The following is a 72,089-nucleotide window of genomic DNA, read 5'->3' as shown; positions in this document are numbered from 1 at the left end:
CGAAAAAAAGAGAGAAACACAAGAAAGAAGAGATTCTCTAGAAAAACTATCAGAAAAATATAGAGTAAAGAGAAAATACTAAGGGAAAAACAAACATTACTTCCCGGTATCCTGTAAAAGCCACTATTGCACATACTCGGATTCAACGAGAATCAAACTTTGCAAGTTTTGAAGGCTGAAATAGCCATTCAAGACTGCAATCTTTGAGCTTGATTGAACCTTGTTTCACGTCCTAGTGAGCTTTCTGTAATCAAACAGATAATGTATTAATGAAACATTGCTTCATATTTCCCGGGATCCCCTCAGCGTTAATTTTTTATCGTCTTGCTAATCCTGTTTCTTTCCTTCTGAATTTACCTTGTTAATTTTTGGCACTCTTCGATATCCTTGCTTATCATTTTTTTTTTTATATTGTCAGGAGCATCCTCTGTATACTACTTGATTCTTAAACAGCTCGTTAGCTGCGGTGAGTCAAGGCCTGGTTCACCAAACCCCTTTTTCATTTAGGCCCGGGATCCATGGGCCTGAGTGTCACGAAAAAGGCACTCTCACATTTTGGCGACTCCACTGGGGACTGGGCAAAGAAGAAGGAAGAAGCAATCCCTTCACAGAGTATGCCTCCAAGACAAAGAAACAGTAAAGGAACTAATGTGCCACCTACGGCCTCTGAGCCCGTAGGAGAAAACGAGGTAGCTTCCAGGCAAGGAGGCGGGATACCCCTGGTAGAACAGGAGGTTGTGTCAGAACAAAGACACGCAAGGCAGGAACCAGACCTCATGGCCAGGATGACAGCAATGTTGAAGGATCTGGAGCAAGAAGTTCGTCTTCTCAAAGAGGCAGGACACAGGAAATCAAAGACAATGTTCCTCCTACTGGTCACCAAGATGGGACGCAGCCAGAAGGAGGGTCAGCAGTGGGAGGAAGAACCAACCCTCAATACTTAACACTGGCAGATGTCAATGCCCTCCTGGAGCAAGAAAGGGAAAAACTCTCAGGGATCCCCAAGCAATTCTCTCGGAATCCCCTGTTCCCTCCAGAACTTCTTGGCAAACCATACCCTAAGGGGTACGAACCCCCAAAGTTTCATCCTTTCGATGGAAGAAATGGAAGTGCCGTGGAACATGTGAGTAGGTTTGTCCACACTATGGACCCCTATGCAGGAGACAGAGAATTATGTCTAAGGGAGTTCGCCAAGTCCTTAGTGGATAGGGCATACACTTGCTACACCACTCTGAGACCCGGGTCCATCAAAACCTAGGATGAGATGATGGAAAAATTCTGCGCCAAATATTACCCTGGTGAAGACAAGATCACTTTCCAGAATTTGCAAATGGTGAGGCAGAGACCTGGAGAGGATCCCGTCCAATTCATTAAAAGATTTGAAGATGTGTCCCTATGGGGACCATGAAGAAAAGGAGCTCGTGGAAACCTGTGTAGCCAACATGCTTTTTGACTACAAGCTCAACCTTGAAAATCTATGTATCATACAGTTTGCTGACCTGCTACAGAGAACCAGAAGGACGGCGCAAACCATGAGGACAAAAAGGTTGTCCGCGTCCCAAGCTATGACAGCATCAGTAGGAGAGAAAAGGAAGAGACCAGATGGGAAGGTGTTCGAGGAACCACCAGTGATCCCATGTACAGCCGAGGAGTTAAGCCATGTCCTAGACAAATGGATCGGAGATGGGTTTGTTAGGCCATTCACTGTGTCCAGGCCACCAACTGAAGAAGAAAGGAAGAATCCTTTATTTTGCAGAATCCATAATTATGTCAAGCACTCCACCAAGGATTGCTGGACCCTTCGCAGACTCTTCCACAAAAAGTTGAGAGAAGGAACCCTGGAACTCACTCAGAAGGAGCCAGAAGTGTAGAGGAACCCCTTGCCTAATCACAAAGGAAAAGGAGTGGTAGTAGTAGTAATACATGGGAACCCGGTAGAAGCAGGAGAATCTGAAGGATCCTTCCACCCGAGCACAGTCAGGACCTTCCAGAAGAATCCTAAGTTTAGGTCACTATTCAATCAATTAGGATTTGGACCAGAAGGAAGAAGAGTGGCCATAGAGTCTCTCATGAGCATAGCAGCAGATTCAGGGATGGAATGCTTTATAGCAGAGTCACATGCTAGTCGAGCTTTCCTGGAGACAACCAATGCAATAACCTTCACTGATGAAGACATGGAGGTTAAGCACCCAGACCACCGTAGACCCCTTTGTCTAATGGCCACCATAAACGGCATTCAAGTCAGAAGAGCACTGGTGGACACGGGGGTATCACTCAATCTCATAGCCTTGAGTACCCTGGAAGCTGTAGGCTTAGTTGACAGAAGGATCCTGGGGGCTCCCATGGAAATAACAGGATTTAGAGGATCGGTGGAATCAACAGAAGGATACGTGCAGCTAGCCTTAAGGGTAGGGCCAATAGTAGTCCTGACAAGGTTTCATGTGATTAATGCAGAAGTTTCTTATCATGTGTTGCTGGGACGCCCGTGGCTTCATAAACATCGTCTTATTCCATCCACGTTCCATCAATGCATTAAAGGGAGACTGAATGGGAGGCCCATAAGGATCCATGCCAACCATAATCCTTTCAGCCAGGGAGAAGTGAAATTTGCAGAAATGATGTTTTATGATGAATTGGAGCCAGATGTTGAGAATCCTGCCCCGGGGACCCCAGGGACACCTATCCTAGAAGAAAAAGAAGGAGGGAGGGGCACCCGTGACCTGAGGAACCTTCTGGAAAGAAAAAGACAAAAAAGGGAGTCCAGCTCTTCAGGATTCCGAGAATGTGTGGTGGTGCGGGAACTTGGGGGAAGGCTAATCTATCGTTTGTGAAGGTGCGCGGGACCCAAATGTATTGTGCAGGAAGGTCCCGGACCACCAAGCTGCATGATGGCCCAAGAATAAATTCCAGAAGAACCAGTTAAGGAGGCCCAGATTCAGCCTGAGGAAGAATTAAAGGAAATAGATTTGGGGACAGAACCGAGATCCCGAAAGCCTGTCTTCATTAGCAGTCAATTGGTGGCGCAAGAAAGAGAACAACTGGTAACCTTGCTTCAAAAATACAGAGATGTGTTTCCATGGACCTATGATGAGATGCCTGGTCTAGACCCAGGGTTGGTAGTCCATTCTCTTAATGTGGACCCAGGGATGAGGCCAGTAGTCCAACCGGCTAGGGTCTTCCACACTGAGGTAGAAACTCAAATAGTTCAAGAGGTCAAAAAATTGCTAACAGCTGGTTTTATCAAACCCATCCAACACCCAAAATGGCTTTCCAACATTGTACCTGTGAAGAAGAAAAACGGTCAGATCCGTTGCTGTGTAGACTTTCGCAACTTGAACAAGGCATGTCCTAAAGATGAATTCCCCTTGCCCAATATCGACCTCCTTGTAGACTCAGCTGCAAGAAGCTCAATGTTCTCATTTATGGATGGGTATAGTGGGTACAACCAAATCCGCATGGCAGCCAAAGATGCAGAGAAGACGGCATTCAAAACTCCGATTGGGAACTTTTACTACACTGTATGCCCTTTGGCCTCAAAAATGCGGGGGCTACGTATCAGCGAACCATGACAGCCATTTTCCATGACATGATGCATGAGGAGATGGAAGATTATGTAAATGACATTGTGGTCAAGTCAAAAACCAGAACAGGGCATTTCCAAGTACTTGAGCAAGTCTTTGAAAGATGCAGGAAGTACAAGTTACGTATGAACCCCATGAAGAGCGCCTTTGGAGTGTCTGTAGAAAGTTCCTTGGGTTCCTGGTACATCACAAAGGCATAAGTGTGGATCCAGCCAAGGCCACAGCTATCGCCACAATGAGAAGACCAACTACAGTTAGGGAACTCAAAAGCTTCTTGGGAAGAGTCTCCTATATTAGGAGATTTATGCCTGGTTTAGCCTCAGCTACAGCAGGCCTATCCAAACTGTTGAAAAAGGGGAATGAATTTACCTAGGGGACAGAGCAGCAAAAAGCTTTTCAAAGAATTCAAGGCATCATGAATCATCTGCCCACCCTCTAGGCACCAGTACGTGGGCGACCTCTGTTGCTATATTTAGCATCAAACTCCCAGGCAATAGGAGCTTTGCTGGCACAAAAAGATGACCAAGGAAATGAGCAGCCTGTATATTATGTAAGCAGAACACTCAAGGATACCGAGACCAGGTACCCCATAATAGAGAAAGCCTGCCTAGTGATCATTTATGCATCCCAAAGGCTGAAGAGGTACTTCTCAGCTCACCAAATCCTCTTGGTAACCAAGTTCCACCCCATAAAAGCACTCCTGCACCAGCCCCTTCTTACGGGAAGGGTAGCACAATGGCTAGTGTTGCTCTCTCAATATGATATAGGCATAAGAACTCCCAAGGCTGTCAAGAGCCAGGCCATAGCAGATTTGCTAGCTTAATTCCCAGGGAAGGAGGAAAGTCTGCTAAGCGAAGAAATCCCTGGTGAGGTAGCAGTGATGGAGATCCCAAGGAAGAAATGGACCATGAGGTTTGACGAGTCGGCTACAGCAACTTCAAATGGGGTAGGAATTGTACTAAGCTGTGAAAATGGGGATATCATGCCCTTGTCTTTCAAGCTTGGTTTCTCATGCTCTAATAATGCAGCTGAATATGAGGCATACTTAACTGGGTTGACTATAGCATTCAGCATAGGAGTGAAACATATGAGAGTGTTGGGAGATTCCAATCTTGTAGTCTCCCAAGTGAAAGGTGATTTCGCATTACGGGAACAAAGCTTAGCAGCCTACAGGACTTGGGCACAAAGGCTGGAGATGAAATTTCAGACCTTCAGCGTAGAGTACACTCAAAGAAGTGAAAACAGGTTTGCTGATGCACTCGCCACCCTGGGATCCCAAATACCATTTAATGGGAGAGATACGCTGATAAAAATAGGAAGGCAGGAACATTCTATTGTAAGGATCCTCCAAGGGATGTACCCCGGAGAGTCCAAACAGTGGGACTGGAGGGACGAAGTCAAAGAAAAGATGAAGGAGGCAGGGCCTAGAGGGAACATCAAAGAGCTAATGGATTACACTCAGATAGAAGGAGAATTGTATAGAAGGCTGCCAGGAGGAATATTGTCCAGATGTATCGCCAAGAAGGAAGGAAAGTCGAAACTAGAAGAATTACACGCCCAAGCATGTGGAGTTGCAGAAAAGGTCAGCCTATATAGAAGGATGCAACGCATGGGGTATTACTGGCCAGATATGGACAAGGAAGCAGCAATTATACAGAAGAAATGCCAGGAGTGTCGTTTGGCAATTGATAAAGAAGAAAGCTACGCGGTGTTTGTTGCAGAAGATTGGTGGGTTCCTTTCATAGGATACCTGGCTCAGGGGATCCTGCCAACCAACAGGAAACTGGCCCACAAACTCAAAAAGCTAGCAGGCAGGTATTTCCTGCAGAACGACATCTTATTCAAAAAGGGATACCATGGGGATCCCCTCAGGTGCCTGGGACCAATGGAAGCTAGAGAAGTAATCAGAGAAGTACATTCTGGAGATTGTGGAAGTCACCCGGGGAAGAGAAGGCTGTACAAGCAGTTACTGTTGTTGGGATATTACTGGCCAACGATGAAAAGAGACTCTGAGGAGCTGGTCAAAACATGTCATGCTTGCCAAGTCCTGGGAGATGCAATTCACACTCACCCAAATGTCCTACAGGATATGACAACGCCATGGCCTTTTCATACTTGGGGGCTTGATCTCATAGGGCCTATAAACCCTCCATCCAACGGTTATATATGGATCCTGGCAGCCACAGAGTACTTTACAAAATGGGTAGAGGTCATCCCTTTGAAAAAAGCTACTGGAGCAGCTGTAGCAAATTTCATTCGAAACCACATCATTACAAGGTTCGGGATCCCCAGAAGATTGATCAGTGACAACGGAACCCCATTCATAAACAAAGATATGAAGGGGTTAACTGAAGCATACCACATCAAGCATGGAAGATCTACCCCATACTACCCACAAGGAAACGACCAAGCTGAAGCTACTAATAGGGTAATGTTGAAGATCCTTAAGAAAATGAAGCATGAGTATGGAGGGAAATGGAGTGACCATCTGGCAGATGTGCTTTGGGCATGTAGAAGCTCTGTAAAGACAGCCACAGGATTCTGCCCATTCTCCCTGGTCTATGGAACAGAAGCCATCAGCCTCGTGGAGTTAGTCATTCCTACACCAAGGGTAGTTCTGGAGGAAAATCAAGGAGAAAGTGAGGACACAAACAATTAAAGGAGGCTAGCAGATCTGGAAGGGGTAGAAAAAGAAAGAGAGCTGGCCAAGAAAAGGAGCCAGAGGTACCAGCAAAGAATGACCAGAGCATATGCACAAGCAGTACGCCCAAGAGTATTCACTGAAGGACAATTAGTACTAAGGATGGCGGAGCACGTGAGGAGGAACCTGCCAGGGCCTTCCAAGTTCACCCCAAAATGGGAAGGACCCTACATCATTAATGCAGCTCATGAGAGTGGGTATTATTACCTTACCAAAGAAGATGGGACAGTCCTGACAGAGCCCATAAACGGGAAATGGCTGAAGCAATACTGTGCATAAGGATGAGGGGATCCCGGTACCTCAGGGTCCTTTTACCAGCTTCACTATCTGCAAAGTTTTTTTTTTTTTTTTTTATCTTTTTTATTTCAGCCTTTATCATGAATTCTGGTATAAAATGATTTTGTTCAGAAACATATGATAGATTGACACTTTGTGGTCAATACTACACTAAATGATTTTTTCTTTGTTCCTTAAAAATGACCATGTTTTAATAAAGTTCTTGTTTCTTCAACATTTAAGTCTTTCTTTAAATATCCAGCATTTTTCTCAAAAAAAAAAAAAGTCTTTCTTTGAATACTGCAAAGACCAAGTTTGGATAGATTTAAGGAAGGATACCTGAGTAAAAAAAAAAAAGGTATGTAATACCCTTTTACATATGGCCCAGGATCCACCTCACAGATAATTTCAAATATCCCACAGACAGTTCCAAGTGCATAGGTCTAGGATCACAGATAAAAGAAAAGTATCCAAGATACTTGGCCTAGCACTTGGCAAAAAGGGGGAACCTGTCAAAGTCCATGAACTGGGACCGTATCTCAAAAAAAAAAAAATATATATATATATATATATATATATATATATAGGAAAGGATACCAGTGTACCCAGTTCAGTACTTGCATAATAGACTACCGGGTACCTGGACCAGAACTTACAGTGAAGCCTGTGGAAACCATGGTCCAGGACTCAGGAAAGAAAAGAAAAAAGTCATAGGAAAGAAAAGGCAATATATCAAAGAGAAAGGCAGATTCACATACTAAGAAATGAGAAGCAGTTTTGAAACATAAAAAAAAAAAAAGAAACAAAGAGTAGAGCAATGTTCAAAAAAAAAAAAAAAACTTATACAACCCCAAATTGTTTATGTAAATCTAAAATAAGCTAAGGAATGAGGCCGGCCAATAGGGAGGCATCTGGAGAAATAACAGGCACAGTCAAAGTAGAAAGGATCCTCTGCCGCTTGACCTTCAAGTCTTGTAAAACCTTGTGAGCATGAGCCAAAACTTCCTCAACAGCAGCTATCTCGGTGTCTATACTCTTGAATGATTGCCTCTGAAACAGCATATGAGCCAACAGACACAAGTGATCCAATAGAAAAGACAAATTGAACTTGGCCTCCAGAAGGTCTTGGATCACCCCTCTCCACTCCAGAAGCTTTTCTTCAGACAAAGAATCTACAGAAGAATTCCTCAGGGAAACCAGCACAGCACATAGAAACTCCATCAAAATATTGCCCAGAAAAACGCCTCCCCTGAAGCCACTGGTGAAATCCCCGTGACTCTTTAGCAGACTCTCTAACAGCAGCAGGCCTTCAACAGGAACAGAGAAGCGCAGGAAGCTGCCATAAGAAGACCCAAAAACATGGAAATGGCTGGCAGGAAGACTGTTAAATTCCAAGAGATCAAAGCGGGCCAGGAAGGAGGAAAGCCTTGAATCAAGATCTGAGGCAGCCACTCTCGAGGTGTCCCCCATCGCTGTGTCACCACTTACAGAGACTGGAGGACTTGCAGCCTTTCGCTCTGGATGAAGGTCAGCAATTTGAACGGGTCTCACAATTCCTTCAGGGATAACAGGCTCAGAATCTGCAAAGCCTGTATCGATATTCAAAAAAAGAAAAGAAAAAGGAAGAACAGATTTATTCTTAAAAAGAAAAGGGGAAAAAGAAGGACAAACCAGTACCGGCTTCTTGGGGCAGAGCCTCTTCTTCCTGATCCCCTGACTTCCCCGAGGATTCTGGGAAATAACATAAGGCAAGTTGAAGAAAGGGTGAAGAACCAATGGCAAAGTGGCTAAAGGAAGGAATAGATGCAGGGGGCTTCGCCATAAAAAAAAAAAAAGAGAAGGGCGAAGGGAAGGAAAGAAAAGAAAAGGAAACACAATGGGAGCAGCTTGCACTCACCTTCTGAGCTTTCTGATTCTAAAGAAGAAGCAACACTGGGAGCGGATTTCTCATTGGTTTGACCTAAAAGGAGAAAGAAAATGAGGAACTAAAAAAAAAAAAACTAGAAAAGGAAATAGAGATATAACGCTATTTCAAGGAAACAAGGCTCACCTGTTTGTTTGGATAAAGGAGTGTCTCCCAAAGCGCCTTTATCTGACAAGGTTTGAGGAAACACAGTCCTGATGGGACTAGGAGTGCGCTCAAGATGGGGACTTTGGGATGAAGGGATCCTAGAGGCTTTGGGATCCTGAGAATCCTGGGAACCTTGCATCGGTTGCCCGGTTTCCTCAGCTGGACCACCAGTAGGGGGCTCCTCCCCACAGTAGGAAAAGCAATAGAAAGAGCTGTGACGGTTTCCTCTCCCAGAGCTTTGCCGGTCATAGGAGGAGATACCTCCACCTAAAGGAAGAAGAAGAGGAAAAAGCAGTGCCAAGTAAAAAACAGTGGGGTAATGCTAACAACACAATGTCAGAACAAAAGGGAGAGAAAGAGAAATAAAGGGGGCACACATACCACATCGTCACCAGAAGATTGGCTTTTGCCCTTCTTGTAATCAGACTTGCGTTTGGACTGCAAAGGAAATCACCACTCGTCAGCAAAATAGAAATAAGTGCAACAAGGTGAACAAATGAAAAAGAGAGAAGAAGGAAAGAGGTCTTGCCCTTTTCTCTCTCTCTACAGATTCTCTGGAAGTCTTTTGCTTACTACGAGTATGCCCAGAGGGTCCTAAAGGAGGCTGGGATACAAAACCAGAGGATCCTAAAGAACCATAGACTGAAGCAGTCACAGGAACCTGGGAAAAAAAAGACTCTACCTTGGTCTTCTTCCAGGTCCTTGAAGCCAAAGGTTCCCTGACATCCTTGCCTTCCTGAGATGCCAAGTGTGTTTGAGATTTCCCAGTTTTTCTTCTTTTTGTCTCAGAACCTATCTCCACACCCCCTGTACTTTCATCAACATCAACAGCTTTCATTTTCTTCGGCCTGACATCCTTACCTTTACACGGAGCAGTGGCAGCACTTATTGTCTCCACTGCACCTTTCTTAATGGGCACTCCAGAGGAAGTGTCAATGATGAGACTATAACCCAGTCAAGTCTCAGGAAAATCCTGTCCATAAGTCACCCAACCTCCCCTGGAGACATGCCACTCTGCAAACCCAGTTTTGCTGCTTGCAGCAACAGAAACAATCCCAGCAGTAGGAAGGGATAAACGCCTATTGGATGTTGGAGCAGAAACAATGCTAAGATTCGGGGTTTCCCGAACTGTACTGGAGCCAACATAGTCAACAAAAGACTTCTGAACTCTTCTCCAATAACTGGTATAGCCACTAGAAGCAAAGACTCCTCTCTGGGAGCTAGGCACTGCAAATTGGGGGCTCCTCCGTGACCAGTAAGAAAAGGCTTGCAGCCTCAGGAAAGGATCCAAAGAAGGAAGGGACGGCACCACGTCCTTAAAAACTGGAGGAATGTCCTGATCAAAACCAAACTGTCGGAGCACCCGGTGTGCTGAATAATGAGTATTTTTTGGGCCATTTGAAGAAGGCACAGGAAGCCAGGAGGGGCTAATGCAGGCAAGATAAGCCAGACTGCCCTCATCACCACGGCGCAAGTCAAAGGTATTACCTGTAGAAGATAAAAAAGAAGACAATACAGAATCACACGCAAAGCTAGGGCCAAACTCACGAGGGGATCTCCAATGTAAGTTCCCTACTTGATCAAATAATTCCACAAGATTGAGGCCACCACCTTTCAAGCTAATCCAATGAAAGATAATGGGAAAGGCATCAGTAGAATTGCCACAAAGACCCTTCACTATGTCGGGGGATCCTTGGAATTTGTCCATCACAAATTTCAAATTCCTGCACTTGGCCAAAGTAGCCGCAGAACGGTCCCACATGAAAATCTAAAGGACAGCACAGTGAAGAGATGAAGTAATCACATAACAAGAATCACCCTCAGTCTCATCTCCATGAAGCTGGTCCAATTGAGAGTAAACATGACCCAAAAACAGAGGGGCCAAAGGATATTGGGTACCTCGAGCCAACTTGATTGCCAACGGAAAAAAGGAAGACTTAACTCCGTACCCAGGAAATTCACTAAACAAGAATTTGCTAAGCCAAAAAGCTAGAAAACCGGCCCACCTCACTTCCTTATCTTTCTCACGAGAGAGGGTCATCACCCATCTCCCCATCCTAGCCGGCTTACCACCAGAAGAGGCAGCGCGACCACCAAAATGACCAAACAATTTATCTTCTACCACGAGATCCTCACCAGAAAGGTTAATATCAAAAGGGCTCTCGTCACCAAATACCGGGAGGAGGAAGTTATTAACCACATCTTCCAAGGTAATCATCAATTCACCAACAGAAAAGGAAAAAGTATGAAGGGAAGGGCACCAACGACATACCAGATGCCTGAGCCCTTTGGCGTCTCTGAAGCCCTCAAGGTTTCTGGAAATAGCCACTGCCTTTAGGATACCAGCACGCTCCAAGCGACCCACAAACTCAGCATCAGACAGTTCCTTGTCTACCCATATAGGCCAGCCCTGAATCTTTCCCGGGACAAAATCAAAGAAGATAGGAACCGTCTCTCGAATTCCTTGTCTAATCTGAAGATCAAAAATCCCTCTAGGGTCAGGAACCTGGGCGGAACCAGCGAAACCCGCTTGGCCAGAAAACATCCAAGCATGAGGGGATGGAGGAGCCTCACCATGAGATACATGAGGGAAAAATGAACTGAGAGAATACCAAGGATCCCGTAAAGGGAAGGCCGGACGTTCGGTAACCTCGCAAGAATCGCTCGGAGCAGAACCAGAAGAACCTTCACCCTCAGAAGGACTGGGGGTACGCTCTCTCCTCTTTCGGGAAGAAGAAGAAGCCATTGGAACAACACGTACAATAAGAAGAAATGAGATTGAAAGTGTGAAAAGGGGGAAGACCGGAGTAACAGAGAAGAAGAGAAAAAGAAAAAGAAACTCAAAGAATGAAAGACTCAGAGAAGCAAAGTGATAAGATGAAACGGCTACAATAAAGGCGCAAATAGCAGTTGGGGAAGACAATTTATGGAAAGACGCGCCAGTTGCCAAAAAATTTAATTTGAAGAAGGGATTAATCAACGGTTATTAATGAGAAGTAATAGGAAACGAGAAAAGTGGGTAGAGGAGTTTTACCTCAAATACTCAACTGCCACGTCCCGTGCAAAGAGGAAGCTGCGAAAAGTAATAATTATAAGAGAACACAACACGCAAAAAGGAGGTGACCAAAAGCAGCAGAAAAGGGCCGGGATCCCAAGTAAAAAAGGAAGGGAACCCAGTAGAAGTTGAGAAAAAGGGGATCCCACGAAAAACTTAGGAAACCTAAATCACTCACGCGTGGGCTTCAGGCAACCCACGAGCTCGGGGGGCTAAATGTTGAGGTCTGAAAAGGATCATAGTGAAATAAGCCCAAAAAGAATAAGCCAAGCCCAAAAGAAAAATTCAAGCTAAGCCCAAAGTAGTAGATACAGGAGACCCATGAGGGAATAAAAGAAAGGCCCAGAGGATCCTGAAGCCCAAACAAAGAAGTATCCAAAAAAAAAAAAAAAAAACCACAGCAAGGGATAAGAAGCAAGGATCCTCAGGAACCATCAAGAGGCGCAGATCCCTTCAGGCACAAAGACAAAGGAAGACTAGGACAACTCGATAGAAAAAGACAGAAGAAGAAAACAAGAAACAAAAGCAAGAAGAACGCGAGCGACCTCTCATGGCACAGACAGAAAAAAGCCTCGGGGAACTAGAACAAGGAAGAAGAATGATAACAAACGACTTTCAAAAATGGCAGAACAGGATTCCGCCTAGAAGGGAAAGAAAAGGGAAAAGTGGGAGACGCCAGAAATGGGGATGCCGAAAAGGGCATACCTCAGCACATCCCAAAGAAGATGGCCAACCAGGAACTTTCAAAAGAATCAAAGCTGAAAGAAGGAAAGAATGAGGAAAAACGGAAACGGGACTTACCGAGATGATGGGAACAGGACGTGCTCTGTTTGCAAAAGGGCAAAACAGGGGAACCAATGGTTCCCCGGGAAGACCAAAAACTCCATTATAAAAGGAGGGGATGGGTTGTGAAGAAAAGCAGCGAAAAAAAGAGAGAAACACAAGAAAGAAGAGATTCTCTAGAAAAACTATCAGAAAAATCTAGAGTAAAGAGAAAATACTAAGGGAAAAACAAACATTGCTTCCCGGTATCCTGTAAAAGCCACTATTGCACATACTCAGATTCAACGAGAATCAAACTTTGCAAGTTTTGAAGGCTGAAATAGCCATTCAAGACTGCAATCTTTGAGCTTGATTGAACCTTGTATCATGTCCTAGTGAGCTTTTTGTAATCAAACAGATAATGTATTAATGAAACATTGCTTCATATTTCCCGGGATCCCCTCAGCGTTAATTTTTTATCGTATTGCTAATCCTGTTTCTTTCCTTCTGAATTTACCTTGTTAATTTTTGGCACTCTTCGATATCCTTGCTTGTCATTTTTTTTTTTATATTGTCAGGAGCATCCTCTGTATAATACTTGATTCTTAAACAGCTCGTTAGCTGCAGTGAGTCAAGGCCCGGTTCACCAAACCCCTTTTTCATTTAGGCCCAGGATCCTTGGGCCTGAGTGTCACGAAAAAGGCACTCTCACAGAAGGCTAAGGTTTGCTTTGCTAGAGATATGAGTTTGGGGTTTGGTTGAGATATGGGTTTGGGGTTTGGTCCTTTGCTAGAGATTGATTAGGAGAAGAACACGAAGAACAACTTTAGTTCTTATGAAAAAATAATGAAAGCAAAAAATAAAAATAAAAAATAAAAAATTGTTTTTTAATTTATTTTCTTTTTTGGTTTAAATTGTCTGACATGGCTTTTTATAAAAAATTAAAATGCTGACATGACATATAAAAATGCCAAATAATATTTTTTGAATAATATTTTAATCACTACGTCAGTTAATAGGGTGTTCTGTTTGCCATCTCAACTTTTCCAATTAGTTAGCCGACGGTAAGGACTTAAATGTCGCGCATTAATTGGTTTAGGGACTAAAAGTGGTAAAAATAAAATATAGGAACCAAAATGGAAAAAAGTATAAAATGTAGGGACTAAAAGTGCATTTACGCCTAGTTTTTATATAATAGAAAAAATTAATTAATTATTTAATATATTTTCTTATCTTCATTTATCTTTATCTTTACCTTGTCTTGCTATTTTTCTTTTGTTTTTTATAGAACGTTATCCGCACAAACCTCTAACCAATTTCTAAAAGAAAATTGTGCCCTTGTTCTTCATCAAAACCATTCAGAGACATTCTCAATTCACTGTAACCAAAACCATATCAAAATAGAATTTTTCAATTTATTTTGTAAATACTGAAAAACATAACCATGCATTAACATGATGGACAAAGTTTAGTTACAAAAATTGGAGGTGAAGTTTGACAAATACACCGTTAGATTACATTTTTTTTCTTAATATCCTCCGTGCTTGCAAATTTTCTAAAAAATTAAAGATCAATAGCTATGTCATCAATAAATTGTTTAAATTGCATGTTTTTGTAGTTTAAAATTATGCATAAAATATAAGCTTATAAATCATATGGTAAATAATATCCAATTGACACAAAATTTGACATGTGTATTAAGATTGTAAAAAACGTGCAATCTAACAGTTAGATTTTCAAAATAATTTTTTTAAAAGAAGTTATAGCCTTAGGCTACAACCAATTTTATAGTTAAACTTTGTCCTAACAAGATAATCAACAAATTAGATGGTGAGGTTTCAAATTCTTAGAAAGAGACTTACAATGAATTGAGAGTGATCCTAAATAGTTTTAAAGAACAACTAGAGCACAACTTTCTTTTAAAAATTGACTAGAGACTCATATTGATAATGTTTATAAAATTTAAGAAAATAGTAAGACAAGGTATATATACATATGATGATGAGAAAATATATTAGTTTCTTTTTTATGTGATCATCCACACCTTACTATCAACTCTTGAATACGTGTATTTTCATACGTAATTAGATGATGTATTTATAGGAGTAACAAGCCGAATGGATTGAGAAAATCCTTCAGAAGGCAACTCCAAGCATTTAAGATGGCAATTCCATCCATTACGAATGTAACTTTAGGAAACTCCTATCAATTTATGAATGCGTTTACAACTACATAAGAAGAAGGTGTTACAATCACAAATGTTTGGAGTTATATTCTTTAATGCTTGACTATGCATTTTCTAGAAAACTATCCCATTACATATTCTCGCAGACGGGAAAAAATCAATTACCAACTCAAAATAGATGGAGAGTTAATGTGTGACTGCCCAGTACAACTAATTTGTAGAGAACGGATTTCCGAGGTCAACCTTTGGATGCCTTTATCTATTCATTTTAAGTTAATGGAAAAATAGCAAATTATCTGTAAGAAATAAGAAGATTTCAATATTAATTCTTTCTTGGGTTAGTCCAAGGATCTCTCATTCATACAATATTCAAGTCTCGGTTACAAAGCATATAAATGCACAAGGTATATTTTTCTTCAATTCCCCGTCCCTCCTTCTGAAGGAGTTCCCTTTCCTTATATAGCTATTTGAAATGCATCCCAACCCTCCACTTGTATAGTCACTGGTCTTCATTTGGATACTTGTCCTATCAGGGTTTTGTTGGAAGTGGTAAAATGTGCTGCAAGCTGTGAGGTTACTGTTCAGGGGTCATTCTGCCATTAATGTGGTTAGCTGAGTTGGTGCAGTGCATTGAATACAGAGGTGATAGGTACTTTACCTAGATATTTCCCTTCTTCTTTACTTGTACATCTCTATCTCCTTCCTTGGTATTTTGTCTTTTGGTCCAAGTGGCTTGCTTAAAAGCCTTCCGAGAAATGTTCGTTCTTCAGGCTCCTTGGAAGGTCGGTGTAGGAGGCAAAATTTTAAGCCAATTATAAAATGGCACATCAAAATTTAGTGACAAATTCTAGATTAATATGTCATTAAATTAATTAAATCAAATGATGACATGTGTCATCCAAATTGATATTACACTGGCATATCGAAATTTGCCACATGTCATTTGGCCCACAAGATAAAGATAAATTCCCTATTCAAAATTTATGGATAATTATCTTTATTAAAATAAAGATAAATTTTCTATTCAAAATTTATGGATAATTATCTTTATTCAAATATGAAAGTTCAATAAGTGTATAAAACACCTTGAACGTTTAAACCCCCAATTTAAAAATTACCAATTCAAGCTTAATATCAAACAATTAATTTGCAGAATATGAACATAAGCTTAATATAGAATTGATAAACAATCTAAACCAAATAAAATCACATCCACAGCAGAAATTAAATGGAAAAGATTAAGGGAAGAGAGATGCAAACATAAGGACAACACTCGATGTGTTATCGAAGAGGAAACCGAAGCCCTTGGCATAAAACCTCTCCGCTGCCCTCCAAGCGGTAAACAATCCACTAAAGAATGTAGTTGGGATACATGAACAGCAGAAAACCCTCCAAGCCTAATCTACCTAATGTACCTAAATCCTCCAAGCTCCTACTCCAACGAGGTTACGCCGAACCTATTTCTTCTTTAACTTACCGGATTCCGCTACTTGACCATAGCATCAACCAATATGAAATTGGTCCCTTCTTAACTGCTTCCCAAACACCAAATGACCTTTTCACAGATATGGGTATGGTGAGAAAAAGTTTTGGTAATGTACCTCTCAAGGATTTAACAATGGAGAGGAAGAGAGTAGAGGAATTTGAAGAGTTTCTATGTGAAGATTGTGGATGAATCAATCTTGTTTTTTTCTAAGGTTTCTCTCTCAAAATTACTTCTAGAAGCTCTCTGAATATTGTGGGTATAAGGGTATATATATAATAGGGTGAGAAGGAATGTAAAAAGTCAGTTTTTCCCAAACAGGGTGGTCTGGCGACTTGACCTCGGGACTGGGCTGAGTCACGAGTTCAAGCCGCGACCTAACGGCCTGGCCAGCCTGGGACTTTTTTCCTATAGTGCAACAGCTGGCATTACTCTTCAGCTCCCCTGCATGCTCCACACGTGTGCCAACTTTGGCTGCTTGCCAGTCGCGAGTCACCTAGGAGTATAGCCACGAGTCTCTGCATCCTTGCACAATCTTGAGCATTTCTTCACACTCTCTCACTCACTACCCTTACATGATTCCCACCTAAATACAAGGTTACTAATTGTTAAAATACAAGCAAATATGGTACGGAATAAAGCTAACAAGATGGTTGATAAAATTCAACCTTACAAAATAAATAAATAAAATAGCGATAATTATTTATCTTTATTGATTATTATCTTTATCAAAATATGATCTTTATCAAAATAGATAAATAGAGACAATTATCTCTAAAACAAATTTGGGCTAATCAAGAATCTACTACATATCTTCAAGCATATCAATTCAAAGTGGAGTTTATCCTTTGAAACCACTATAAATAGAGGACATCCCCTCTCATTTTCACCACGAAGTTTTCAAGAAGCCCAAGCTCTAAAGAAATTCTTTCTCAAGAATCTTTGAAGAACTTGAAAAATCTTTGAAGAACTTGAAGAACATTCGAAGGGCTTGAAGAACTTGAAGCACAAAAAATCTCTAATAAGCTCAAAGCCATAGATTCGTTGTGAAGACCATTCAATCCATCTTCCAATCAAATTGAAGAAAACTTCACGTTCGAGTCAAGACCACAATGAAGATAAAATTAGAGGAGAACTTTTTGTAAGAGCATCCACATTGGTGGAGCCATAATTTTAGTTATTTGGCTCCACCAAAAACTACTTTATCTATTATACCATCTCACTTTACAAAATACCCAGCATCAGTAGTTTTATTTTAGCTTTCAACACAATAAAATAATATATCTATTACAATAAACAACATCCCTCACAATCGTACCCACACATAACAATCACAACCATAGCCATGGAAACCACCGCATAGCCACCACCACCATCGCTGGAGCTTAATCAATTTGAGAAAAAGGAAAAAAAAAATTGATCTCAAAAACTCAAACCACTGATTGGACTATTCAACACCACCTCCATTCTCATCGCACAACCTTGTCGTCGGTGAGGAACCCCACAATAGAGATTTTTTGAGGTTTTCGTTTGGTGGGTGACTGAAGGTCGGCCAAAGAAAAAAAAAAAAAGAGAGAGAGAGAGAGAGAAAGTTGCTGTTGAGAGAAGGCAAAGGAAATCAGAATCAAAATAAAAGAAAGAGACAAAAGCTTAAAGAGAAGGGTCAAAAAAAAAAAAAAAAGGACAAAAGGAACGGAAATTATTATTTAATTAGAGGAGTAAATAAAATATTAATATTTTAGTTTACCTTTGAGCTACAGTGCACAGCCAAAGATGGCTGTGAACTGTAGCTAAGAAGCCAAATTTTATGGCTTTGGCTCCACTAATACAGCCCCCATTTTGTAGTTGGTGGAGCTAAAAATAGCAGTATGGCTTTTAAGCATCATCAATACTAATGGTCTAAATGAGTAAAAAAAAAACAAAGATTGTACTCACTACTTGATTAATACAAAATTATATTTGTGGAACACTTTTCAATTGTTTGTTTTTCTACAATTAAGAAATTTTGTGTTCACAAATTTCTGGCACGCCTGGTGGGACAATCTCTACCTCTCATCTCTTCTTCATCAATTTGTCATATCTTTTGAAGTCTGAAAGCTCGAAATGTGTGAAAACACAAGAGCTTGTTTAGACCCCTAATTCAAATTACGGCTTGGTTGATTTTACACTAACTTAATACTAAGTGCGGAATAGTGTAAAAGCAAGCATACAAGCAAGAGAGCTACTCTACTTCATAATTAAAGCAACACAGCAGTAAAATGAAATAAACAAGAGTAGGGAAGAGAGATGCAAACACATATAATACTGAGACGTGTTATCAAAGAGGAAACTGAAGAACTCGGTGAAAAACCTCTCCGCCGCCCTCCAAGCGGAAATCGATCCACTAGACAATCAGTTGGGATACATGGGTAAGCAAGAGACCCTCCAAGCCTAACCTACCCTTTATACCTAAGCCCTCCAAGCTCCTACTCCAACAAGGCTTCTCAGAACCGTGTCTTGTCTAGCTCTTCGGATCCCACAACAAGCTCCATGTTGCATCTGCCATCCTTGGTTTCTTCCAATGTTTCCCAGTAGCACCAAAACCTCACTGGACACTCTCAAAAGGTGTGGTAAATGTTTGGGCTATTGACCTCTCAATGGTATGGAAATGGAGAGGTAGGAGATGAGGAAATCCCACAAACAAAGGTGTAGAGAATTGTTGGTATAACAATTTCTAACTCTCAAGTGTTTTAGCTAGGGTTTTTCTCTCAGAAGCTCTCCTTCACATTTGTGGGTAATATGGGTATATATAATGAAGGTACAGAAAATGTGTATCAGACAGTATAGACTGGCAAAACAGAATGTCTCGAGGGAAGGCCTTACCCGCGAGATACTCGCGAGACACAACTGTCTCCATTAGTACAGACTCTTCGTATTCCAGTTATGTGCAAGGCACATGCTTCACTTCGCGGGAAGCTTAGTCGCGAGATACCTGCGAGAAGTCTTCTGTCTTCACTTGCTTGAGTCTTCACACTTTCTCTCTCTCTAGCACACAACCCTTACAATCAATTCCCACAATAAATACAGGGTACACAAGATTGAAAATAATTACAATCAAATTTGGCACGGAATAAAAGCCAACAAAATACAAATTTGTAAATCACAACTTTACAAAGTCCTATGACTTCAAAGAAGATTCAAATCAACAACCCCCTTTTTGGAACAAGTGAAGTTGATCCTACAATGGATTTAAACTCTTCATCAAGTTTTGACACTTCCCATGCTGGACCCATGACAAGGGGAAGAACAGAAGCTCTTGCAGAGGTCTATGCTCAAACAACATCGATACCCCAGTCCTTACCTATTTTCAACACTTCTAAATCTCAAAAGTCACAAACAGCTTCATCTACGCAGGGGGCAAGTAAAGACGTAGCTGGTCTTGTCAAAGAAATGTTGTCCCAACCAGCTTTGTCTCAAACTTCGGAACCAATCCAAGAAGTTCCAATTGCTGAAGAAGAAAACAAGTCACCTGATGGCTCTAAGTCCTCTTTTTCAAAAAATATTCCTACTTCCAAGCTTAGGGACTCTCCTCACTCTGTTAGTTCATTTGCCATGCCAATTATGATGACTAACACAACATCTCTAGAGGAACAAGACTCGACTATAGCTCAGACTTTAGAAGAATTAATGAAGTCTATGAAAGAAAGGGAAGCATTAAGAGACACATAAATAAATCTCTTAATGGATAAGATGGGGAACACATCTAGACTAAATTGTGAAGATGAAAGCTTTAAGCCAAAGCAAGCCCATAATGAAAAATGTGAGAGTTCAACAAAGGATCTCAAACTCTCTGCAGATGGGTCTAACTCTTCTGACCAGCTCAAGGAGTTAATCAATGAAACTATCAAAGACCAAGTTGGGGATGGAAGTCAATCATCTACTACCTATGCCAAGCCATACACTCAAAGGATAGATCTCATGAGAATGCCTCAAAACAATCAGCCACCGAAGTTCCAACAATTTGAGGGTAAAGGCAATCCAAGGCAACATGTTACTCATTTTATGGAAACTTGTAACAATGCTGGTACTTATTGGGATCTCATGGTCAACCAATTTGTTCGCTCTTTGAAGGGAAATGTGTTTGATTGGTATACCAATCTAGCGCTAGCTCCATTAATAGTTGGAATCAAATGGAGAGAAAATTCCTAAACCATTTCTATAGTACTTGACGTATTGTTAGCATGATAGAGCTCACTAATTCAAAGCATTGGAAAGAAGAGTCTGTCATTGATTACATTCAACGGTGGAGAAATCTTAGTCTTAATTGCAAGGATGTGTATTCAAGGAATGAATTGAGATGTGAAGCATTTGCAATTGAGATGTGTATTCAAGGAATGAATTGGGCTATAAGCTATATTCTTCAAGGAATAAAGCCTAAAACATTTGAAGAATTAGCAACACACACTCATGACATGGAGTTTAGTATTGCTTCCAATGGCCCGCCTGTTCAAGAACCCTACAAGGGGAGAGAAAGGCAAGATACTTGCAAAGGAGGCAAATTCCCGCCTGAATCGAAAAACAAGTAGTCTTTGATTGTAACTATTGCTCCTCTCAAAGTTTCAATTAAGCCTAAGATGAAAGAAAAAACGCCTGCTCTCACTCAAGATAAAGGAAGAAGAAGACTGACATTACAAGAGATGCAATATCCATTCCCTGATTCTGATATCTCCAAGATGTTGGATCATTTACTTGAGTTGAAGTTGATTGAGCTACTAGAGATGAAACGTCCTGAAGAGGCTAACCAAACAAATGATCCTAAGTATTACAAGTATCATCATCTCATAGGCCACCCTATGGAGCAATGCTTTGTGTTGAAAGATAAAACTATGGAGCTAGCCCATCAAGGAAAGATCACATTTGATGATGATGTTATGACTTCCAATCTTGTGGTAGCCTCAACAACCATATAATAGTTAATTTACTTAAGGCAGGTGACCCAAGGAGTCAAACTTGGCGAAGTCTCTGTTTAACCCTTAACCATTTTTTGATTCATAAGAGTTAATTTACCCAAGGCAGGTGATCCAAGGAGTCAAACCTGGACGAGGTTCTGTTTAATCCTTAGCTTAGACAAGATGAATAACATAGAGATGCTAGTAAGAGTAAAGACCTTTAAGAATAAAGACACGATATGAATAACATCAGTGTTTCTCATTAATAGTAATATCTTCATAGGTTATTCACATTCCACGGTCATGGGACAGGGATTTCATTTAGGTCTTCTAAATGACAAGCCCCTATTCCCGCCACTGATGTGATATGATAGGGTCTCTCCCATTTAGGTCCGAGTTTTCCCCATGTCGGATTCCTAGTGTTCCCTATGACCTTTCTTATACCAGGTCCCCTAGCATAAATGCCCTTGTCTTGATGCCTTTATCGTACCCTTGTCTGAGCTTTTTTTTGGTAATGGGCCAACTTAATGGTAGCAATCTCCCTTCTTTCTTCAACCAAGTATAGGCTAGTAGAGAGGAGTTGTTTGTTTTTGTTGTTATCGAACTGGTCAGTTCTTATCATTGGAAACCCTATCTCTAAAGGGATGGTTGCCTTAGAGCCATTGGTCATTAAAAAGGGTGTTTCTCCGATTGATCTCCTCGGCGTAGTGCGGTATGCCCACAGGACATAGGGTAACTCATCTACCCATCTTCCCTTTGCCTTGTCCAATCTCTTCTTCATCCCATCCACTATAACTTTATTGGTGGCCTCAACTTGTCCGTTGCTTTGAAGGTAGGCTAGAGTAGAATACTTAGTCTTTATGCCTAGCTCACAATAGTATCTTCGAAAAGTCTTGCTATCAAACTAAAGACCGTTGTCTAATATAAGAGTATGTGGGACTCCAAATCTTGTGACAATATTTCGCTAGACAAATTTTTTCACATCTTGATCTCGGATATTAGAAAGGGGTTTTTCTTGAAGCCACTTGGTGAAGTAATCAGTCCCAATGAGGACCCATCTTCGGTTTCTAGTTGTCTTTGGGAATGATCTAACTATATCCAAGATCTATTGTGCAAAAGGCCATGGACTGGAAAGAGAATTTAGGATCCCCCCCCGGTTGATGAATATTCGGGGCATACCTTTGGCACTGATTGCATTTTCTAACGTATTATTGAGCAAACTTCTACATGCTAGGCCATCAATATCCCTGAGTAAGAGCCTTATGCGATAAAGACCTTCCCCTGATATGACTGCCACAAAGTCCTTCATGGAGTTCTTCCAACAACGCCTCCATTGTCTCGGGATGAACATACAGCAAATACGGCCCCGAGTACGATCGTTTGTACAACTTCTACTCTTTTGAGAGCTAGTACCGTGGTGCCTTTCTTCAAACCTTTTTAGCCTCGGTCCTGTCTTTGAGCAGTGTTCCATCCTTTAGGAATGACACCACTAGGTCCATCTAGCTCGGGCCAACATGTACTACATTTACTCTGACAAGGACCTGGCTATCCCAACTGGATGCCACTAGGTCTTCTACCATAATAATTCTCGGTAGGCCTTCTCCTAACAAGGTGGCTAGGGTCGCTAATGAGTTAGCATGGAAATTTCTGCTCCTGGGAATTTGCTCTATAGAAAATGCCTCAAAGTTAGATTGCAATTGTTTCACTTGGCTTAGATACCATTGCATCCTTTGATCCTTGGCCTCGAATTCTCCTCTCACTAGCCCCATGATGAGCCTCGAATCACAAAATACCTCCACGGCCTTGCCTCCAAGTTTCTTTACAGCATTTAAGCCTGCCCAAAGAGCTTCATATTATGCTTCATTATTCATGGCTGGAAAGCTTAACTTCAAGGATTTCTCGATAGTTATGCATTCAGGAGATACTAGAACAATTCCGATCGCTAAACCCTTCTGGTTAGCGGCCTTATCCACGTATAATTCCCAAAGTAGCAAGTGTGACGTTGTAATCACCAAAATCTCTTTGTCAGGCATACCTCCCTCCTCGGTGCCACCCTTTTCCATTCCCTTAGTAAACTTAGCTACCAGGTTAGCCAAAACATGCCCACTTACAACTGTACAAGGTAAGTACCTAATGTCATGCTCCCAACATGGTTCCCCACTTTGCTACTCTTCTTGTATAATCCAATTTTCGGAGCAATGCCTGTAAAGGAAGTTGGGTGAGGACAACGATCATATGTGCTTGGAAGTAATAGGGAAGCTTCTTTGTGGTGTGTATGATGTCCAAGATGGCCTTCTCTTAGGGTAGGTATCAGGTCTCTACCTCTTGGAGGGACTTACTCACGTAATAAACAAGTTTTTATACCCCTGTTTCCGTTCAAACTAGAACTAAACTCACTGCATGGTCTGTGATTTCTATATAGGCATACAAGACTTCTTCCTTCATGGGTCTGGACAGAATTGGTGGATGGGCCAAGTACTTCTTAAACTCCTCAAAGGCCCTGTCACATTCCTTGGACCAAGCAAAATCTTTCCACATATGAAGCAAATAAAAAAATGCTTTACAACGGTCAGTCAGCCGAAAAATGAATCTGTTTAAGGCCGCTGTCATTCCGGTCAAGCACTACACTTCCTTCGGATTCCGAGATGGGTGTAGATCATGGATGGCTCTGATTTGATCAAGGTTAACCTCTATTCCTCAGTGAGTTATTATGTACCCCAAGAATTTCCCTAATCCCACATCGAAGGAGCATTTAGAAGCATTTAGACACAACTCATGCTTCCTCAGGATTGAAAAGATTTCATCCAAATCCCCAAAATGCTCGAACTTCTCTTTGCTCTTCACCACCATGCCATCTTTATAAGCCTCCACATTCTTGCCTAAATGAGCTTCAAACATTCTTGTCACCATTCTTTGATAGGTGGAGCCAGCGTTCTTCAGGCCAAAGGGCATCATTCGATAATGGTAGTTCCCGGTAGGGGTCAAGAATGGAATCTTTTCTTGATTTGGCAACGCTAGTGGAATTTAATGGTAGTCTTGGAAGGCATCAAGAAAACTCATCCGAGGATGGCCAAATGTTACATCGAACAATTGATCAATTTTGGAAACCGGAAAGGGGTCTTTAGGGCAGGCCTTATTCAAATCGGTGAAATTAACACAAACCTTCCATTTACCTGACTTCCTCTTGACTACCACGGTGTTAGCCAACCACTTTGGATAAAAAAACCTCCTTGATGGCCCCAGCCTTTTTGAGCTTGTTGAATTCCTCTTTTACTACTTCAGCATGTTCCTTAGAAGATCGTCGAGGCTGCTGCCTCCTCAGTGTTATGGCTAGGTTCACATTGAGGTGATGGCATATGAACTCCAAATCTACCCTCAAAGCCTCGTATGTGCTTCGAGCAAAAACATCTAAGTTATTTCTCAGAAAGACTAAGAACTCTTCCTTCTCAGCTAGAGGTAGTTGTGTTCCAATCTGGAAATATTTATCATTTTCCGAACCAAGGACAATCTTCTCCAATTCTTCACATTGTACACTAATCTTTGTCATTCTATCCGAGACCTCTGACACTCCAACTATTGATTGCTACAAGACAAGGCTCAAATAAGGGAGATTCACTTGCAACGATTGATACATGACAATATCAATCATACACTGCCTAGCCATGGTTTGACATCCCACCAGCTCCCTAACGCACCCCTCAATTGGAAACTTCACTTTCATATGCAAAGTTGAGGAGACTGCCCCCATAGCGTAGAGCCATGGCCTTGCCAAAATTGTAGTGTAGGGGGAATAGGCATAAACCATAATGAAGTCTACTTCAACTACTTCACTACCCATTTGTACGGGCAATTTAATCATCCCTTTGGGGGTCACAATTCTCCCGTCAAATCCTACCAAGGGGGTGTCATACTTACTAAGGTCCTCAGGTTTCAACCCCAACCCTTTGTATAGTTCCGAATACATAATTTCAGCCCCACTTCCTTGGTCTACCATTACTCTTTTCACATCAAACCCTCATATTTAGAGTGTGACCACAAAAGCATCATTATGGGGCTAGAAAGTACCAATCTTATCAGCCTCCGAGAAGCTGAGGATTGGCTCCAGCTCTATCTTGATCCTTTTAGATCCTCTATCCTTTTCTCTTACCTCAAGCTGTGGTGAAATGGCCATTACCTTGGACAAGGGACCAGCTTCCCTATTTGGTGCAGCAAAAATAACGTTGATGGTTCCCAATGGTGGGCGTGGTGCCACCTCCATTTGGTAACCCGGTCCTAACTGCTCCCTTTGGGCAAAAGGTTGATGCATGAATTGTTTCAACTTTCCTACTTTGACTAGCTGTTCTAAGAAGTCATGCAAGGTCTTGCAGTCCTCGGTCAAATGACCTCGGTCCTAATGATATTGGTAGTACATGTTCTGATCCCGTTTGGTGGGGTCCCCTCCCATCTTATTGGGCCACTTGAAATAAAGCTCATTTTTTTTTATTTTTTCTAGCACCTGATATACGGGTTCCTTAAACACCGAATTAACCGCCTAGGTGTTGCTTTGGGGAACTTGATTGAAAAAATATCTCCTCGATCGATTAAAGCCAAATCTATCAGACCGAGGATCCCTCCGTTCAAGCATGAAAACCTTTGCTTTCCCTTTGCCCTATACTTGATCGTTTTCAACTCTTTTATGCTCGTCAATGCGATCCATTAGCTGGTGCATGTTCTGAGCAAGCTTCATGGTGAGGGATTTCCTCAAGTATGAATTCATAGGAAGCCCCACTTTGAAGGTTCTAATAGCCACATCCTTAAAATCCCCATCTATCTCGTTGAAAGGCTCCCAATACCTATCCGAATAGTTTTTTAAGGTCTCTTCTTCCCTCATGGCCATGGAGAGTAGAGAATCCAGAGGTCTAAGGATCCTGCTACAGGTCACAAATTTGGCACCAAACGCCCTAGTTAGCTTCTCGTAGGACCCTATTGAACCCTCCTCCAATCCATTGAACCACCTCATGGCAATGGGCCCGAGGCTAGAAGGGAACAACTTACACATGAGAGCCTTGTTTCTAGAGTAAATGGTCATCCTTTGATTAAAATGGCTCACATGCTCCACCGGATCAGTCCTTACATTGTAGATCGTGAAAGTTGGTTGGGTAAAATGATAGGGGAGCTTAGCCCTCTCAATATGACTCGAAAAGGGTGACCAAGGGATCTAGTGCAAGGCCCTGCTCATAGCATCATTTTCCATATTCTCAGGAGGTGAATTTCTCACCCTTCTTCAATGATGTCTCTCTCCACCTACTAAATGAGAGGATATTGTAAAGGATTCACTAGGAGGTGTTTTGGATCTTCGTCGATAACTTTGGCTCAATGAAGGGGTTCTATTTTCTCTGAAATGCACTCTATGTTGAAGCCGCCTACGTAGATGATCAACCTCCAACCTAAGGTTACGTGTCTCTTGTTCACACAATATTTGACTTCTAGGTCTCAAATGACTCCAATTGATGTGTTCTGAATGGATGAATTCGGCCCTAATGCTTGGAGACTGAGCCACCTCACGGTCCATTCTTTGCTCCAAGTTCATAAACTAATCTGAAATGTCATACAGAATTTATTTATTTATTTTTTTTAAAATGTAATTTCCCCCTCTTTTTTAACAGACTACGATTATGCTACATGAATTTTGTGGGAATCTTCCTTCTTAAATCATGTTACTTTCATCCGATAACTATTTATTATATTATTATATCAATTCAACTCAAAGCATAAGTTATCGATTACATTAAATCAGCCCAAAATATTTGAGAACGATTTGGTGTTACCTTTACTGCCACTTTTCAAATATTAAAGTGATTTTTTAAAAACTAATTATAAATCAATTGATTCAATTCTATTTGATGTCTTAAAATCATATATTATGCCAGGACCACACAAGGTGTCTCCCTCTCTCTCTCTCTCTCACACACACACACAAATAAGTTGAAAAAAATTAAAAGTCAAGTTTCATAAACTATTTAGGAATGTCCCGTTTCGTTCTTAAGTTTACAATCATCAGAAGCTGAACATATGAACGTGTTGGAAAGCCATGCATACATCAATAAAATAATTTCACAAAAGAATATTCTTTTTTTAAAATTTGGTAACAGTCCGTATAATATTTTTCTTTGAACTTAACCACACACTGGAAAAAATGAAAAGAAAAATAAGAGAAAAATTTCTAGTGAAGAGAATTGATGCTCTAAAATAATCAGGTTAGCCTACAATATATCACTATTATAGAGGAGGATAGAAATAGGAAGACAAGGAAAATCCGAGGAAGAGCAAGCCTCCAATTGCAGCAACTGTGCGTTGAGAGATCTTGGATGCTAGCATGCTTCCTCCCACTACGGCCACTGAGGTACAGATAGTATGTCCTATTATGGCGCCCACAGCCACTCCAATAGCAGCTTTGTGTGTCGCCAGCTGCAGAATCACAAGTTATTGTTCGTAAGTGCGAAAAACTACAAGTAAACTACATATTACTATGTTAATACACTGCAGAATTCAAGTGAATACAACAGGATCCAGATGAATATAAAGAGGAAATAAACACAATGAAGTACTCAACCTAGAAAATGAAGAACCAATAATGGCAATTCAGGGTTCAACAATAGGCCTATTTTAATACTTAAGAATATAGGACCAGTTCCTAAGTTCGTGAAACTGCATAACCAAAGCATAACATCAAATTTAATATCACACTAGAATCCATATAATATCATGACGCAAAGTTCAAAGTTAATACTAAGAGAAAGGATATGTGAAGTCAAACACCTCAAAATTTACAAACTTATGAAGCCCTGAATAGTTCCGCACATGAGTGAAAGAATCGACACACAAGCAACAATCATATACAAGAGTACATATTGAAAAAATCAAATTCATTCATGAAGTTAAATTACCCTGAAGAAATGTAAAATGGGCCATAACAAACTAAATGGAAGAAAGAAATAAACAAAGAAAAAAAAAAAATCTTACAGCAATCGTTGCTATCTGGCTACGGTCTCCCCACTCTGCTAGAAATGTTAATACAAATGACTGCAAATGGTAAAACAGAAATTTTCAGCTACAGCAGTTAACATAAGACTTAAAAAAATATCCATCATGGACCCATAGACATTTCTTATTCATCTATTTATTCTCTAGGTTGAAGGATCACATAATACAGATATAAATTGATATGTGCTGCAAATGTTGAATTAACAAACAACAAAAGTAAAACATCATCAATTTCAGCATTAAGAATGTTATAAGGAAATAAGAACCACATGCACAAGGCATACCTCCAAAAATATTGGAGTACAAAATCTTGAAAGGAAACGGCGGTAGGTTGTTTTTCCTTGTCCAGCCTCAAGTTTCTCTTCTACCTAAATACACAACAGAAATAGCCATTTGAGGGCAAAGGCAGTTTCAAATTCATCAAAAAGAAAATTCTAAATTGCATTTGCAAGCCCATAAATGCTACCTAATGCAATATCCTTCCATCAGAAGTAATAAATTAGAACATGGATAGGGGAGAGTCAAAAAATATAATAACGCAAAGAGAAAACACCGGGGGAAAAACTGAGTCATGAGAGCTGAAACATACAATTCTCTTAACAGTCTAGGTATATCTGGGCAATTTGCAAGAGGCATATCAGAGACACATTGATAAACATCAAAAGTTAAAACTCCACAACTTCCACACAAAAAATGCTAGAAATTTTTCAATTTTCTTTTCTTTTTTCATAAGTAACTTTTTTTGGAGGATTCACCTCATGCACACAGTTTATATGCACAAGGCATCCAAAAGAATTACATTTTTCTTTAAGTATATCCCAAAGAATTACAATAGATTTCAACTACAAAAGAAATGAGAGTCAATAAAATCTACAAAAGAATGAGTAGCACTAAGACCCAAAGCTTGTGACCACGCAAATAATGATCTAGTGAAATATGTCTAGGAAGCACGGGTGCAGATTCGGGTTCGGGTGCAGTGCCACGACTCGGCAATTTTTGAAAAAGTAGGATGTAGGTGTGACGGAAAACATTTATTAATAAATTATTAAATATATTTTATTTATATTTTCTATATATTGCTAAGCATATTTTTTCATATAATGGTAAACATATACCAATTTAAGAGCAATAGCAGATAAAAAACCTTTGGGATCAATTTAATATTTATAGCTAATATTTAGGGGGGTAAATTTTGCAAAATAATATTATTTTTTAATGATAAGTAATTATTTAAATTGATACAATTACTAAATAATTTGGCTATTATTAAGCTAAATGAAATAAATTGTTGAATTTAATATAGTGTTTTAAAAAAATCATAATAAAGATATTCAAATTTGGGGGGGTTTTATTATAAATAAACAAATGTGTTGGGATATTTATAAACAAGGAAGCTTCCAAGAAGCTCCATTGCCAAGTCCCACCACTACTCACATGCATTGCTTTATTAATATCACATTCCAAGGCTCTATTGAAAGTCTACAGTCATCTGTCTCCACGTCGTTGTCGTCTTCTTTTTTTTTTTTTTTTTTTTTTTTTCTTCACAAATCTTTTGGTAGTAGATCTTTCTTCTTCCTCTTCTTATTCGGACAGAATCAGACTGAATTGGGGCTGTTTCAGCCAGTTTCTCAGCCAGCTTCGACGGATTTCGGCCAATTTCAGCGGATTTCGGCCAAAATCGGCATGAATCGAAGAGGAAAAAAAAAAGGTGGCGAATCTGCGCGTTGAATGCAAATCGGCATGTAGAAATGAGTCGGGTGCAGGTGCGGCAGCACCCATGCTTCCCAGAAATATGTTTTCAATTGAACCACCAAGTTTTCCACATCATCAAGAGTGTGGTGGTTCGTCTCCCTCCACAATGTCCACAAGCACAGAGGAGTTAATTTCCTATTTTATTTTCATTTATCTGAAGAGTATTCATTATGGTCTCTAAATTCGGTTGGACTGATGCTCATCCTATATAATATATGTAAGGAGCATAACATTAGATGGCCACTAATCTCTTGTGCATAGAAAGAAATCAATGCATTGAGGAAACTGCTTCGACCCATCTTAACTTTGCTGTAGCTATAACTAAATGCATAAGATGAACATAGCACGGGTGGGAAAGGCCACCCATAAATTATGGATTATTGTATAATTAAGACTATATCTAACATAAACTCCAAGCACATGTGATGCAACCTGGATAAAATCCAAGAGTTAAAGTGGTGTTGGAATCATATAACACACAGATCTACTGCCGAAAAGCTTGCAAATATCATAGTTCTGCAATTTCCCGCTGATTGCCATTTATAACAAGCAAGCTTATGAGTAAACTGAAAAAGAAAATGGAAAAGTACACATCTAAAAGAATAAAACATTACATAAGCGAATATCAAACTGAAGTTGAGTGTGCATAAAATACATACTTCTTCCATCTCCTTTTTCTGAGAAGATTTTGAATCTGACCTCCATGCAATGTAAAGTAATCGCCCTCCAAAAATTAAATAAAGAACTGCATATGAAAAGAATACAAAAAGCTAATGTTCATTAACTTCATTCAGATGACAAGTTGACAACTAATGTTATCTAATTAGATAAACAAATTGTAAAACCATCTAAACAATGCAACATAGAATGTAGGAGTTGAAAGAGGAAGGCAAAGATTCAGGGTTCATTTATATTTTCGAAGAGATGCAAAGAAGACAACAGAAGTTTAATACTGTGATCTGAACTCATTAGCAAGCACCGTACTATAATTCATCAAGTAGAGGCATCAAGTAATACAATCTCATGCGGGTCATATCACCACCAAAAGTTGTTTAAGCCTTTGGAGTTCAATCCTGAAGAGATAACCAGGCACAAACCTCATCTTAAACTGCTCATGTGTGGCTTGTACTCATAAGACGCTCATTTTGGGTGTTAATTTTAACAAAATTATGATTTTCGGCCAACCAAACATGATGCACATAATACAACATCATGGTGCCAACAGGTACAAATCAAGTTCACCATATTATTATCCAAGTTTTTTTGATAAGTAGAAAAACATTAGGCCTCTGTTTGGGATCCGCTTATTTTGTTGAAACTGAAAACTTTTTGCTAAAAGTACTATAGATAAAGGTAAAAGTTAGCTGAAATAGTACAGTAAAACCTATGAATAATACCAAAAAGTGTAGTGGAGCCCATGAATAGTAACAAAAATAAGCTGAATAATAAAATAAGCTGGTTTTTTAATTTTTGCCAAACACACACTAGGGTACAATTACCAGATATTCAAAAATAATTTGAAGCCAACATTACAAGAACACTGTCATTTTTATATGCTTCACTTATCTAAAAGCAACGTGCAAGTGAGGAAAGAATCCATTAAAGAGGCTGTCAACAAAATATCCATGAAGAGAGACCAATCAAATCAACACTATCAACATGTATGCATCAGCATTTGCAGATGAGATACATAGCAGTATGTTGAAAGCACTGAGTGAATATAAGAGGTGAAAAAAAAGTGATTACAAGCTAAGTGACCAAAAGAAGAAAGCAAAGTAAATACAAATACAAAAATATAAACTATACATATACCTGTAGCTGCACTATTGGTATGCTTTCTAGATATTAAATTCGGCACAATCCTACCAAGTCCAGTGGAAAGTACCTAATTGACATGGACAACTTCTTTAATCTTGATAACAATAAGAGAAAGAGCAGTCAGTAGTGCTTTGTAGTTGCTGAAAAGTCATTCCATTACAGCACCAAGAAATGCATTACCTCATCAGAACCACAAATCACGAGCAGGGGTAAAAGAAATAATGCAATTATCGAACTAAAAATAAATAAAAGGAAATAGAAAATTAGTGAACTTACAGTCATTACAATCAAGGCAGACAAAGCACCAGATAAAACAATTGACTTGGGGTGACGCATCGCCATAAGAGCTGCTATTATAAATGTCTCATCTCCAATCTAGCAGCATGATTGTCAAATTTCACCAAAGCAATGAACAGAAATCCGGTAAAGAGAGCAAAATCAATTATACAAGCAGCAAAAAGGGCAAGCTTAATCACTTGTCTGTTAACATGACTTGGTACATCATTTCATGCTTTTTTTCTCTTAAAATAATGTTACTAGTGCCCATTTTCCACAGTGGTTTGAAAACACACCTTTTCAAAATACAGTCTTTTTAAAACTTCGCTCTTTTTTTTCTAGGTACAGCCTTTTCAATAACTCCATTTTCACAAAAGCTGGAAAGCTTGTACCAAAAAGTTACCAAGAGAATAAATAAATGCAAGCAGTTAAAAGAACATAATTTGCTAAACTGGTGCTAAATAAATAAATAAAAACAGGAATTGAATGCACAAACCTCACTGACAAGAATCATTGAAAAACTTGTGAAAAATGCATCAAAAATTCCAAGACCTTCAGAGTCCAATTTGAGACCAGTCTTGTCCCCAATAATCTCAAGGTCACTCAAACTAATCTGTACACAGAAATTAACATATAAATATTATTAAAAAAAAACACATTAAAAAGAAACAGAAACTAAACTTCTAATTTAAATACACCTCAAATTTATACAATGCTACTAATTCTACTTAAAAGGACAGAAAATTACGTGTATCACAAGCTATGGTTGATTGTTAAGAAAAAGTATAAAAGAATCTTATGATTCAAACTCGGAGGGAAAAAATGAAATTAAGAAAGGGAACCTTACATTTCAAATGACAAATAATAGTTTCGCATTTTCATAAGTAATTTTGTTAAATAAGTGCAAAAATAGGTGCAAGTGCAACTGTGCACCCTAAGTACACAAAATATATACTTTTTAAGTCACACATGCACCCGGTCACCCTTGAACCCACGACCTGAGCCTCCACCTTGCTCTTCAACTAAAGGAGATTCCACTTGAGTTAGAGCTCATTGGCATACATGAGATGTATACAAGAGCAATGGTTGTTTCTCTCGATTATAAATTATCTCTTGTTTTCAAGAGACAGGGAGAGGGGAAATATTTGACTTCTTTCAGGTGGGATTTCAATTCCATTGGAACCAAACCAACAACTACTACTAAAAAAATTAGTACTAATGGAAAATTAAGCATACCCACTACTTCCTAAATCTCAAAAAGAAAAGGCAAAGCACCAAATAGACAAGTCTAGAAATTCATTTCCTGAAAAAACCAAATCAAAAGAAGAAAAAAACTAATACAAATTTTCAAATGTTCTCTTCAGCATAGTTAATAATTGGGGTTTGATTTGTCTCGGAAACAACCCAACATCAAAATAACCTAATTTGACCATTGATCCGAAAACCAAATGCAACCAAAATAGACAAAAACATAAATGTTTCTATTTCCTCTTTCTACTCAAATTTTCTCAGCAACTAAACAAACACGAGTTCTCAGATTTTCTCTTCGGCATAGTTAATAATTAGTTTGAATTGTCTCAAAAACAATCCAACATCACTAATTTAACCATTCAATTATCCAAAACTAAATGCAACCCAAATTAGACAAACACATAAAACATGTAAAAGTTTCTCTTTCTTCCTTCTTCCTTCTAATCAAATTTTCTCAGCAGCCAATCAAACAAATCCTTAAAAAAAAAATAATAATAATAAAAATACACACACACGAACCTTGCTACGGCGACCCAGATCTTTGGATCCAGTAGACTCTTCCTTGTCAGTATCAAGCTCGAACTCCTACAATTCACAACAAACACAATCACAATCACCAACAAACACCACATATATGCATATATATATATAGAGAGAGAGAGAGAGAGAGAGAGACCTGAGCAAGAGCGAAGGAGGTGAAGAGGAGGAAGACAAGGATTGAGAGAAGAGAGAGTGAAAAGAAGGTTCTTCTAGGGTTTGATCGCAAACCCATCTTTTTGGTAGTAAGAGTTTTTGTTAATATGCCTCAGAGAAAATAAGAAATGGAAAATTTCTTAAATCTCTGGGTGAGAGAAAGATAGAGATTTCAACGGAAAAGGTTTTTCTGGTGCGCGTGTGTACGAGAGACAGATCATGTGCGAAGATCTGATCTCCAGAAGGTGGAGTAGAAATACGTTAGCATATAGTACTGAGTACACGCTACACTTCTATTTTTTGGCAAAAATTTAATAATTTGTCCCCTTTCTAATTTGGAATTATTATATTTTTTAATTAAAAAAAACTTCTCACAAATACATAATACTAATCACAAATGCGTAATACTTATCTTACTCTTAGTTTTTTTTTTTTTTTTGAGATTCAAAGATTTAATAATCTCAAATTACAATAGATGCAAATGATTAAATTTTACCCAAATATATGAGCTTATGAATACATGTGTGAGCTCGTACTCAAAAACTGGTATTTTACTTGTAACTTAATTAATTAAAATTTCTCTACCCTAAAGCACGTGCTTAGAGGCTAGTATTTTATTTGTACCTAAATTGATTGAAATTTCCCTACCCTAAATGTTAAATAGTATTTGTGGGAGTAGCAAACCAGGGAGCCCATATCAATATACACGTTGGGCCAGGGGTTCAGTCCAAGGAAGAACCCCTCCTCGACCATAGGAAGAATCTCTCATCGGCCAGGTATGGCCGAGGATAAAGGGAACGGCCTATCACTGAGAGTGGCACACCGGGTCACTCCATGGAACATGAAAAGTACTAAAACAGAAAATGACAATAGGGAAAAAAGAAATATCTAAGGGAAAAGTTGACATTATTACATTCAGTGCCTTGTACCTGACATAACCATACTTTTCTGCCTTTACAACCACTCCCAACAACTTGGAGGAAGGGCTGATGGGACAAGTATCAGTACTAGGAACCCAAATTGGGAGGAATGAAACTAATATAAAAGGGGGTGAAGGGGGGGCAGTAATGGCGGGGCAAAAAAACCCTTATCACTCAAGAGGCACTAGAAAAAGCTCCTCAGACTGTACCGAGGACCAACCTTTTTTGATAAACTCAGTTCATCCTTGCTTGACTGTGATAAACACCATATTAACTGTTATCCATGCACTAAAACCTAGCTCTTCAACCCACTCTTTACAAATTTATTGTATCGGGCTCACTAGTCCAAGATCTCATACATCTTGAGCTTGGGCTGTAAAACGTGACCCTACAATTGGCGCCGTCTGTGGGAAGAGCTTATGCGTTGATGAATGCAACGGTTAATCATGGTGGGATCAAGCTCCTACCAGCAAGAGTCCCTCGAGAAGACCATTTTGACAGTGGAGTGTGTTACACGAAAGCTTCCCTACTATTTCTTAGAACACACAGTTGTTGTCATAACTCAGCCTACGCTTAGGTCTACATTTCGAAGTACTGATTACACGGGAAGGGATACTAAGAGGGGCGCAGTTCTAGGGGCTTCTGACATCAAGTATATGCCCCGTACATATGTCAAGGGGCTAGTTCTCGCGGGTCTAGTAGCCCGGCTCGATGAATCCCCATTGGGGAAAGAAGTCGAGAACCAAGGTCTTGCATGGTCCTCGGACTCAAACCTATGGGGAAACTAGTTACTTCAAGAAGAACATAAGTGCTAGACAGAACCAAGATCTTGCATGGTCCTCAGACTCAAACCTATGGAGAAACTAGTTACTTCAAGAAGAACATAAGTGCTAGACAGAACCAAGGTCTTGCATGGTCCTTGGACTCAAACCTATGGGGAAACTAGTTACTTCAAAGAAGAATATAAGTGTTAGACAGAACCAAGGTCTTACATGATCCTCGAACTCAAACCTTTGGGGAAACAAGTTACTTCAAAAAGAACATAAGTGCTAGACAGAACTAAGGTCTTGCATAGTCCTCGGACTCAAACCTATGGGGAAACTAGTTACTTCAAGAAGAACATAAGTGCTAGACAGAACCAAGGTCTTGCATGGTCCTCGGACTCAAACATGTGGAGAAACTAGTTACTTCAAGAAGAACATAAGTGCTACACATAACCAAGGTCTTGTATGGTCCTCGGACTAAAACCTATGTGGAAACTAGTTACTTCAAGAAGAACATAAATGCCAGACAAAACCAAGGTCTTGCATGGTCCTTGGACTCAAACATGTGGGGAAACTAGTTACTTCAAGAAGAATATAAGTGCTATACAGAACCAAGGTCTTGCATGGTTCTCGGATTCAAACCTATGGGAAAACTAGTTACTTCAAGAAGAATATAAGTGCTAGACAGAACCAAGGTCTTGCATGGTCCTCGGACTCAAATCTATGGGGAAACTAGTTACTTCAAGAAGAATATAATTGCTAGACAGAACCGAGGTCTTGCATGGTCCTCGGACTCAAACCTATGGGAAAACTAGTTACTTCAAGAAGAACCTAAGTGCTAGACAGAACCAAGGGCTTGCATGGTCCTCGGACTCAAACTTTTGGGGAAACTAGTTACTTCAAAAAAGAATATAAGTGCTAGATAGAACCAAGATCTTGCATAGTCCTCAGACTCAAACCTATGGGGAAACTAGTTATTTCAAGAAGAACATAAGTGCTAGACATAACCAAGGTCTTGCATGGTCCTCGGACTCAAACTTATGAGGAAATTAGTTACTTTAAGAAGAATCTAAGTGCTAAACGAAACCAAGATCTTGCATGATCCTCGGACTCAAATCTATGGGGAAACTAGTTACTTCAAGAAGAACATAAGTGCTAGACAGAACCAAGGTCTTGCATGGTCCTCAGCCTCAAACCTGTGGAGAAACTAGTTAATTCAAAAAGAATATAAGTGCTAGACAGAACCAAGGTCTTGCATGGTCCTCGAACTCAAACCTATGGGGAAACTAGTTACTTCAAGAAGAACATAAGTGCTAGACAGAACTGAGGTCTTGCATGGTCCTCAGACTCAAACCTATGGGGAAACTAGTTACTTGAAGAAGAACCTAAGTGCTAAACAAAACCAAGGTCTTGCATGGTCCTCGGACTCATATCTATGGGGAAACTAGTTACTTCAAGAAGAACCTAAGTGCTAGACAGAACCAAGGGCTTGCATGGTCCTCGGACTCAAACCTTTGGGGAAACTAGTTACTTCAAAGAAGAATATAAGTGCTAGATAGAACCAAGGTCTTGCATGGTCCTCGGACTCAAACTTATGGGGAAACTAGTTACTTTAAGAAGAATCTAAGTGCTAAACGAAATCAAGATCTTGCATGATCCTCGGACTCAAACCTGTGGGGAAACTAGTTACTTCAAGAAGAACATAAGTGGTATACAGAACCAAGGTCTTGCATGGTCCTCAGACTCAAACTTGTGGGGAAACTAATTACTTCAAGAAGAATATAAGTGCTAGACAGAACTAAGGTCTTGCATGGTCCTCGAACTCAAACCTATGGGGAAACTAGTTACTTCAAGAAGAACATAAGTGCTAGACAGAACTGAGGTCTTGCATGGTCCTCAGACTCAAACCTATGGGGAAACTAGTTAATTTAAGAAGAACCTAAGTGCTAAACAGAACCAAGGTCTTGCATGGTCCTCGGACTCATATCTGTGGGGAAACTAGTTACTTCAAGAAGAACATAACTGCTAGACAGAACCAAGGTCTTGCATGGTCCTCGGACTCAAACATGTGGGGAAACTAGTTACTTCAAAAAGAACATAAGTGCTAGACAGAACCAAGGTCTTGCATAGTCCTCGGACTCAAACCTGTGGGGAAACTAGTTACTTCAAGAAGAACATAAGTGCTAGACAGAACCAAGATCCTACATGGTCCTCGGACTCAAACTTGTGGGGAAACTAGTTACTTCAAGAAGAACATAAGTGCTAGACAGAACCAAGGTCTTGCATGGTCCTCGGACTCAAACATGTGGAGAAACTAGTTACTTCAAGAAGAACATAAGTGCTACACATAACCAAGGTCTTGTATGGTCCTCGGACTCAAACCTATGTGGAAACTAGTTACTTCAAGAAGAACATAAATGCCAGACAAAACCAAGGTCTTGCATGGTCCTTGGACTCAAACATGTGGGGAAACTAGTTACTTCAAGAAGAATATAAGTGCTATACAGAACCAAGGTCTTGCATGGTTCTCGGATTCAAACCTATGGGAAAACTAGTTACTTCAAGAAGAATATAAGTGCTAGACAGAACCAAGGTCTTGCATGGTCCTCGGACTCAAATCTATGGGGAAACTAGTTACTTCAAGAAGAATATAATTGCTAGACAGAACCGAGGTCTTGCATGGTCCTCGGACTCAAACCTATGGGAAAACTAGTTACTTCAAGAAGAACCTAAGTGCTAGACAGAACCAAGGGCTTGCATGGTCCTCGGACTCAAACTTTTGGGGAAACTAGTTACTTCAAAAAAGAATATAAGTGCTAGATAGAACCAAGATCTTGCATAGTCCTCAGACTCAAACCTATGGGGAAACTAGTTATTTCAAGAAGAACATAAGTGCTAGACATAACCAAGGTCTTGCATGGTCCTCGAACTCAAACTTATGAGGAAACTAGTTACTTTAAGAAGAATCTAAGTGCTAAACGAAACCAAGATCTTGCATGATCCTCGGACTCAAATCTATGGGGAAACTAGTTACTTCAAGAAGAACGTAAGTGCTAGACAGAACCAAGGTCTTGCATGGTCCTCAGACTCAAACCTGTGGAGAAACTAGTTAATTCAAAAAGAATATAAGTGCTAGACAGAACCAAGGTCTTGCATGGTCCTCGAACTCAAACCTATGGGGAAACTAGTTACTTCAAGAAGAACATAAGTGCTAGACAGAACTGAGGTCTTGCATGGTCCTCAGACTCAAACCTATGGGGAAACTAGTTAATTTAAGAAGAACCTAAGTGCTAGACAGAACCAAGGGCTTGCATGGTCCTCGGACTCAAACCTTTGGGGAAACTAGTTACTTCAAAGAAGAATATAAGTGCTAGATAGAACCAAGGTCTTGCATGGTCCTCGGACTCAAACTTATGGGGAAACTAGTTACTTTAAGAAGAATCTAAGTGCTAAACGAAATCAAGATCTTGCATGATCCTCGGACTCAAACCTGTGGGGAAACTAGTTACTTCAAGAAGAACATAAGTGGTATACAGAACCAAGGTCTTGCATGGTCCTCAGACTCAAACTTGTGGGGAAACTAATTACTTCAAGAAGAATATAAGTGCTAGACAGAACTAAGGTCTTGCATGGTCCTCGAACTCAAACCTATGGGGAAACTAGTTACTTCAAGAAGAACATAAGTGCTAGACAGAACTGAGGTCTTGCATGGTCCTCAGACTCAAACCTATGGGGAAACTAGTTAATTTAAGAAGAACCTAAGTGCTAAACAGAACCAAGGTCTTGCATGGTCCTCGGACTCATATCTGTGGGGAAACTAGTTACTTCAAGAAGAACATAACTGCTAGACAGAACCAAGGTCTTGCATGGTCCTCGGACTCAAACATGTGGGGAAACTAGTTACTTCAAAAAGAACATAAGTGCTAGACAGAACCAAGGTCTTGCATAGTCCTCGGACTCAAACCTGTGGGGAAACTAGTTACTTCAAGAAGAACATAAGTGCTAGACAGAACCAAGATCCTACATGGTCCTCGGACTCAAACTTGTGGGGAAACTAGTTACTTCAAGAAGAACATAAGTGCTAGACAGAACCAAGGTCTTGCATGGTCCTCGGACTCAAACATGTGGAGAAACTAGTTACTTCAAGAAGAACATAAGTGCTACACATAACCAAGGTCTTGTATGGTCCTCGGACTCAAACCTATGTGGAAACTAGTTACTTCAAGAAGAACATAAATGCCAGACAAAACCAAGGTCTTGCATGGTCCTTGGACTCAAACATGTGGGGAAACTAGTTACTTCAAGAAGAATATAAGTGCTATACAGAACCAAGGTCTTGCATGGTTCTCGGATTCAAACCTATGGGAAAACTAGTTACTTCAAGAAGAATATAAGTGCTAGACAGAACCAAGGTCTTGCATGGTCCTCGGACTCAAATCTATGGGGAAACTAGTTACTTCAAGAAGAATATAATTGCTAGACAGAACCGAGGTCTTGCATGGTCCTCGGACTCAAACCTATGGGAAAACTAGTTACTTCAAGAAGAACCTAAGTGCTAGACAGAACCAAGGGCTTGCATGGTCCTCGGACTCAAACTTTTGGGGAAACTAGTTACTTCAAAAAAGAATATAAGTGCTAGATAGAACCAAGATCTTGCATAGTCCTCAGACTCAAACCTATGGGGAAACTAGTTATTTCAAGAAGAACATAAGTGCTAGACATAACCAAGGTCTTGCATGGTCCTCGAACTCAAACTTATGAGGAAACTAGTTACTTTAAGAAGAATCTAAGTGCTAAACGAAACCAAGATCTTGCATGATCCTCGGACTCAAATCTATGGGGAAACTAGTTACTTCAAGAAGAACGTAAGTGCTAGACAGAACCAAGGTCTTGCATGGTCCTCAGACTCAAACCTGTGGAGAAACTAGTTAATTCAAAAAGAATATAAGTGCTAGACAGAACCAAGGTCTTGCATGGTCCTCGAACTCAAACCTATGGGGAAACTAGTTACTTCAAGAAGAACATAAGTGCTAGACAGAACTGAGATCTTGCATGGTCCTCAGACTCAAACCTATGGGGAAACTAGTTACTTTAAGAAGAACCTAAGTGCTAAACAAAACCAAGGTCTTGCATGGTCCTCGGACTCATATCTATGGGGAAACTAGTTACTTCAAGAAGAACCTAAGTGCTAGACAGAACCAAGGGCTTGCATGGTCCTCGGACTCAAACCTTTGGGGAAACTAGTTACTTCAAAGAAGAATATAAGTGCTAGATAGAACCAAGGTCTTGCATGGTCCTCGGACTCAAACTTATGGGGAAACTAGTTACTTTAAGAAGAATCTAAGTGCTAAACGAAATCAAGATCTTGCATGATCCTCGGACTCAAACCTGTGGGGAAACTAGTTACTTCAAGAAGAACATAAGTGGTATACAGAACCAAGGTCTTGCATGGTCCTCAGACTCAAACTTGTGGGGAAACTAATTACTTCAAGAAGAATATAAGTGCTAGACAGAACTAAGGTCTTGCATGGTCCTCGAACTCAAACCTATGGGGAAACTAGTTACTTCAAGAAGAACATAAGTGCTAGACAGAACTGAGGTCTTGCATGGTCCTCAGACTCAAACCTATGGGGAAACTAGTTAATTTAAGAAGAACCTAAGTGCTAAACAGAACCAAGGTCTTGCATGGTCCTCGGACTCATATCTGTGGGGAAACTAGTTACTTCAAGAAGAACATAACTGCTAGACAGAACCAAGGTCTTGCATGGTCCTCGGACTCAAACATGTGGGGAAACTAGTTACTTCAAAAAGAACATAAGTGCTAGACAGAACCAAGGTCTTGCATAGTCCTCGGACTCAAACCTGTGGGGAAACTAGTTACTTCAAGAAGAACATAAGTGCTAGACAGAACCAAGATCCTACATGGTCCTCGGACTCAAACTTGTGGGGAAACTAGTTACTTCAAGAAGAACATAAGTGCTAGACAGAACCAAGGTCTTGCAATGTCCTCGGACTCAAACATGTGGAGAAACTAGTTACTTCAAGAAGAACATAAGTGCTACACATAACCAAGGTCTTGTATGGTCCTCGGACTCAAACCTATGTGGAAACTAGTTACTTCAAGAAGAACATAAATGCCAGACAAAACCAAGGTCTTGCATGGTCCTTGGACTCAAACATGTGGGGAAACTAGTTACTTCAAGAAGAATATAAGTGCTATACATAACCAAGGTCTTGCATGGTTCTCGGATTCAAACCTATGGGAAAACTAGTTACTTCAAGAAGAATATAAGTGCTAGACAGAACCAAGGTCTTGCATGGTCCTCGGACTCAAATCTATGGGGAAACTAGTTACTTCAAGAAGAATATAATTGCTAGACAGAACCGAGGTCTTGCATGGTCCTCGGACTCAAACCTATGGGAAAACTAGTTACTTCAAGAAGAACCTAAGTGCTAGACAGAACCAAGGGCTTGCATGGTCCTCGGACTCAAACTTTTGGGGAAACTAGTTACTTCAAAAAAGAATATAAGTGCTAGATAGAACCAAGATCTTGCATAGTCCTCAGACTCAAACCTATGGGGAAACTAGTTATTTCAAGAAGAACATAAGTGCTAGACATAACCAAGGTCTTGCATGGTCCTCGAACTCAAACTTATGAGGAAACTAGTTACTTTAAGAAGAATCTAAGTGCTAAACGAAACCAAGATCTTGCATGATCCTCGGACTCAAATCTATGGGGAAACTAGTTACTTCAAGAAGAACGTAAGTGCTAGACAGAACCAAGGTCTTGCATGGTCCTCAGACTCAAACCTGTGGAGAAACTAGTTAATTCAAAAAGAATATAAGTGCTAGACAGAACCAAGGTCTTGCATGGTCCTCGAACTCAAACCTATGGGGAAACTAGTTACTTCAAGAAGAACATAAGTGCTAGACAGAACTGAGATCTTGCATGGTCCTCAGACTCAAACCTATGGGGAAACTAGTTACTTTAAGAAGAACCTAAGTGCTAAACAAAACCAAGGTCTTGCATGGTCCTCGGACTCATATCTATGGGGAAACTAGTTACTTCAAGAAGAACCTAAGTGCTAGACAGAACCAAGGGCTTGCATGGTCCTCGGACTCAAACCTTTGGGGAAACTAGTTACTTCAAAGAAGAATATAAGTGCTAGATAGAACCAAGGTCTTGCATGGTCCTCGGACTCAAACTTATGGGGAAACTAGTTACTTTAAGAAGAATCTAAGTGCTAAACGAAATCAAGATCTTGCATGATCCTCGGACTCAAACCTGTGGGGAAACTAGTTACTTCAAGAAGAACATAAGTGGTATACAGAACCAAGGTCTTGCATGGTCCTCAGACTCAAACTTGTGGGGAAACTAATTACTTCAAGAAGAATATAAGTGCTAGACAGAACTAAGGTCTTGCATGGTCCTCGAACTCAAACCTATGGGGAAACTAGTTACTTCAAGAAGAACATAAGTGCTAGACAGAACTGAGGTCTTGCATGGTCCTCAGACTCAAACCTATGGGGAAACTAGTTAATTTAAGAAGAACCTAAGTGCTAAACAGAACCAAGGTCTTGCATGGTCCTCGGACTCATATCTGTGGGGAAACTAGTTACTTCAAGAAGAACATAACTGCTAGACAGAACCAAGGTCTTGCATGGTCCTCGGACTCAAACATGTGGGGAAACTAGTTACTTCAAAAAGAACATAAGTGCTAGACAGAACCAAGGTCTTGCATGGTCCTCGGACTCAAACCTGTGGGGAAACTAGTTACTTCAAGAAGAACATAAGTGCTAGACAGAACCAAGATCCTACATGGTCCTCGGACTCAAACTTGTGGGGAAACTAGTTACTTCAAGAAGAACATAAGTGCTAGACAGAACCAAGGTCTTGCATGGTCCTCGGACTCAAACATGTGGAGAAACTAGTTACTTCAAGAAGAACATAAGTGCTACACATAACCAAGGTCTTGTATGGTCCTCGGACTCAAACCTATGTGGAAACTAGTTACTTCAAGAAGAACATAAATGCCAGACGAAACCAAGGTCTTGCATGGTCCTTGGACTCAAACATGTGGGGAAACTAGTTACTTCAAGAAGAATATAAGTGCTATACAGAACCAAGGTCTTGCATGGTTCTCGGATTCAAACCTATGGGAAAACTAGTTACTTCAAGAAGAATATAAGTGCTAGACAGAACCAAGGTCTTGCATGGTCCTCGGACTCAAATCTATGGGGAAACTAGTTACTTCAAGAAGAATATAATTGCTAGACAGAACCGAGGTCTTGCATGGTCCTCGGATTCAAACTTATGGGGAAACTAGTTACTTCAAGAAGTACATAAGTGCTAGACAGAACCAAGGTCTTGCATGGTCTTCAAACTCAAACCTATGGGGAAACTAGTTACTTCAAAGAAGAATATAAGTGCTAGATAGAACTAAGGTCTTGCATGGTCCTCGAACTCAAACCTATTAGGAAACTAGTTACTTCAAGAAGAACCTAAGTGCTTGACAGAACCAAGGTCTTGCATGGTCCTCGGACTCAAACCCGTGGGGAAACTAGTTACTTCAAGAAGAACCTAAGTACTAGACAGAACCAATGTCTTGCATGGTCCTCGAACCTCTTGCTTTGTGGAAACTAACACGCACTGGTAACTTTCTAAGTGTTTAAGCTAAATTCACTCATGCCTCCATCCTCGGACTAGACGCTTAAGGTAAGTGATCTTTATAAGCATTATCATAAATGTTGAAAAGAACCTTAGTACCTGGTGATCCCCTCGGACCGTTTACTTTAAATTACACATCCTTTGTCGGTTGCGCTATTCACAATGAAGAGCGCATGGTTATTTTCCTGATTAGTCCTATATAGTTAACTTATTTAAAGTTAGCGGTCGTGTGCCCATCAGTTTTGATAAATTCAGGGTGACAACTCTTTTCCATCAACGGCCTCAATGCTTAATACTATTCGAAAGAAATGATACCAACACACCCATTCATAAAACAATTATTGCCGAAAAGGAAAGGTTCGCAAAGTAAATTAAAGTCATCTTTTTATTTAATAAAGAAGAAGTACATTGTACATAAAATGGCTTAGACAAGCCTATTTCAAAAGTTAACTATAAAAGTTGTCCATGGGAACGATAAATCCACAATCTTGTTCTAGCAGCAATCGAGCAAGCATGGATGGTGCCGGTAGTGAGAAAGAAGAAAAAGCGGAGACGCCAGATCCATAATCTTGCTCTAGCAGCAATCGAGCAAGTATGGATGGTACCGGTGATGGGAGAGAAGAAGAAGCAAAGACCCCAGATCCACAATCTTGCTCTAGCAACAATCAATCAAGTATTGCTCTAGCAGTGACCGAGCAAGTATGGAAAGTACCGGCGATGAGAAATCCAAATCCGCACACACGTGACACATGGCGCCGGATGAAATCCAAATTTTGTCGCACCAAAAATCTGATGCGACCTACACCTGCTTCGGATTTTGGCTGAAGGAAGAGAGACTTCTTTCTTGTCCAGTCGAAGGGGAGAAATATCTTTGGCCTCTGCTTCCCTTACCTTAACTGTGTCATTCTGAATCTTGGCGACGCCCTTGGCTTCTGAAGAGGGCTTGGTTCCTCCACCCTCACCCTTATCCTTGGCCATTTCGTTCCCTAAATCTCAATCACCACCTTGGTGGGGCCTTTGGGAACATCTGAAGAGTTAAGAGCCTGAAACTCTCGCAGAACTCAAGGATCTGTAAATGAAGAAGAACGACCCCCCCCCCCCATGTGTCTTATATAGGAGGCAAACCTGGTAGCAATTAATTCGCTCAAATCTCCAAGAAAGAATTATAAGCGAGATAAATCTCGCTCAATTTCCAAAGCAGTCTTCAGCCGTTGGATTTGCGTCACTTCTTAAAAAGACCTTAATGAAAGCGCACCTCGTGTACCGAAACGGCAGGAACGCGACTTGGATAAACTAAAAGAATGTCTTACAATCAGACATAGTGCAAAATGGGCGCGAAAGGACTATCATCACATCAAGATCCTCCTTTCCTCCCATGGGGAAGAAAAGAAGAATCTCGAGGGGTTATTGTGGGGGTAACAGACTAGGGAGCTCATACCAATATACACGTTGGATCAGGGGCCCAGTCCAAGGAAGAACCCCTCCTCGGCCATGGGAAGAATACAAAAGGAACGGCCTATCACTGAAAGTGGCACTCCGGGTCACTCCATGGAACAGGAAAAATACTAAAACAGAAAAGGACAACGGGGAGAATAGAAATATCTAAGGGAAAAGCTGCCATTATTGCATTCAGTGCCTTGTACCTGACATAGCCATGCTTTTCTGCATTTACAACCACTCCCAACAACTTGGAGGAAGGGCTGATGGGACAAGTATCAGCACTAAGAACCCAAATCGGGAGGAAGAAAACTAATATAAAAAGGGGTGAATGGGGGGCAGTAATGGCGGGGCAAAAAAACCCCTATCACTCAAGAGGCACTAGAAAAAACTCCTTAGACTATACCAAGGACCAACCTTCTTTGATAAACTCAGTTCATCCTTGCTTGATTGTGATAAACACTATATTAACTGTTATCCATGCACTAAAGCCTAGCTATTTGACCCACTCTCTACAAATTTTTTGTACCGGCCTTACTAGTCCAAGATCCCATACATCTTGGGCATAGGCTGCAAAACGTGACCCTACAGTATTATTATTATTATTTTTTTTTATAGGAAAGACTCTCATATTATAAATGCTTTTTTTTTTTTTTGGTAATGGAAGTTGTGAAGTTATCTTTAAAATTGTATAAAATTTTTTAAACACCATGAATACTTGAAAAGTCCACCTATTCTCAAAGTTAAAATCAAGTCACATAAATTTTTATTTTTTTATTTTTTGTATTTTGGTTCATCTATTATATTTTTTATCCTAGGCCTAGAAGATTTTTTTTTTGTTTTTCTTATAATCCAGCACAATTCTAAAGCAATAGTTTCAATCGTCCAAAAATAATAATAAATTTTTTGAAAGTATTAGTTTTTTAAAACACCAAGAATACTGTTTGAGAAGGCAACCTATTCTCAAAGTTTAATATCAAGCCACATAAATTTTTTTTTTTTTGGGTGCATCTATTATTTTTTGAACCCAGGTCCAAAAGTAATTTATTTTTCAAAACTGGCACAATTCTAGTACAAAATTTCAAATGCCTAAAAAGAAAAAAAAATTAAATAGTATTAATTTTTTATATGGGAAAGGCACATGATTAAGAAGTTTTTTTTTTTTTTTTTTAAATCCTAGAAGGTAATCCCTTAGTCCTAAAATATAGCCACTTAGTACATATATATATATATAACAAAAGTTTGAAATGCCTTAAAAAAAATTAAATAGTATCATATATATTTTTTAATGAGAAGCCTCTCAAGCTCTCACCAAGTTTTTTTTTAATCCTAAAAGGTAGCCACTTAGTCCTAAAATGTAGCTATTAAGTACACATCCATAACAAAAGTTTTAAATGCCTAAAAAAGCAAATAATAATAATAATAATAAATAAATAGTTTTAAATATTTTTTATGGGAAAGGCTCGCACGTGAGCAATATTATCTTTTAATTTTAAAAATGTATTTTCTTGTAAAAAATGAAAAGAAGTTGTAGTGAAAGGCACAACAATTGTTAGGGATAATTAATTTCATATAGAAGAGATGTGATTGAGAAAAATAAAGTTAAATTGTAGGAGTTTCAATTAATAATGATTTGTACATTACCATTCCAAAAAACAGTAAATTGAATCTAACGTAGAATTACACAAATTGATAAATATAGACATAGGGAGGATAATTTATTTATTTTTTTAAAAAAAGTTCTTAAACAACCAACTACCACTTACTATTTAGCAAGAAATTCACCAGTTGCGAGATCAACTACATCACCATCGAAAAGACGTGTTGCGCCCTAGCATAGGCATCACGCAACTGTGGCAATATATGCTCTACTACACCATGCGACTCATTTCCCACATGGATCCCATTAAGTACATCTTCGAAAAGCCAGCCCTTGTAGGGAAGATCTCTCGTTGGCAAATGTTGCTTCCCGAATTCGAGATCATGTTTGTGATAAGAAAGGCAATCAAGGGTTAGGCCATAGCCGATTACCTAGTGAACCAGCCGGTGAGTGATTCTGAGCTTTCAAAATCCCTCTTCCCTGATGAGGATGTCATGGCACCAAAGCCAGATCCAGGTAGTGTGGAACCGTGGCGTTGGAAGCTTTATTTCGATGGAGCCGCCAATTCTACTAGAAATGGAGTGGGAGCAGTCTTAGTTTCCCCCAAGGGCCAGCAAATCCCTGTTTCAGTCAAGTTGAATTTTGATTGCACCAACAACATCACAGAATACAAAGCGTGCATAGTCGACCAGCAAGTCGCCCTAGAGTTCCGCGCCTATGACTTGAGCGTCTTTGGAGATTCCCTATTGATTATCTCCTAAATCGAAGGAAAATGGCAAGCACGAGACACCATGTTGATTCTGTATCAAAAATGCGTCAACCGCTTGATTTCGAAGTTCCGAAACATCACATTTGCCTATTTGCCTCGAGCACACAACTAGTTTCCGGACGCCTTGGCTACCCTGGCTAGCATGGTCAAGTTATCAGAAGAAGACGATATGCGGCAATTGCGCATAGAAGTCCGTGGCATTCCAGCCTATTGCATGAACATCGAAGAATGCATGAGTGTCGAAGTCGAAGTCGACGAAAAGCCATGGTACCATGATATCAAGGCTTATATCAAGGACAGTGAATACCTGCCCAGTGCAACGGATAGTGAAAAGAAGTTTATCTAGCGCATGGCTTGCCAATTTTTCTTGAGTGGAGAAGTCTTGTACAAAAGGAACCATGATTCTACCTAGCTCTGATGCGTAGATGCCTCCAAGGCTAATCATTTGATGGAAGAGATGCATTAAGGCTTACTTAGGGCTCATGCCAATGGACCCCTGTTGGCCCGCAAGATTATGAGGACATGCCACCGTTGCCAAGCCTTTCAAGATAAGAATAACGGTCATAGCCCTTCTTAACTTGGGGTATGGATGTCATCGGACCTGTGATTCTGAAAGCTTTAAACGGTCAAGAGTACATCTTTGTGGCCATCAATTATTTCACAAAGTGGGTGGAAGCCACTTCGTACAAGAGCATCACTCAAGCAGTGGTAGCCCGGTTCCTGAAACATAACATTGTTTTCCACTACGGCGTTCCAGGAGAGCTCATTACAGATAATGGGACAAACCTAAATGGAAAAATGATCCAACAACTCTGCCAACAGTTCAAGATCGAGCACAAAAATTCGATTCCTTATCACCCTTAAATGAATGGTGTAGTGGAAGCCGCTAACAAGAACATAAAGAAAATCTTGGTGAAGATGACAAACACATACAAGGACTGGCACGAGTACTTGCTGTTTGCTTTGTGCGTATATCGCACTTCTATTCGTAGTTCCACGGGTGCGACCCCTTATTCATCAGTATATGGCATGGAGGCCATCCTCCTCGCAGAGGTAGAGATTTCGTCTCTCTGGATTTTATCTCAAACAGAGCTGTCAAAAGCTGAATAGGCCCATTCTCAGTATGAATAACTAAACATGATAGATGAAAAGCGTATGACCACAATGTGCCATGGACAATTCTACCAACACCGCGTCGAGCGAGCATTCAACAAGAAAGTTAGACCCAGGGTCTTTGAAGAAGGTGATCTAGTCTTTAAAAAGTGCAACTAGGCCATGCCTGATCATAAAGGAAAGTTTGCCACAACTTACGAGGGCCTATATGTGGCAAAAAGGGCCTTTTCTAGAGGAGCCTTGATTCTAGCCGCATGGACGGGCATGACTTCAATATGCCTACCAATTCTAATGCCGTCATACGGTACTTTACATAAAGGAGCCTCTCAATGCACCTTATTTCTACATTTTTGTGTAAAAAAAAAAAGTAAAAAGGTAGATCAAAAAATCGAAAGGGCGGTCTATGCAAAAAGAGAGCCAAAAGAAAGAGAGCGTGAGATAATGCAAAAGGTAGATTGAAAACCCAAAAGGCCGGTTTACACAAAAGGAGAGTAAAAGAAAGAGTGTGAGAGAGCATTGGCCCCAGCTTGACGTGGTGGAAACCTTGGCCTCAAACTGCTCCTCCGAGCGCCCAAGTCCAGATGGACCTCATCCCAAGAAAGGTCAGCATCTATGTCTATGATGAGATCCTCGGCTTGCATCTCTCCTTCGGAGGCCCCCTCCCTCTAGCTAGCCTATACCATGAAGAAGCCCCGTTAGAAACAATATGAGACTCAGAGGAGACATTGGCCATCTCAACCGAGTGCCGCCTCCTAGAACGGGTCTCTATAGGTATACCGCTAGTGGGCCTAGGGTCATCACCCTCGCAGTCAAAGTGACTCTGCAAAACCCGAGCTGCATGCTCGCTAGCCGAAGAGGTTTCATCGTTAGAAACATCGTCCCCATGGGACGTAGCGTAAATGGGGGCTTTCCTTGATCTCCCCTAGAACTAGCCCTCTGAGACATGATCTACAAAACAACAAAAAATTCAAACACAAGTGGTAAGCCCAAAAGTTAAATGGAAATACAGATGAACTAACACTTTTTCCTAAACATGTTATGCAGGTCTATGTCAAGCATATGATCTCACAAAAAAAAAAAAAAAAAAAAAAAAAAACCCAGATTCTTACAAGCATTCTATAGTGGGTGAATCGACGACAAGTGTCCTTGGGCTCACAATTTATAGTGGGTGAACTGGCGATAAGCGTCCTCGGGCTCACAATCTACAGTGGGTGAACCAGTGACATGCATCCTTGGACTCGCATTCTACAGTGGGTGAACCAGCGACAAGTGTCCCTGGACTAGCACTCTACAGTGGGTGAATCGACGACAAGCGTCCTCGAGCTCATGATCTACAGTGGGTAAACCAGCGTTAAGCGTCCCTGGACTCGCATTCTACAGTGGGTGAACCGACGACAAGCGTCCTTGGGCTTACGATCTATAGTGGGTGAACCAGCGACAAGCGTCCTTGGACTCGTATTCTACAGTGGGTGAACCAGCGACAAGCATCCTTGGATTCACATTTTACAGTAGGTGAACTAGCGACAAGTGTACCTGGACTCACATTCTATAGTGTGTGAACCAGCAATATGTGTTCCTAGGCTCACATTCATTCAAGAGTTTCCAAAATCCCTAATCTACAGTGGGTGAACCAGCGACATGCGTCCCTGGGCTCTAGGGGTGTGTCGGTTCGGTTTCGGTCGGTTTTCTAAGTGTTGGCCAACCGAAACCGAAATTTTCGGTTTGTGAAATTCTCAACCGAAACCGACCGAAATAATTGGAAATTCGTCGGTTTCGGTTGGATTTCGGTTTCGGTCGGTTTTTCGGTTTCCTCATCATTTATTTTCTAAGAAAGCAAACAAAGAAAAAAAATTAACAAACCCAGAAAGCAGAAACCCAGAAAATATTAACAAACCCAAAAAAAATAAACAAACCCAGAAAAAATTAACAAACCCAGAAAATCCCTTTGCTTTCCCACGTTTTCTCACCACCCAAACACCAACAAACACCAAGCACCAAGCAAAGTAGCAAACACAAAACCCAAAAAAAAAAAAAAAAAAAGAGAGAGAGAACGTCGAAGAAGCGTACCGGCGAAACCAAACTCACAACCTTCTACCTTGAAACCTAGAAATCACGAAGAACAAAACCCAAACCACGAAGAACAAAACCCAAACACCCAGAAACCTTGAAACCCAAACACGTAGAACAAAACCCAAACCACGAACCCAGAAACCTTGAAACCTAAACAGAAACCCACAAGGAACAAAACCCAAACCACGAAGACAGAAAAATCAAACCAGAGAGGCGGCGACAGCGAAGGAGGCGGCGGCGATTGAACCCAGGTGGCGAAGATTCCAGGCAGCGGCGACAACGGGGTTTGTTGATGTTTTCTCTCTGGATCTTTGGGTGGGTTTCTTGATTCTTGTTCTTGATTCTCTCTGAATGTTGTTCTTGGTGTGGGTTTTTCATTTCTTGCTTCTTGATGTTCTCTCTTGATGTTGAAAACGGAAGTCAGAGAGAAAAAAACCCAAACGTTAGAGACAAATGCTGAAAATAGGATTAATAGGGTTATAAAGCAAACCCCAAAACGACGTAGTTTTGGTAATAAGGAGAGGAAAAATAAAAAGGCATTACTAAGGGTCGAACCTGGGCTGACTGGAGACAAGCACGTGTCCTTGCCGCTAGGATACCAGGTACTTTGTTAGAATATTTTGTACAAATTATTATTTAATATATTTCGGTTCGGTTCGGTCGGTTCGGCCTATTAGAAATTGCAACCGAAAACCGAACTGAAATTTTCGGTTTTTTATATGATAAAACCGAAACCGAACCGAACCGAAACCGAACCGAAATTTTTACATCGGTTCGGTCGGTTTGAAGCGGTTTTTTCGGTTCGTCGGTTTTTTGCACACCCCTACTGGGCTCACATTCATTTAAGAAGTTTTCCAAATCCTTAATCTATGGTGGGTGAACCGGCAACACACGTCCTCGGGCTCACATTCATTCAAAAGTCTTCAAATTTCTGATTTACCAGTGAGTAAACTAGTGGCTGCGCCCTAGGCTCTCCTTTCCACTATTCCCAACTACCAGGTAAGTCCTCTTACCCATATCCTGCATTTTATTTTCAACATTTAAATTCCCGCATATTCACGCACTCATATATCAAAAACAATAACACACGCATATTTTCCTAAGATAGCATGACATAAATCATGGCAAAAGTATATATGATTATGAAAATTCCAAAAATAGAATAAACACTAGCATGCATCTCTAGTAGTATTACTACTAAAATTTTGCAAAAAAAAAAAAAAAAAAATTGAAATCACGTTCTTTATCTGACACCTCTCATTGCACTCGAAATATCAGATAAAGAAGGGGCAGCTGTTGATACCGTATTTTGTCTTCCTTCGATTTGTGTGCTGGACCCCGAAAAATCCAAAAATATCATTTTCTCTCCATGGAGCCAAGAGAACATCTAGAACGACGTGGCGCAACTCGTTCGGCACCAGAGCACCTAAAGTGCCTTTTTTAGCTATAATGACCAAAATGCCCCTAGTCAGCCCTAGGTTTGACTGAAGGTCAAAAGAGGTCAAAACCCTCACAAAACAACATTTTTCAAAGTTTTACATCAAACCCAAGTTTCTCGGAGATTTTTAACAACTTTGACTAAGTTTGACCCGAAGTCGATCTTGGGTGGGCCCAAAAACCCTAATTTTGATCCGATTGTCAAAATGGGTTAAAACCAATGCCATTGTGGAGATTATCAAATTCTCACTCGAATTAATATTCATTGGTTGAAATCAGAGTTAGAATGGCTGAGATATCATGAAAACCGGGATGTCGCATCGATTGATGTACCGCTAACTTTCGAGAGCCATAACTTTTGATCTGACTATTGGATTTTCAAGATCCATACCTTTTCGGAAACAAGAATTCAAAATATTTCAAAGGGACTCAAGATCAGTCCAATTAGAGGCCTTTTGAGGCCAGTGATCCTTGAAGGGCCACTGGCAGCCCTTCAAAAGCCGTTGCCTCAAAAAGCATGCTAAGGCTATAAATAGCCCCAGGCACCCCTTCAACCAAGGAAAAACACATTTTTTCTAAGTATTTCTCTCTGCTCAGTTTCTCTACATTTTTTTTCTCTCTTCCAAACACCAAAACACACACAAAAAACACCCAAAAAACACATCAAAATATCTTGATTCTTCTCTCTTCACCAAAAACACAAGGTATGGTTCTTATACCCAATCTTCTTTTCCTTGGTTCTATACTATTGGATTTGGGGTTTAGGATTGTGGATGTAGCTTTTCTAGCTATCATCCACACCCCTAACCTTCTAAATCTTTTTCTCGCATTTGTCTTGCTATTTTTGCTTGAATAACATGATTTATTACTTTCTTTGGCATGGTTTTGGCTTTATTTGTGATTCTAGCTTAAATTTCATGGTCGTTATGTTTTATGCCATGTTTTGTGCTTAGATCTACATTCTTCCATGTTCATATGTTTAGATCTACACGCTTAGGGTTTTTATGCCATGTATTCCTATGTTTTATGCCTCTTTTAGTTCTAGGTTGATGTTAGGGTTACATGCTCACATGTTGGTTATGTCTTGCTTGGATCTACATGTTTGTATGCACGTTCTATGCTCCTATGCCTATATCCGAGTCTTCACATGCATTTATGCTTGGATTTATGTTCTACCATGTCTATGTGCTAAATTTCTACATGTTTACATGTATGTTCCTTTGCCTATATGTCTAGATCTATGTTTTCGCATGCCTATGTGCTTGGATCTACGTTCTCTACATGCTTTTTTCTATATTCCATGTGCTTGTGCACTTAATGCCATGTTTGTGTGCCTAAACCTAGGCTATGTTTGTCATGCCATGTGCTATTGTAGCCCGTTTGTCACTTTATCTTTCTTCCATGTGTTTTGGCCTGATTGTTAGGACCTGATCTAGACCTTATGGTCTTTGTCATCATCCACACACCAAGGCCCATATAAAAGGGTTTGAATTATCCAATTTGCATGTCTATGTTTGCTTGCTTCTATGCTTTATGCTTGTGCTAGCCTTTCCAGTTCTAGGCTTTGCCACATTTAATGCCCTTAGCAGGTTTATGGTTGTGTGGTTACATCCGACGCCCATAAGGCCTTGTTTAGGTGTAATTATTTGGGATGCGTCTTTGGATGCTAGGTTGCTCCGTGTCCATGCATGAGTCTTGCTTACTAGTGTGTTGTCCATGCTTCAGCACAATGAAGTTATGGACATTCAATCTAGACCTATATTTGTCCCTCGTAGACACCACCTTTTGTTCGTTCTGTTGCTTGATTGCTTTTTCACTTGTTTGTTTGCTTTCCTGCTATGCTTGCCATGTCTATCACGCTCATCTGTTTTATGCCTTTTCATATACTCTTTGCATCTTTTCCTTCCATTGCTTGTCTACTGGTTTTTTTTCTTTACCTTTGCATGTACACACATAGAGCGAGGACACATGAAGCTAGGGCATGGTTTCCCATGCGCAAGCAAAAGGGCGCAGACGCAAGCATGTAGATAAGCCAAACGGTTGTGTTCAGTAGGTTTAGGAGTTTAGCCTTTCCCTTTGGTTATGTACTCTTTTAAACCCCTTTCCTCCTTCCTTTCTCTCTTAGATGGTTTGTATTAGGTATATTATGCCTTGTACCATTCGTCCTAATCTCTAAAGTATGGCGACCCCTGTTTACTTTCCTGCCCTTATTTTGGGCCATGCTCTAAGGATGTAGGTATTTACTTTCCTGCTCTGTATGCTTGCATTGTGCATGTTGTATGTATATATACCTACTCCCCTCGTCCTTTCGGAGTGATCGTCACTGTCCATGTCACCTAAGGCAAAGCGATGCCTAATTTCCATTGCGAAAGCAAGGTGACAAGCAGTCGGATTTTCGTCGTGGAAATCTGGTACTCGGCTCGAATGCCATAGGAAAGCATAAATTAGGACCATGCCCTTTCAAAAGCCAAACCTCAAAGCCACTATGCATGCAAAGTCTCAATAGCCAATGCTAAAATTATGTTTTTACTATCAATTTCCAAAAATTAAGGTTTTATCAAAACAAATGACTATCCTTGGACAAGCGTTTTGGGGTGCCCAACACCTTCTCCACACATAACCAAACTTCCAGACCTAAGAATCAAGATTTTTTTTGCCATCCACATTAGATTAGGAAAAATGCCCTTTGTCTTAAAATAGGATCAGTAATAAAATCAACTAGAAACAGGTGACCAATCACACCTTAGAAAAACCTAATGATTGGTGGCAACTCCACTCACCTTTGGTAATCCTTTAAAATTTGGCCCAGATTCCTACCATAAAACCAAAGGTAGACAAATACCCTCCTCCACCGAGAGAGAGAGAGAGATCACCTAAAGCCCCGCACGGTGTCTATAGCTACCCCTTCTTTATTTGACATCTCAAATGCAATAAGAGGTGTCAGATAAAGAATGTGATTCCGCATTTTGTTGCCCCAAAATCGTTTGCGGAAACTGCACTGTTCGTGGATTGAGACTAGTTTTACTTGATACGGTTAAGCTGCTACAGCTGATCTGGAAAAATTTCTCTAACCTGGTCCTCGAAACTAGGCAATAAACTCTGGGTTTTCTTTTTCTTTTCTTTTTTGGTCAAGGGTTAATTGTCAATGCTAATCGGCAGCCCTTGTAGGTGAGCCGGGCAAACCCGATGGCTCTTTAAGGTGAGCTGGGCAACCCTATTTGTACAAGGCCCTATAAATGGGCCCCAAAGCCTCATTTTGACCATTTCGCTTCCATTTCTCTGAAATCTCACTTCTAAAAAGTTCTCTGGAGGAAGTCGCGGTCTAGTAGATCCAGCTTTCAGCTTCAATCCACAGCTTCAGTCTCCAATTATAAACTTGAGGTCGGTGTCCATTTTTGTTTTTCTTTTTATTTTCTACAAGTATGTTAGTAGCCAAGCAAGTAGGAAAGCATGCTAGCATTTATTTTATTTTTGGTATTTTTGGCATATATGTTTTTTTTGTTTTTGTCATTTATGCCATGATGATGTTGGAAAATATGTTTGTTCACATGTTTAAGCAGCATAGGAAAACTCGTACATGTTGGATGCTATGAAAACACATGGTACACTAACAAGATTAAAAGAAAAGCTAGGTAAATATGAGAGACTATGCATGTCAAACATGAAAATTTTTTGAGAGGGTTGAAATATGAAAATAATGCAAATTTGAATGAGAGTAGTTTTTGAAAGAGGTAAGATTAAACGGTCATGGCCAAATTGAATTTGCGTCAGATTAAAAGAGCACGGCCGAATTGAATCTTAAAAAGATAGATAGGATTAAATGAGCATGGCTGAATTGAGAGGGCGGTATTTTGAAAACCTTGACATTTTGAGAAAACATGATATTTTGTTATGGACATGCATGGCATGTGTTAGGCAGTAGGGTTAGACATACTTACCTATTTACTTTCATTGCCAAATACTTTTGGGCTTACTAACCAATCTTGAATTTGCTTCCACAGATTATGTCTCGACGAACGAGATTCAGCGGTGCTCGCGGGAAGGCTCCCACCATTGTTCCGTCTTGCACCACTTCGTCTAGTAGTGACAACAATATGGTCTCAGCCAATCTGCAGGTCAGGCAAAATCTTCAGAGGCACTTCGACCGAGGCAGTGATGATCATGCGCCTTCTAGAGGCACTCATATAGCACATCGTACTAGGAGTCGGTGTTCTATAGAGACAGCCAGTGCCTCATCTTAGTCCTGTACTGGTTTGGAGAAGATTCTTCACAGTTCCCTTGGACCAAGAAGGGAGGAGGCCTAGGACCAGGCCAGGTCTAGGTGCTCAAAGGCGTTGCGGTCGTAGATCGAGGTTTCTGTTTGGTTTGTTCGAGGTTAAGGCTTATACTAGAGAGATCGATGACAGTATAGCCAACACTCATCTTCAACATGGTCTAAAGAGGCATCCTTTTATTCAGATTTGGAAGGCTCAAGTATATTCCCTTTTTCTCTTTCAATTGTCAGATCTAAATGTGTAGATATGCATGCTAACTGGTAGCTTTTCTAATTTTGAGTGCAGGCCCCTGACAAGATTCATGGTCGGGGAGCTTCGTCTTTATTCCTCCTTCGTTTGTATGACTGTGAGATGAATGGGTGCTATCTCGATTTTTTGGTTGAGCAAGACTTCATGGAGTTCCTGAGGATTCCTCCTTATTCTATGAGGCATGCAATACTGGAGACTTTGGTGCAGCGATTTCATGCAAAGACTACCACCTTTCATTTGAGTTGTGGGAAGTATACAGTCCTTCCCTTTGACTGGACGGCTATTTTGGGCCTTAGATTTGGTGGGTATTTGGTCCCGTCCGATCTTATAAATTTTTCTACTGCGAGCGAGCTCTTGGGCATTCTTTATCCCCTTACTCCAATGAGGCGACAGTATTTTGGGCCTACTAACAAGCCTCAAATTTGTATAGAGCGGCTGAGAGAGAGCATACCTTGGGAGGTGGAGCCAAATGACATTGCTTTCAAGTGGTTCTTTTTCTATTTCATCGGTAGTTGCCTGATTAGCAACAATCAGTCGGTGCTGTCCTGCAAGTTGTTGGGAGCCATAAGAGTAGTGTCAAACATAGGGGCCTTTGATTGGGCAACCCTTTCTTATGAATTCTTCATCACTTTCCTAAGGCAAGCTTTATGATGTGGCTTCAGGAGCCTCGAGGGCTATTGGCATATTTTGACATGGTGGGTATATGAGTATATCCCAGCCCTGCACCCACAGTATTTTGGCCTTTCTTCATAGGCTTATACTAGGGCATATGCTTGGTCCCTCTACGAGATCACTAGAGTTGTCTTGACATAGCCATCCACCGTCAAAGCTGCATTGGATTGTGTCACCTGGGGTGAGATACTCAATCATCCCTATGATGGGTGGCTGTTAGCTAGGCATGAGGTTACCCATGCTATGGCTAAGTCGCGGGTATAATGCTGGATCAGGGCTTTGTCGAGCTGAGAGTTTTTCTTAGCTAAGAGGACCTATCATTAGGTTATACCAGGCTTCAAAGTACCTAGGGAGCCCACCTCAGGAGCTTACATGTTTTGAGGTGATTTTGGACAATCTTGACTATATGACAAGCTCCTTCGATGGTTTTGTCATTGAGGACACCGACTACTTCACTTGATTCTTGTAGTCCTCAGCTGGACCCATCATGGATGATTGCCCTGTGAATGGTGGTAGAGTGCTTGATGGCATAGCATGTGCTCGTCGGCCTTTAGAGTCCCATTTGAGGTTGCATGTAGATACCCTACTAGCTAGGGTGAGAGATCTTAAGGGCGCTACTACCACTAGAGAGGCATATATACAAGAGGAGATTGCCAGGTCGCTAGCACAAGAGAGGGACCTATGGCAGAGAGAAAGGGAGGCCCATGCCATCGCCATAGGGAGAGAGAGATGGGTTAACTTCAGCTTGAGATAGGTCTACTTCGTGAGTATATCAGCATTCTGATTGGCAAGATAAGGGGACGTAGGATGCTTGTACCTCCTGCACCTCATATTCCTAGCAGATATCCTCTTATTCGCTAACATAAGTCAGAGTATATGCGTGCTCCTCCTAGATTGTCTGGTAGTTAGGGATATGCCCTTTTAAATGATGGGCTCAAGGCCTTGTTCCAGGAGATGTCCCAGGTTCTTCGGTAGATCGAGCTGGTCCTTCTACAGGTCCCATTACAAGTGACAATGCCGATGATGGCGGTACTAGGCGCTTTGCTGATGATGCCGTTAGGGATGATGACTCCCCTTAGGCCAACCATGTATTGTTGTTCCATGATGTAGCCCCTACATGGGCATGTTTTTCTTATTTTTCTTGTATTTTGTAGACATTGCCCCTTGGTGGGCCAGACCTGTATATATTAGACTACCTCTTAGTTGGCCTGGACTGTATGTTTTATATTGCCTCTTGGTAGGCTTTAGACATGTATGTATTATATTGCCCCATAATGGGCCCTGATGTATGATATTGCCTCTCGGTAGGCACTAGATGTATGTTTCTGGATATCACCTATTGGTATGCTTTACATGTATGTTTCTAGATTTTTCCTGTTGGTAGGCTCTTGTGTATGATTCATGAACATTGCCTCTTGGTAGGTCTTACATGTATGTTTTTGGATATCGCCTGTTGGTAGGCTCTTGATGTATGATTTGACATTGCCTCTTGGTAGGTCTTCAATGTATGATTTTGGATTTCGCTTGTTGGTAGGCTCTTGATGTATATATGAATATTGCCTCTTGGTAGGTCTTACATGTATGCTAGTAGCACTTTAGAATTTTGGAGTTGGTAGCACCACTGTGGTCACTTTGTATTGCACCATACTGTCACAGATTTACCAATAAAATCTTATGTTGATTGACTCACTAAGGGATTTGGAGAGGGGAAAGACCGCATTAAATAGAACTACCCTAGTGTAGGTTTTATGCAGTTCTTATCATGAGAGGAAAGGTTCCTAGCGGAATGGACCCATTCTTGAGCATATTGATTAGTGGAAAGTGGACTGAACCACGAAAAATAAACTGCCCCAATGTAGGGTTTTGCATGGTTTTAAAATGATCAACCGACTTGAAGTGGGATTAGAATCACACTGGATGATACGGGTTTGTTGACAACCTTAATGATGGTTGTGGATTTCCCCAGCGGGATTTTGGACTTGCTGTGTGGCAGAATGCACTGATTGTCTCGATTTTCGATTGAATTGCCCAATGCTTCGAGAAAAGTTCCCTTGAGGAATTAATCGCAGCAATCTACATACCATGCTAGATGGACTATTATTAGTGATTGCGATTGGCCTTGACACTATCCCCTCACATGTCTTGACGACGAGGGCTGAACCGACCCCTAAACCGGGTGAACCAAGTTTTGAAATGAGGTTCAAGATATTCTGGGATGTCGGATGAGAAGCGCAAAAGTAAACTGCCCTAGTGTAAGCTTTGTGCAGTCTCGGTTGTGTGAAAAAATATTTTAAAAGGCAAGTCTGCAGCTAAACCTGTCGTGCACCATTATTAGTGCAAAAACTGAGGGAATCTTTGCTTCGGACTTGTCTAAAACCCTTCATTCTTTGGATTAATGTTCAGAATAGGGGTGAGTTTGTGCCTAGGGGGTTGAGAAGTCCTGGCACGTGTCCCGAGGTGTGGCAGCCCCTGTAAATGCATTACTTGGGGCTGACAGCCTTACAAGGTGCGCGGGCCTCGAGAAGCATGCATAAAAGCTAGACGCACCCCAAGACCTTCCACATTCTGGTCTGCTACTTCGAAAGTCTTCTTCTACCCTTTTTCTTCACTAAAAAAATCCTAGAAACACCATTTTTCTTCGCTTTTCTGCATGGATTTGCATCAGAACACCGAATTTTTTCAGATTTGAGTATGGATGTTCTTAGGCTAAAGAAATATGATATTGTGGTGTTGCTTAAGCGGGAGACTTTTCATGAAATGGAGCTTAAGAGATGGTGGACTTCATTCTCTTCCAAGGATTGGGCCTACGTCAAGTAGTTCCTTGGAGATGCCACCTCACTCTTTCGCACTTCCTTGGATTGGCACTTACTGGAGGCTGTGGTTACTTGTTGGGATCCCACTTTGTGGTGCTTCACCATTAGGGATGTGGACTTAGTCCCTACTTTAGAGGAGTATGATCACTTTCTTTCTCTTCCTACCCCTATGAGTCGGGTTTATCGACCACAGACTTGGTCTTGCTTCCGCAAGTAGTTGGCAAAGTTATTAGGCTTAAGGACGCCTGTTGTGGATGTTCTAACCCGATAAGGGAGTGGCTTGGGAGGAAGCATCCCTTTTAATTTTTTGCCTTGTCAATTTGGCGAAGCCAAGTGCCTTGTTGCTTACCAAGGAGACTTTGTGGATTTAGAAGAGCATTGGACCTTCTACAAGCATCAGGCCTTTATAGTGGCCTTCTTTGGCTCAGTGCTTTTCCCTTCTCAATCAAGTTCGATCAGTTTTTCAATTATACCCCTGGTGAGTACTCTACCTCATAGCACTTCTTTTATTCCCTTTCTCATCTCTAAGACTATTCGGTCTCTTTCTTTGTGTTGTAAGACGGGTAGGGGTAGGCTTGGTTGTTGCGTGCATCTACTACAGTTATGGTTTTGTAGTCATCTGAGTGTGATATCTAAGGCACAACCTGTTGGGTTATTGAGGAAGAATAGGTTTAAGATCACTGTGGCCCTTGATCTTCCTTTTACTAGGGACACCATTGGTTGGTTATGGTATTTTTTTGGCTTGCATCCCACTGACTGGAGATGGAGAGTTAAGTGGGGAGTCATTAGGTGGCAGGGTTGGACCTATTGTGTTGCTTTACTTGGCATCCCTTTGGTGGGCATCTGGGGTTGTACAGGGTACTTTCCAGGTATGGCCTTGAGGCAGTTCGGGGGTGATTAGCATGTCCCTCGATTCAGTGACCATTCTGTCATCACTTGTGATTATAGGTCTAGGATATCGACACAGTCATCATAGAGCACATTTTTGGCTCCTAGCAAGAGCGCAGGTCGATTATCGACTATCCTACTTTTCCTGGGGACGATCATGAGTGATCCACAATAGAGTTTAGAAAGTGGAGGCCAGTAGGGACCCGTGCTTCATTGTTGATCTATCGATTCTAGATCCTCTTGATCCCCGCCTTCCAGCTGATATATTGAGGGATTATGCACTGGAGTTTGAGGTCAGAGTTAAAAGTACTTTAAAGACTTGAGAGAGTGCCTGACATAGGCTATTAAGGACAGGGATTGCTGCAAGGAGCTTCTTGATGCCACGATAGAGGATTATGATGAGATAGGGAGAGCCTATGAGGCTGAGCTTGCCACCTTGAGCTTGAGCATAGGAGTCTGGCTCCCTTAGCCACAGAGGCGCAATGTATTCAACTGAGATCTCAAGTCACTAGCTTGGAGAGTGTGTTGGCAGATCTTACTTAGAGATTCACTTTCTTGGGCTAGACGAGTGATGAGGAGAAGGCCATAGTGGATGCCAGTCGTAGTGAGGTGAGTAGCAGGGCTGATGATTAAGCACCGAGGCTATTGGAGGCTAGGTCCTTCATTCATTCCACTTTGAGCTTAGAGTGTGGGCCGACTGATGAGTCTAGTAAGCCACAATTGGCTTTTTTTCACCTTCAGGCTGAGGTAACCAAGAAGGAGGAGGCATTGAGAGTTGCTACTGCAGAGGTTGGCACTTTGTAGGCTTTGCTTGATACAGAGAGGTAGGGCTACACCTCGAGTCCCAATATGGAGAGGGAGTTGGTTCGTCTTTGACATTCATATGGCTAACTTAGACAAATTGACACAGATCTACACTGAGTAACTGCAGGGTAGCATTCCCTAGGGTGTGGCACCTACCGACATTCATCTTCAGCAGTTCATCCTGTGCTTTCTCGATAGTTACTTCTTTGGCAACAACCTGTCATAGTTGACCTGCTAGCTGCTATGGGCCATGAGAGCAATCTCTGACATTGGGAGATACAATTGGGGGTTTGTCACTTACGGCTTTTTCATCGCTTTCCAATGGTGAGCTTCCCAGTGGGATTTCAGGAGTCTGGAGGGATGCTGACAGATTTTGACTTGGTGGGCATATAAGTACATCCCATCCTTCAGACCACAGTACTCGAGTTTGTTAGAGATAGTGTATCCTCGACCTTATGCTTAGGCTTTCTTTGTGATCACCAGGGTTGTCGTGGTATAGTCGGTCACTATCTCTGCGGCTTTAGACTACGTCACCCGGGATGAGATGGTGGTTCGCCCTTATGATGGCTCACTGTTGGAGAGGCTAGAGCTTACTATTGCTATGGGCCAGTCGAGGATACGACCCTGGTTTTGGGCCCTGTCGAGCTAGGAGTTCTTTCTAGCAAAGAGGACCTTCCATCAGGTCATCCCGGTTTATCGAGTACTTAGAGATCTGCCTCCTCTTGGATTGTCATTCAAGTTCACTGTCCTAGATGACCGGTCTTACATGACGGGTTCTTTTGACACCTATATGGATATCAGCAGGGATTATGCCACTTGGTTCGCAGAGTCCTTCGTAGGGCCTATTATTGGGGATGTCCCTATGAGCGGAGGTAGGGTGTTGGGAGGCATTGTTTGTGCTCAGATGGCCTCTAGAGCAGAGTGGAGTGTGCGTGTAGAGGCTCTGTAGGGCATGGTGACAAAGCTTGAGGCTATCGCTGCCACTAGGGAGGTACATATGCATGAGGAGACTGCTTGGGCATTAGCTTGAGAAGGGAGGTTTGGGAGAGAGATAGGGAGGCCCAAGCTACCATGGCAGAGAAAACGGAGCCAGCTTTAGAGTGAGCTAGCCATGCTTTATGGCTATACCATGATTTTGACGAGAGAGTTATGAGTGACTCGTATTCCTGTTTCACCTTCTCCTCAAATTCCAGGCCAAGGGCCCATCATTCCACCGTACGAGCCCAAGTATATGCCAGCTCCTCTAGGCCTGTTGGGTGGTTGAGACTTTTTTGCTTAAGCTCCGGGGCCTTCCCAAGATCTAGGGTACGTTACAGGCACTTCAGGCAGTGCGGGTCCTTCCATCGGCCTTTTTGTAGGCGACGATGATGATGATGATGATGATACGGACCAATATATCAGTGGTTATGATTCTCCGTAGGGTTAGCCATTTATTGTAGCATGATGTATACCTTGTGTGGGCATGTACTTTTCCATGTATCTTGTACATTGCCCTATGATGGGCCAATTATGTATGTATATTATTCATTGCCTCTTGATAGGCCTGGACATGTGTGTATTGTATTGCCCCATAGTGGGCCTTGATGTATGATATTATCTCCTTGCTTCATGGTGTATGTATGGAAACAATGCCTCTTGTTAGGACTTACATGTATAAATCTGTAAATCGCCTTTAAAAGGATTACTGATGTATGTGTAAAACAATGCCTCTAGGTAGGACTTACATGTATAAATTTGGAAACTGCCTTTGAGAGGGCTTCTGATATGTGTGAAAACAATGCCTTTGATTATGACCTGTATGTATAAATCTATAAATTGCCTTTAAAAGGGCTGTAGTTGTATGTGAAAAATAGTGCCTCCAGGTAGGACCTATATGTATAAATCTGGAAACCGCCTTTGAGAGGGCCGCTGATGTATGTGAAAAACAATGCCTCTGATTAGGACTTATATGTATAACTTTGGAAATCGCCTTTGAGAAGGTTGCTGATGTGTGTGAAAATAATGCCTTTATACATGGTTGGATAGAATTGTGGTTCCTTTTGTACATGACTTCTCCACTTAGGAAAAATTGGCAGGCCATGCATCGAATAAACTTCTTTTCACTGTCCTTTGCACTAGACGGGTATTCGCCGTTCTTGATGTAAGCCTTGATATCATGGTACCATGGCTTTCTATCGGCTTCGGCTTTGACACGCATGCATTCTTTAATGTTTATGCAATAGGCTGGAGCGCTAAGGACTTCTATGCGCAATTGCCACATATCATCTTCTTTTGACAACTTGACCATGCTAGCTAGAGTAGCCAAGGCGTCTACAAACTGGTTATTTGCTCGGGGCAAATAGGCAAATGTGATTTTTCAGAATTTTGGAATCAAATGGTTGACGAATTTCTGATACAGAATCAACTTGGTGTCTCAGACTTGCCATTTTCCTTCGACTTAGGAGATGATCAACAAGGAATCTCCAAAGACACTCAAGTCATAGGCACCGAACTCTTGGGCCACTTGTAGGCCGACTATGAACGCTTTGTATTTTGTGATGTTGTTGGTGCAATCAAAATTCAACTTGACTGAAATAGGGATTTGCTGGCCTTTGGGGGAAACTAAGACCGCTCCCACTCCATTTTCGGTAGAATTGGCGGCTCCATCAAAATAAAGCTTCCAACGCCACGTTTCCACACTATCTGGTTCTAGCTTTAGTGCCATGACATCCTCATCAAGGAAGAGGGATTCTGAAAGTTCTGGATCATTCAGCGGTAGGTCTGCTAGGTAATTGGCTATGGCCTGGCCCTTAATGGTCTTTCTTGTCACAAACACAATGTCAAATTCGGAGAGCAACATTTGCCAACGAGAGATCTTCCCTAAAAGAGCTGGCTTTTCAAAGATGTACTTAATGGAATCCATGTGGGAAATGAGCCACTGGGTATAGTAAAGCATATACTGTTGTGGCTTGCGTGAGGCCCACACTATGGTGCAACACGTCTTCTCAATGGCGATGTAGTTGACCTCACAAATTCCCTATGCTTCTGCAGTGGGAAGTCTCATGTATGCCATGCTTTGTATTAGACTAGATATCTGTTATTCAGTTGGCATGGTCTGCAGATATCAATCAAAATCCAGGACTTAAACATTGGCAACTGTAAAGCATATTCTCAAGTATATAAGGAGAACGAGAGATTATATGCTTGTTTACCATAGTAAGGATTTGATTCCTATTGGTTATACAGATTTAGATTTTCAGTTAGATCTTGATTTTAGAAAGTCCACTTTAGGTTGTGTGTTCACCTTTGGAGGTGGAGCCATAAGTTGGGGGAGTGTTAAGCAATCTTGTATTGCTGAGTCCATCATGGAAGCTGAATGTGTTGCTGCTTGTGAAGCGGCAAAGGAAGCTGTTTGGCTTAAGAAATTCCTTTTTGATCTTGGTGTTGTGAAAATTGAGCAAGTTCCTATCACATTGTTCTATAAAAATAGTGGAGTGGTTGCACTATCCAAGGATCCAAGAAATCATGAGAAAGGAAAACATATTGAAAGAAAGTACCACATCATACGAGACATTGTTGCTTGAGGAGATGTAGTAGTAGCAAAGATTGATAGTGCAAATAATCTATCATATCCCTTTACCAAAGCCTTGCCCCAAAGGACTTTTAAGTCACATTTGGAGGGAATGGGAGTTAGATTAGTGCACAATAGTCTTTAGGGCAAGTAGGAGATTGTTAGGATATGTGCCATTTAAATCTTATTGTATGATGCTATGTATGACATTATGTTTTGATTAATAAACTTGTTTTATTATTATCAAAAATAATAATAATAACATGAATATTTGGACATTATCATATAGTCTATGAGATGTACAGTATGTGATTTATATGATTTAGTTACAGAGGATATAAATCACAAGTTCTTTGTAAACTCAGAATTTTAGTTCGTAGTCGATGATGAAATTAGGCATTTCATCTGCGAAGACTATAACATATCAACTAAGATGATTTGTCTTGATCATGGAAGTGGAGACTTCTAGTTGATATGTTAATATGTTTTAAGTGTTAAGACATATTGAACTAGACCGCTGTGAGATTTATTATTCTACTAACGACTATCAAATGAATAATAAATCTCACGACTTCTATTTACATTAACTCTTAATCTTAAAAGAATAATGAACCTAATCATGAAGTGTAGGTTGCTTTGATATATCAGGAATGAGATCTAAAGTCACGATCAAAACTTCAATATGTTGGGCAACCACATTTAATGTTGAGGGAACATATATTCTCAAGATGGAATTCATAATCTCTTAACGGAGATATAAAATATTCCCTTGAGATAAGTTTAATGAATTTTGGTTATTCGAAGTGTTAGACCTAGCTACTTTATTAAAAAGTTACTAAAGTATATATTTATGAAATTGGATTTCGTAAATATATGACGAATAAATTAAAGGATTAAACCGCGTACTCAAGGATTAAGATATAGTAATTTTCAAAGTGGCAATCAACATTCATAACTTTGTATTACTACGAATATTTTAATGTAGGGGTTGTATGCATAATAAAGTATTGAGATATAATTTATTAATAAGGCATAGATTGCAATTATATTTATATAGTGATATTAAATATAATAAATGGTAATTTTGGGCTTGTCAAGAGTTGACAGAAAGGCCCAAAAATTATTGGAGCCAGTGTCTTGTTTGTCCCTTTTGGTCCCATTCCAAGGCACATACTAAAGCCCAATTGGAATGGTCCAAAAGGCTAGCCCAATTTGATAATAAGTTATATATAAGGAGAGAAACATACAGAATTTTGTATTGAATGAAATGGTGTGTATGTGAGTGTAGGCCACTCTCTTATTCTCCCTTGAACACATACATATAAACTGATTGAGAGATCACACTTCTTGGGCATAAGTGGAATTGGAGTGAAGATTAAAAGTGTTCCCAAGTACTTCTATTCTTTGGTTTTGAATTTCACCGCACCAAGGTATGCTCTTTTATTCTTAAATTCTGAAATTTACATAGTACATGTTATTAATTGCGAATGAAGTAGATTAGTTAATTTTCCGTTGCATATGATCAGTTAAAGGGTTTTTCTTTCTCGCCTTCCTTGACAAGGTTTATCACCTCTTTCACTTCTATATTGGGCTTGGACCCTTCACTCTCTCTGTTCAAAGCTTCTAGGATGTCTCGAGGTAAGTTCGGAACCTCTTCCAATCCTTCAACATCATGATCCAAATCTATTGTCTCATTTACATCATCTACAGTCTTGTTATGGCATAGGGACGATGTACCCACTTGGGAATCAAAACAGATCCTATAGAGCGAAACATATACAGAGAAACATAAGATAATTTGCACACACATATTCATAGGAAAGCAAATAAAGAGAGTTGCAAGAATTTTCTAGAATAATACATTGAATATTTCATTGATGGATTATGGGTAGGGGAAATCAAGGTTCATACCTGGTAATAATCAAAGGGAAATACTCTTTTTGGTTGTTATTGGGAAACAAATTGGGGAAATGAATAGGGAATACAAATAAAGCAGGAAACAACATAAGCATGCAAAACAAACTAAATATGTTATTCCAATCCTCTCAGGTGATCGAGAGGCCCAATCATTCGATGATGGAACACTCCTTACTCAGTTCGTGCTACCACAAAGCAAGGCTCGATGGTCCAAAGGCCTGTTATCTCACTTGGCATCCCTGGTCGAATAGTAGAAGTTGGATCATCTTCAGAAGATGTGATAGCATTCCCGAGGAACTCTTCGGGACAAAGCGGAATAATGCAAGCCAGATTAGGCTTTTCGTCTTCTAGTTCCTTGAAAGGTTTTGGCATAATGACCTTAGTCGAGGTTAGAAACGTGGCCTTAATATGGGAAATAGACATCCCTGAAGCGGCACACTTCCTTTCCTTTCCTCTGGAAGCTTGAAAGAGTTCTTCATGGGTGGGTTCATACCCCAAATCAAATCTTCCTTTGTTACCTAAGAGTTCAATTAGAGCAGGGCTCCCATGTTCTACAGCTTTGAAGCCTTGGCCTAACTTTTACCCAAACTTGAGCATTTCCTTCGCGACCATCAAAATTGTTATGGGCCAACCGGACTCAGGCTCTAAAGTATTGTGAATCATGGAGACTAGCTCAAAGCTATGGAAGGACACTTCTGGAAAAGCATTAGCATTGATGTAGGGAATAGATGTCTCTTAGAAGACAGTCATGGGCTTTTTAGCCATAATGGTGATCAATTGATTCTCAGATATGAACTTGAGTCTCCAATGGAGGGTAGACGCAACTGCATCTGCTGCATGTAACCAAGGCCACCCTAAAAGCATTTATATGGAAAGTACCCTTTGGAAGTTGACAATGAAGGATCTCAGGCCAATCCCAATCATTAGCTTAATTTCGCCTTGCACTTCGCGATGCATGCTGTCAAAGGCTCTGATGATCATGGTGCTAGGCCGAATAAGAGACATATCCACTTTCAGGCACTCAAGAGTGGCCATCGAGCAAACATTCAAGGTTGATCTATTGTTGATTAATACCCTTGCAACAATTATGTCTTTACACTTAGCCACGATGTGCATGGCCAAAGTATGATCTCTTCCTTCTAGAGGCAACTCATCATCTGAAAATGAGACTTGGCTGGTGGCCAACACCAACGATACCATACCCTCGAAGGAGGAATCTTTAATACTAGTAGGAACATACGTTTCCTTCAATACCTTTAATAGTGCCTCACGGTGAACCTCGAAAGATAACCACAGGGCTAAAATAGAAATCTGAGTGGGAGATTTGGTCAACTACTGAATCACACTATAATTGATCTTCCAGATGGTTTTCAAGAATTCTTCAACTTCTTCAGTGGTGACCCTCTTCCTAATTGGCTTGGCCGTGCCCTTGTCAATCTCTTTCTTCCTCTTTTCTAGTTCCTCAAGAGTATTACATCGACCACTCCTAGTAAGCCTGAATAGACTTGAAGAGACATTAAAGTAAACCTCTTCTTTTCTAGTTCAAGTGGAGATCAAAGTCACATCGTACTTCCATAGGACAAAATGGCTATCTTTGTAAGGGAAAGGCTTCGACATACAAATGACCAAGCCTTCTTGAGTCTGCAGATTTGGCCCTAAAGAAACATCCTCGGATTGATGATATTTGGACTGGGTAGAGTAGCTTCTAAAGCCTTTCGACTAGGAGTCCAAAAGATTCCTTCGATAGACTTTGGCAGAATTAGAGGATCGAAACCTCGAATGGCGGGGACAACAAAGGTTCCCTTCTGGACAAATCCTAGAGATGGCTCAACAATCCCAAGCAAAGATAAGATACAAGGAGTGAAACCTTTAATGGCTGGTATGGCTTGTCCCTTCTTTGGAGCTGGCACTTCTGAATCCATAGGCGATTTTATAATCTCTTCGATAACAACCGAAGTCAGAGGAGCTAGCATCCTCATCCCTGGAGGAGCCTTACAAAGTCACTCTTGTAAGTAATCGTCCTAGTCTTTTCATGATCCTATTGACATTGCACTATGGCTAGTTCCCACTTGGGTACTTGGAGAGCATAGGCTAGTTACCATGCAATCACTCATCCACACGACCTCTCTTTTGATCCAAATAATTCCACAAACAGCAAATCTCTGAACTTGTGCCTTGAGCACTCTACAATCAAAGAGGGCATATTAGTCCCCACTATCATAGAATGAGCAGATTTCCCGATTAAATCCTGAGGCTCCTATGTTCTCCAGAACAATGTGACTTTCTTAGGCTATAGCCTGCAACATGGATTCCCAAGGGAATGAGGGGGATGAAAAGTTTGGAATTCTTTCTTCCACTATAGAGATAGCATTCATGTTCCCTTTTGGATGAGGAGGCAAGGGATTGGTGATGTTATTTAGCCTGATCATGTTGTCAAACTGTATTAGCTTATTGTCAATGAGATCTAGGATTCGAAGTCTTAAAAATGCACACATTCTTTCAAGGTGTGCCCTTCAACCCCAAAATGGTGCTCACATTTCTTGGATGGGTCAAAATCGAGTAGAGGAAGACCATTTCTAGGTTTTCCAAATAGTGGAGTCACTAGCTTCTTCTCCAACAGATAGACATAAAGCTCTGCGATAAGCATGGGTAATAGAGAGATTTTTCGTGGCTCTGCCTTGGGATATCAAGGTTGATCAAGCCTTCCCCTTAGATTGAATGCTCAATAAGGTGCCTGGGCTGGCTGAACTTGTTGCTAATAAGGCTGGGCGTTTGGGGCTGTATAAGCAAAAACGACAACCCTTGGTCCTTTAGGCATTTTGTCGACCACGTGAACATCGGTTTCCTTGCCTTTGCGGATGGTCGCCTTTTTCACCTGCTATTCCATCATAGAATTCAAGCCTCGGGATCAACTATTTTCTTGCTTCTAATACCTTTATCAATAGGCTCCTTAATAGGAATCAGGCTTGCGAAGTGGGTGACTTGGGCACTAATCATCTTCTCATAGTAAAGAGGCTTAAGGTTATCAATGAACCACTTGATCATTTCATCTTCCTTTATGGGAGGAAACACTTGCACAAACAACTTGAGCCACCTTTCGGCATACTCATGGAAAGATTCTCCACTTTTCTTTTCTGTCCTCTAAAGAACTATGTAATCAGGAGCTATCTCAGTATTGAACCAGCTATATTCCAAGAATGCATTGGCCATCTCTCTCCAGCTAGAGGTCCTTTCCAATCTCACATACCATGTGGCCATAGGGCTTGTCAAGCTATCAGGGAAACTTTGGTAGAGCAATGGATGATTGCCTCCATAAGGTGCCATCTTCCTACAGAACATGTGCAGATGGGCTTTTGGATCTCTAGTGCCATCATACTTGACAAACTCAGGTGCCTTGAACTTGGGAGGCATAATGACTTGAGGGAAATTGGTCAGGTTGTCCAAATCGACACTTACGTGGGCATCGTAGCCCTCTATGATGCAGATTTTCTCAATCAAGGTCTCCACTTGACTTTTGACCTGACCGTAACCAGACTTTGAGGTGTTATTCTTAGAAGGATTCAATCCTTGGTCAACCCCTTGTGGGACGAATGGTGGTGTGGCTTGCCTTGATTCGAATCTAGCAGCAGCCAGGCCTTATTTTCAAACCAGGGCGCAGAGCCCTCCGAAATGGGACTAGACAAATCTTGGCTCCCTCCTACAACCAGCTGTTGCATCATCCGCATCATTTCTACCATCTACTCTCTTAGGAGAGTGATCTCATAAGTGTTTTCCTTAACGAGGGAAGGATCACTGGTAGACATCTCTTTAGCACGAGACCTAGTGATGATAGAATTATGATGTAATGGTAACTTGGATTGTTTCGTTTAAGCAATCTTTTCTCATTATAATCTTGGAAGGGAAAAGAATGGGATGGGAAAGAAATGGGTTACATTTGAAAATTTGACAATGTGGAAACACAAAACAAACATGAAGTTAGTTTAGGTTCTTTGCTTATTTAAAATGCACCTATCATTTTCAAAATATTAGCTTAGACCCTTGAGCGGGTTTTTTACCGTGGTTAGTTTCTATAGTGATGCAGAATTAATGCACAACCTTGGCAAGTAAGTGGAACATTCATATCATGCTTGAAATTGAAGGATGGAACCTTCTCTTTTGATTAACAAACAATGCTTTTACAAAACTTTGGCTTTTTACAATGCCCCCAAAACATGGGCTATAGACAATGGCTCCAACAATGGGCCCTTTACAATACAAGGAAATTCAAATTTACACTGAAGAGGCTTTA

The 72,089-nt window shown here is 40.7% G+C and overlaps 3 protein-coding genes across 3 annotated transcripts; all 3 read right to left on the bottom strand.

Annotated features, from left to right (window-relative positions):
* Positions 1-24,241: 24,241 nt before the first annotated feature.
* Positions 24,242-25,300, bottom strand: LOC126712849 (uncharacterized). The gene is made up of 3 exons (XM_050412345.1): positions 25,108-25,300; positions 24,722-24,933; positions 24,242-24,625 (listed from the first exon to the last, which is right to left on the bottom strand). Exons 1-3 carry the CDS (start codon positions 25,298-25,300, stop codon positions 24,242-24,244), a joined length of 789 nt encoding a protein of 262 aa, XP_050268302.1.
* A 1,800-nt stretch (positions 25,301-27,100) lies between these two features.
* On the bottom strand, positions 27,101-34,128 carry LOC126691170 (GDT1-like protein 3). The gene is made up of 9 exons (XM_050386236.1): positions 33,839-34,128; positions 33,682-33,747; positions 32,408-32,524; positions 31,912-32,010; positions 31,630-31,702; positions 30,477-30,562; positions 28,350-28,433; positions 28,045-28,104; positions 27,101-27,489 (listed from the first exon to the last, which is right to left on the bottom strand). The coding sequence occupies exons 1-9, from the start codon at positions 33,932-33,934 to the stop codon at positions 27,301-27,303; spliced, it is 870 nt and encodes a 289-aa protein (XP_050242193.1). The 5' UTR covers positions 33,935-34,128; the 3' UTR covers positions 27,101-27,300.
* A 30,643-nt stretch (positions 34,129-64,771) lies between these two features.
* LOC126712841 (uncharacterized) lies at positions 64,772-65,236 on the bottom strand. Its single transcript, XM_050412335.1, has one exon. It carries the CDS (start codon positions 65,234-65,236, stop codon positions 64,772-64,774), a length of 465 nt encoding a protein of 154 aa, XP_050268292.1.
* Between the last annotated feature and the right edge of the window lie 6,853 nt (positions 65,237-72,089).

The sequence above is a fragment of the Quercus robur genome, chromosome 1 (genome assembly GCF_932294415.1).
Source record: "Quercus robur chromosome 1, dhQueRobu3.1, whole genome shotgun sequence".
In the NCBI taxonomy this organism is placed as follows: domain Eukaryota; kingdom Viridiplantae; phylum Streptophyta; class Magnoliopsida; order Fagales; family Fagaceae; genus Quercus; species Quercus robur.
Note: the sequence above shows the minus strand (reverse complement) of the source record. Positions and strands in the feature narration are given on the sequence as shown.

What these genes read in the sequence shown, in the direction of transcription:
- LOC126712849 (XM_050412345.1), bottom strand. Translation starts at nt 25,300, where the DNA reads ATGGAGGTGGCACCACGCCCACCATTGGGAACCATCAACGTTATTTTT. An exon ending in CTCGGAGGCTGATAAGATTG is followed by an intron (nt 24,934 to 25,107) that starts GTACTTTCTAGC and finishes CCCCCTTGGTAG; the next exon opens with GATTTGACGGGAGAATTGTG. An exon ending in AGGGGTGCGTTAGGGAGCTG is followed by an intron (nt 24,626 to 24,721) that starts GTGGGATGTCAA and finishes CTTGTCTTGTAG; the next exon opens with CAATCAATAGTTGGAGTGTC.
- LOC126691170 (XM_050386236.1), bottom strand. Translation starts at nt 33,934, where the DNA reads ATGGGTTTGCGATCAAACCCTAGAAGAACCTTCTTTTCACTCTCTCTT. An exon ending in ATCTGGGTCGCCGTAGCAAG is followed by an intron (nt 32,525 to 33,681) that starts GTTCGTGTGTGT and finishes TTCTGTGTACAG; the next exon opens with ATTAGTTTGAGTGACCTTGA. An exon ending in CAATGATTCTTGTCAGTGAG is followed by an intron (nt 32,011 to 32,407) that starts GTTTGTGCATTC and finishes TCATGCTGCTAG; the next exon opens with ATTGGAGATGAGACATTTAT.
- LOC126712841 (XM_050412335.1), bottom strand. Translation starts at nt 65,236, where the DNA reads ATGGATTCCATTAAGTACATCTTTGAAAAGCCAGCTCTTTTAGGGAAG.